The 72,089-nt window shown below is 36.8% G+C and overlaps 1 protein-coding gene across 1 annotated transcript; it reads right to left on the reverse strand.

The window, feature by feature from the left end:
• Window positions 1-26,486: 26,486 nt before the first annotated feature.
• LOC145671803 (serine protease inhibitor dipetalogastin-like) lies at window positions 26,487-58,389 on the reverse strand. The gene is made up of 6 exons (XM_081741036.1): window positions 58,255-58,389; window positions 56,841-57,002; window positions 44,353-44,529; window positions 39,652-39,810; window positions 31,448-31,606; window positions 26,487-26,608 (listed from the first exon to the last, which is right to left on the reverse strand). The coding sequence occupies exons 1-6, from the start codon at window positions 58,295-58,297 to the stop codon at window positions 26,571-26,573; spliced, it is 738 nt and encodes a 245-aa protein (XP_081597162.1). The 5' UTR covers window positions 58,298-58,389; the 3' UTR covers window positions 26,487-26,570.
• Between the last annotated feature and the right edge of the window lie 13,700 nt (window positions 58,390-72,089).

Genomic DNA, 72,089 nt, shown 5'->3' on the forward strand with positions numbered 1-72,089 from the left:
ATGCATAATATTTACTATACATTAAATATTCTAAATATCTTGATTTATTTATTCATATTTTATGCAACCGGGTTCTTTCATATTTAATGAACTTTCTACCTAATACACTGTAAAGAGATATTTTGTTCGAGTCAGTTTTTTTATCACTTGTGTGCGCCTTAGAGGTGCATATATACAGAAAGGGAAAATAAAAGATGCCACCAAAAAGTACAGAAAGTGCTCAAGTTCAAGAGATACATACAGTATAACAATATAGTGTGGAGTTTTTGTGCACTTTTGTACATTTCGAATCTACACTTTTCTGATTCGGGGGAGGGGGGGGGCGTACTAACTATAAAACGCTACTTCAACTTTTTCTCTCAGAACTCCGCAGTTACACGTTAGAAGAAAACTATTTTATTTCTTTTCCTTTTTTCTTTTCTCCACTTCAAAGGGTTACACCGAAAAATTTACAGAAATAAAAATAAGCTTTTCATTGTTCACAAATAAGAAAAGGATTTGAAGAATATGGGATGAAAATAAATGTTAGAAAGACAAAAGCCATGGTCATTGGAACGAAAAGGTCTGTATCAAATATAAAAGTAGGAGGGGAGAAAAGAGAACAAGTGAATAGTTTTCGATACCTGGGTAGTATTCTTAGTAATGACATGAAATGCGAACGTGAAATAAAAGCAACGATAGGAATGGCGAAAGAAGCCTTTAGGAGGAAGAAAAGTCCGTTTTGTGGGACCTTGAATAAAGAGTTGAGAAAAAGACTCATAAAATGCTTCGTGTGGAGTGTTGTACTGTATGGGCGGAAACGTGGACATTACGTAAAGGTGACAAAAATCGACTGGAAGCCTTCGAAATGTGGGTGTGGAGAAGAATGGAAAGAATTAGTTGGTTCGAGCGGATAACGAATGAGAGAGTGTTAGAAATGGTGGGTGAGAAAAGAACACTTTTAGATATTATTAGGAAGAGGAAGAGAAACTGGTTGGAACAATGCCTAAGAAGAAATTGTATCATGAGGGACGTCCTAGAGGGTATGGTGGAGGGAAAGAGAGGGAGGGGGCGAAGGAGACTACAATTAATGGATGATATTAAAAACAGAAAGATCATACGCGAAGACGAAAAGGTTAGAGGAGGACCGTGGAACATGGAAGCTTCTCAGCTGCAGCAAGTGACCTGCCAATAAAGGCAGAATACCTATGATGATGATGATTTCATTGTTCAATTGTTATGTTCTCAAAGATTTTGCATTGTAAATATTGTTTTTATTTTAAAAATATTAATATAGTGTCTTAATTATTAAAAATATTAATACAGCGTTAGACTCGTGAACTTTGCAAAATCCAAAAACCTAATCGTGAAGAGTACAAAATTCCCACATCGCGACGTTCATAAATACACTTGGACCTCACCAGACGGAAAAACACATAATCAAATTGATCACGTTTTAGTAGATAGAAGAAGACAATCTAGCATAAGTGACATCCGGTCGTTTAGAGGGGCTGATTGTGACACTGATCACTACCTGGTAGCAGCGATAATACGAGAGAGATTATCTTTGAATAAAGGTAGGCTAATATTCATTGTCCGAAAACGGAGAGATTGAATTTAAAGAAATTAGAAGAGAGTCAGGTAAGAAAGGAATACCAGATTGAAGTTTCGAATAGATTCTCGGCTTTAGAAGATTCGGAGTGCACTAGCGCTGAGGATACCTGGATTGAAATTAGAGATAGCATTAAAATTTCAGCAAAAGAAAAATTGGGACATGCGGAAATACATAGGAACAAACCATGGTTCGAGCAGGAATGCATTAAACTAACGGAGAAGAGAAAACATGCAAAATTACGCTGAATACAAAATCCGAATGAAATAACCACAAAATTTTGCAGATATCAGGGGGGAAACTTCCAAAAATTTTAGAACAAAGAAACGCGATTTTTTGAAAGCTAAAATTAAGGAACTTGAAGATAATAGTAAAAATAAAAACATCCGGGACATATATAAGGGGATCAGCGAATTTAAGAAAGGCTATCAACCTCGTGCTTATATATTAAAGAAATCTGACGGTACAGTTCTCACTGATACGGATAACATCTTAAATAGATGGAAAGATTTCTTTGACGATTTGCTTAACATGCAACCAAACACTAGTGTGCGTGGACAAAAGGAGATACACACCGCAGAACCGTATATTCCAGAACCCAACCGAATAGAATTAGAAAGCGCTATAAAGAAATTAAAGAAACACATATCTCCGGGTGTAGATGAAATTCCGGCTGAGTTAATTTTAGCTGGAGGCGAAAAATTGTGTAACAAGATACGCAAACTCATTCTCCTTATCTGGAACAAGGAAGAATTGCCACAAGAGTGGAAAAAATCAATCATTGTTCCAATTCACAAGAAAGGCGATAAAACTGACTATTAATTATCGAGGCATTTCTCTTCTGTCAACATCCTATAAAATCCTTTCAAATATTCTATTAGCAAGACTGACCCCATATGCAGATGAAATTATTGGAGATTATCAGTGCGGATTTAGACGAAATCGATCAACTATCGACCAAATATTTACCAGTCGCCAAATACTCGAAAAGAAGTGGGAATACAATACCCCGGTACATCAACTATTTATTGATTTTAGAAAGGCGTACGACTCGGTTAGGAGAGAAACATTATACAACGATCTTACAGAACTTGGAATACCGAGAAAGCTAATTAGATTAATTAAGATATGTTTAATGAATCCCAAAGTAAAGTCTGGGTAGGAAATTTTTTGTCCACTAGCTTTCACGTCGAAAATGGCCTGAAACAAGGAGATGCGTTGTCGCCATTATTATTTAACTTCGTTCTCAAATACGCTATAAGGAAAATGAAAGATAGCAACCAGGGCCTAGAGTTGAACGGTATTCACCAGGTTATGGCATATGCTGATGATGTAAATTTAATAGGGGATGATAGGAGAACAATAGAAAGAAATGCAGAGATCTTACTAAAGGCTTGCAGGGGCATGGGTTTAGAAGTAAATGCAGAGAAAACTAAATACATGGAAGTGCGCCGGGACCGGAATACAGCAAATTATGGATGCGTTAAAATATTAAATAATACTTTTGATAAAGTGGATAGCTTCAAATATCTAGGATCAATATTAACAGAGGAAAACTATATTCACGGAGAAATTAAATATCGACTAAAAGCAGGGAATTCGTGTTACTATTCGGTTCAAAATCTCTTGTCGTCGCGAATTCTGTCGGGGAATTTGAAGATTAAAATATACAAACGATAATAATGCCTGTTGTTCTGTATGGTTGCGAAACATGGTCACTTACTCTGAGGGAAGAACATAGACTGAAAGTATTTGAGAACAAGATCCTGAGACGAATATTCGGACCCAAGAGGAACGGGAATGGGGAATGGCGGAAACTTCATAACGAGGAACTACATAATTTATATGGTCTACCCAACATTGTTAGGGTCGTCAAGTCTAGGAGGCTTAGGTGGGCAGGTCATGTAGCTAGAATGGAAGAAAGTAGAAACGCTTTGAAAGTCTTGACTGGAAGACCAATCGGAAAACGACCATTAGGAAGACCTAGGCGCAGATGGGAGGACAATATTAAGATGGATATCGCTTAGATTGGAATACAAAGTAGAAACTGGATGCAGTTAGCTAAGGATAGAAGTCAGTGTAGATCTTTTGTGAACGCGGCATTGGAGCTCCGGGTTCCATAGGCCATAGAGTTAGTTAGTTAATACAATGTCCTAAACGTGCAGTTAAATAGAATTTTTTAAGAATTGTGCTATATATATTTAAAATTATGCTTTATGCTTTATTTTCTAAAATTATGCTTTTAAACTTAGTTGCTTCTGCACCCTTAGACAACCACAACCTTGTTCTATGCTTTTTATGCTTTTGGGTTGCTCTACTGATTACTTTTAACTTGAGCAATTCAGATAAATAAATACTTTTAAGTGATATTTTTTTTTATTAAAAATGTGATCTCCGCCTAATGTTATCAGTTCTAAACGTATCTCTAGATTAAAGTTTAATTGTTTGTAAAGTGTTCAGTCTCTTGTTTTTACTAGATAAATTAAGATTTACAATTTATCTTTTACTTCTTGATTAGATGGCTAAAGTACTTGTCTTAATACTGTGATCACAAAAAGTCATTGCGAAATATTTTATCTCATGCGTGTTAGTTTGTGATAAAATTATATTTATTCATTTAAAGTACTCTCTAACTATTGTGCTGTTTGTTGTAGTTTTACTTAACCACAATCTTCATATACATTGATATAAATTGATGTAGGTGTGTGAGTGTATTCCAGCATAACTCTGGAAGCCTGGAACCATTTTAAATAAAGTTGGTACACATATTACTTACCGCCTGAAAAAACACTACTATACAGGAAAGTCAGAGGGGGAGACATATAAAAATGATCGAAAACGACCGATGTTACTCTCAAATCCATAGTTTCTCGACTCCATGAGATGATTGGTGACAGTTCCGATTACCTTTAAGTACAAGTTCACCCCCCGCTGAGGATAAGTCTCGAGAACATCTAGGTGGAGTAGGAGGCGTGGCATATAAAAATGATCGAAAACGGCCGGTGTCGAATCGGTAGTTTTCACAGTTGCTGAGATGAACAATGACATTTCCAGGGGGCGATGACATGTAAATTCAAAATGGCTGATAATAGTATAGAATCCATAGTTTGCGGGATACCTAAGTTGATTGGTGACCTCTAAGTCCAAAGTCAGCTCCCAGTTGTGGTAAGATCCTCCAATACTTCTATGGAGAGAGGAGGGGAAGACATATAAAAATGACCTAAAACGACGAATATTAGTCTTGAATTCATAGTTTTCAGGGTCGATTAGATTGGCACTCTCGATGCCAATTATGTCCGGTTTAAGCCCCCATTAGCACCCGGGGGTGAAATTGTAACATATAAAAGTAATTGAAAATAACCGATATTAGTGTGGAATCATAGTTTTCGGGGTCCCTAAGTTGCTTGGTGACATCGGATGACCTTTAAGTTTATGTTCAGTCTCCAGTAGGTTAAGACTCCCTAGCATACTTAGAATGGAAGAGGTAACATAAAATATTCGAAAATAACCTATAGTAGAGTCCACAGTTTTCGGGGTCGCTGAAATGAATATTAGCGTTTCCAATGCAGCTTAAGTCCAACTTCAGCCCCATACAAGATGAGGAAGGAAGTGACAAATAAAATGTCAAATATGGCTAACATTTATGTCGAATTCATAATTGTGGGGTTTGAGAAAACATTTGACTCTTTAAAATGACTTCTGGAAGATACTTATTATAAAATTTAAGCTGTGTTTTTAAAATCATATCAATTTGATTAAAGGCCTATTCTGTGGTGGTATGGTGTTTCAATATTTATGCCAAAAATAGGGTATTTTCTGTATTTTTATAATTCCTCTTTCATTGAAATAAATATTCTAAGGGGGAAGGGGATATAAATGCTTTTCATAAACATATTCTTCCCGTGCGAAGAACGGTCATTTCAGCTACTGAATTATAAACAGTTTGGCTCGACAAATGATCACTTCTCTATCACATTAGTCACAGCACAATCTAGATATTTTGTGATGTAAAGTGTATTGAATTCTGTGGTCCTATTACGATGTACACTGCTCTGCACAAAAATGTGCCCGTATAATGTAATTCATGATTTTACGAAATTATTACATTTTTTTCTTCAGTCCTTCATTGAAGTGTGGTGATTAATAAGTAAGGATACTAGAAAGCATTGCATGTATGAAAATATTCTCAATAGTGCTACAAAAATATTAAAAATAGGAACAAAAAAGCAAAATTAAATTCTATTGACTGTAAGCTGACAATCATGGTTTCGAATAACGTCTGTAGTCGGTTGGGTGGTAAATTGACATATGGAAACAGATGCTTAGTTCTCAGCAACGGAACTGGACCAAAGAATTTAGACGACTGGAAGCGAGTTATGATGTAGCTGGAAAATGCGTCCGGCAGGGCAACTTTTTAAAATATCATACTATATACTCTTTTTTTTTTTTTTTTAAGTAATCAGAACAAAATTTATTACAACTAATATTCCAAGTAAGTTTGCAGAAGTGTCGAACACACTCCGAAGCGTGTTCTCTTCACTGTTCAGTGGTTAGTGCATATCATTCAGGACTCGATACCAGTGGGAGATCGTTTTAAAATTTGAACACACTGCGGTTTTTCAAATTCCAGTTTAAATTGATAGTCCACGTTTGATATGGCCCCAGTGCTGAAAGCGGATGATAAATTAGCACATGAACACCTGAATCAGCGACGTGTTTAAGTGACTAGTGGTCTTTGACTAGTGTGTTCTGAGGTTAATACTGCTGATGACGTCATACAACTTCTCTTGCTTTATTTTCATTTCCATGTTGTTTGTATTGAGTTAAGTGTTGCCATGTTAAGGAATAAATCCGACAAGACGTATGAAGTTTCTTGTAAAGAGATATTGAGCACCATATGATAAACAATTATCCTCAAAGACCATTGACTTTTTCTAACTTCAAGCAGCAGTAGCAATTGAATTCTTTTTACTATCCTTATTCACCATTGTTAGAACGATTCAGAATTAGAAATATGAAATGAAATGTTTGAGTTTTACGTCCCACAGTTATGCCGGTTAGGCTAAAGGAGATAGTGATGATGAGAGATGAATGAAATGGTGGAATGAAGAAAGTGGGAGGAAACGGGAGAACCCCGAGGAAACCCACGCACACGGTGTTTATCCACCACAAAGTTCACTTGGCGGGAGCAGGGTTTGGACCCAGGACCCCAAGCACCAGAGGTGAACGCTCTACCACTGAGCCACCGCGGCCCCCAATTCAGAATTAGAGAAACTGAATAAATAGAAGACACTAAGCCAAATAAATAAATACATCGATTGTTTAATTTCTTTTTCTTTCTTTCTTTTCTTTTTCTTTTTTTTGATACATTTAAAGCTATCAAAGGACAGTGACGTATTTTGTGGACTATCGAGCCTACCGGCGGTAGCCCTAGAATGTTACAAAATAAAAATAAAACTAAAAATAAAACAAAATAATAATAATAATGTGTTATAAAGGTTAGTGGTAGCCGAAGCCATCAAACCAGTATACGCCACTGTTAAAAGATTAGATACTTGTGGAATTTTGCCCTGTTCAGGGCATGGCTTAATTTCACGATTCAGTTTGTCATATTTAATTTTTTTTTTATAACATCTTTACTACACAGCAAAACCGGATTTTAAAAAAAAACGTTGATTACCTAATTTCTTTCTTTTTTCCTTTATTGGTGCTTATGACTACTTGTACAAAAATCATTCAATAACGATTATAACACTCGTCCATTTTTCAAATACTAATTGTAGGTATAGTTGCCATTATTATTTATTTATTTATTTATCTATTTATTTTTGTCTGAAACAATCTGCACCATTGATCGAATTTATGGTGGAAGAACATCTTTACAATAGATTATATTAATACTTTCGTTGAAAATTTTCTTTCAAAACCCAACGCTTGAAGTAAAGTGGGCTCTTTTTATTTGATGAAATTTGATATCCCTCCTCACAGGATTGACCGAATGACGAACTGAATGGTAATGTTCAATTTACACTAATAATAATAATAATAATAATGAAAAAATTGGATCGTGTAGCGTTTGCTTACAATATCAGTTGAGAAATAAAGAAGTATGTGGAATTAAGTTATTGTGTTTACACAAATGAGGCTTGATTTCCTAGTAATACCTTGCAATACCAGCTGCCATTTCTTGATTACATTACGGATTCACAACTTAATAAAAAAAATCCATATCTATCAAAATTCCCAAACCAGCTATCAACTTACGAGGAAGGTCCATAAACCGTGAGAGTTGGATTTTGATGAATATTAATGACAAAATTCAGTTCGAGACGGTAAGTAACGTAGTAATAGTCACTCGATGCGCAAAAGCTTCGTTGAGCTGATACACCGACGTCATCTTGAAATCCAGTAGGCAATGTCCAAGAATACCCTTTTGGCACAAAAATGAAAACGGTTTTGGTAGATCTGGCTTCAACATTGTACACAGGGATAGGACATATATATATATATATGTGGAAATACTTCCAGTGCATTATCGCCATCTTGAATGGCGGCATATTGAATCGCGGTTAAATATGATAAATGGCAAGGGGGTAATGTCGGTATCAAATAGCACTGGAATTTACTCCTGAATCCATTTCCGTAACCAAAGTTTATATATCTCTTTCCACTTCCGAGTTAAGAGCTCTCTCACCCACAAGAACATATAAAAATTGTGCAAGTTAGATTTGTGTTATGAAACGCGGTCGTGCGAGCAGTTGCAGGGTTTTAGCTAATGCAGTAGTAGTCACTCGATGTACAATAACCACTATACCAATCAGATTTTGAGCCTAATGAGAGAAATCGTTAATTAAATTGAAATGCCTGTAATGAAAAATGGAATAGAAGCATGCTACAAATTATACTTATTTCGAAGTGCGATGGAATAAACTGGTGGTCGATGAAATACATGTTTAATAGTACTGATGAGCAGAAAATACCAAAGGAATTATTCGGATATACAGGGTGGGCCATTTTAATCAATCCACGGAAATATCTGAAAAATGATAAAACATAGAAGAAATGTTTGAAGTACACGTTATATATTGCTAAGGGGGAAACCCAATTCCGCCAAAAGTACCCCTCCCCGCCCCCCGTAAATGGAGGTAACGGGGGGTAACTTTGAAATGTCAAATGGGAACATGGGTCGAGTAATACCTCGTTCGAAAGGTCTTGGAAAACTAAGTAACGCTATATCAAAAGGTGTTCCATATTGTAATGAAACCATAAACTGAGAATTTTAAAAAAATCATTTTTTTATAAAATTCTCAGTTTATGGTTTCATTACATTTTTTTCTCCTATCTTTCTCTGAAACAAACAGGCACCAACGCCATCTTCACCTACCAAATTGCCATAGGTACTGTTCAGAAATTTTTCTTCCAGTTGGTGGGGTAATGTAATGAAACCATAAACTGACAATTTTAAAAAAATCATTTTTTCATAAAAATTATAATGGCAATTTGGTAGGTGAAGATGGAACTAAGTTTTCAGTAATATTTTACTTTTGAATACATGCATCACATTATTTTTAAAACTCACAAGGACAGTACTTGTAATCAAGAAATCGTTGGAAGCAGAAGCAAAATAGTCAAGAATCACCTGTAGTCAAATAACATTCCTTGTCAGTAGTAATTAACAATTCGGATAAAATCACGAAAAAGATGAAAGCAAACCTCAGGGTAAATTAAAATTCAAAAATACTTATTTTTACATCATTTGATAACAACAATATTTTGTCAAAAAATGTAATTAGGACTTTCCTAAGATTTTGTAAATTTTTATATTAGCTTTTGGCGAAGTAAAAAGGAAAAATAATTAAGGCAAACAAGGACAATAGTCCATATAAAATGACCAAGTTTGCAACTAAAAAATCATTCTGCATTCTGCATTCTGGGTCCTGTATCCAGAATCGCAATGGAATGGTCTATACGAAATTACAAATGCCGCAAGAAAGACCATTGTCCGGTCAAGACCAAGCAAAATATGCAATGAGGTAAAGTATGACTACAAAGAACTTTAACTGTCTATTTTGCATGTGACATAAAATTAGGAGGTCTCTGAAAGTGACAGGCAAATTTAAATGTTTAAATATTTAGCTTATTTCCGTTTGGTTAAGCATTGAGTAAAATTATAATGATCTGTTATACAATTAATCTAACATACTATGTCTGGTTTTGAATTCAGTACTCATGGATGTTCACTGTTAAATAATTTATATTGTTACAAAAATATCCACTATACTACCATTGTAAGTAAGTTGTTTCATCAATAAAATATTGTCATTTTATGACAATAAGAGATTGCAACCATTCGTTTAATTGCACTCTTAATTTGATTTAAAAATTTAGTGTTCCTTTAGTTATTGATTTCATACAATTTATTTTGATTTTAATTTCTTTAATATTTTAATTTTTGGACCTACGGTACAGGAGCACCGGTTTCAAAATGGCCGCCATGATATGGTTCGGAAACTCCAGTACCTGTAGTACGAAAACCATGGAAGGTAAATGAATGGATCAAAATTGAAATACGTAAATCATAGGGCATATCGAATGGTGTGGTCCCTGTGATCCCAGTGGTCTCCCTGAAGGGTTCTTGGGGGCTAACTTCAAAATTTCAAATAGTAACATGAGTCGAGTGGTACCTCGTTCGATAAATCTTGCAAAATCAAACATCTTGCAGGAGAAAACGATTGAGGTGAAATGGCACTGTTCTCAAAAGGCCGCCGAAACATAGTATCCGTGTCAGAGAAAAGGTGTAGTACCCGTAGTATGAAAGCGATTGGAGATAAATCAACAGAAGAAAAACTGGAGTAGGTAACTGATGTAAGGCACATCGAGAGATGTTGTCGGGGTGACTCCAAGAGCCAACTGAAAGGTATCCGGGGCAAATTTGAAAATTTCAAATAGCAACTTGAAGCGAGTAACATCACGTTACATAGACAAATTAATATCAAACAGCTTCTGTAAGAATATTTTCGACGTGAGACACCGTTTTCAAAATGATCGTCAAGACATGGTGACCGTGTCTAAGAAAACGTCTAGTGCCCATAGTATGAATACGATTAGACAAATGAAAATAACGAAAATTAAATAGGAAAAGCACGGAGGCGTTCCAAGGCGAGAATAATACAACAGAGATAAAAATATTAGAGTAAAATTGCCATAATGTATATAAAGAAATCCAAGTACTGCAAAATAATCTCTCCCTGCGCTCTGTATGTGAGTGGGGTGGAAAGTAACAGTGAAAGTTCAAATGAGAATTCTACTTTAATTCGCATATTAAGGCTACCTTACAAATAGGTATGGTGTGGTTGAAACATTTGTTTGTAACGATGACGCTGTAGTGACTAAAAAAGGTAAAATTTTATTTGAATGGTAACGCATATCTGTGTGGCTGAGTATGATTTGATGCGAAAACAGAAGGAACGTTATACGAAAGAAGTTGTCGAATAATGCAGTTGCTGGAACTTACAAAAGTGTGAATTTGCTAATCTCCGTCGCCACAGAAACTTTTATGCAATGCGTGCTGGTTATTCAGAAAGCATTTCGGGGATATATGTACACACACCGTTTCGTCCCTCAAGCTCACAATATGACATGAGTGCTAATAGTTAATCAAAATATAACCGTGGCCATCCGCATTAACTCAGTGCACCAATTCTCTATCCATGAAGTCTGCCTTCCAAACAGCATTGGGTAGGTCAAGCGTACGCCCGAACCGTTGTCCGGTCGGACATTGAAATTTTGAAGTTAGCCCACAAGATCCCTTCAGGCAGGCCGCTGGGATCACAGGGATCACATCATTCGATATCTCCTATGATATTTACGTATTTCAATTTTGTTCCATTCATTTACCTTCCATGGTTTTCATACTACGGGTACTGGAGTTTCCGAACTATATCATGGCGGCCATTTTGAAACTGGTGGTCCATATGAAACATCTTTTGGTACAGCGTTACTTAGTTTTCCAAGACCTTTCGAACGAGGTATTACTCGACCCATGTTCCCATTTGACATTTCAAAGTTACCCCCCGTTAACCCCATTTACGGGGGCGGAGAGGGATACTTTTGGCGGAATTGGTTTTCCCCCTTAGCAATATATAACGTGTACTTCAAACATTTCTTCTATGTTTTATCATTTTTCAGATATTTCCGTGGATTGATTAAAATGGCCTACCCTGTATATTAGAAAAATGATATAAACTAGCGCATATCAATTGAACGAGCAAAACTGTTCGGATTCCACTATAATCAGTAGGTCCACGTCTCGTTAGCATAATAGGCATAAGTGTGGGACGTTAAACTGAATTAAACCAAAAATCTATTTTGAGTGATTTTACCTGGTCCATTATAGTCTGTTAAGTTTTCTTCTCCAATCTCGAAACCTTACGCAAAGACCCTCTGCATTGTTTTGTTGTAGAATATTGCGTTCTTTTCCAATACTCATTCTTGACAACCTATAAATTACCGTGCATATTACGAAGTTAAAATACTTTCATGTATTAATTATCAGTTTGTCTTAATAAAATCGATTTATCGCTGACGCATTGAACAATGAAATGGATTTAAGTTATCAGTTCACGGCCTATTCTTAGAAGAAGATACACCTGGAAACTTAGAATTCACTTTTCTTATGTCTGTTCTGCTATTAGTGATAAGAGAATGCATGAACACCTGCTAAAAATAGATGGCAACAGAGATTATTACAGGATTCAATACCAAGTTGCAATCCATTAAACAAACTTCTTTCTTACTTTTTCCTTCAATATTAAATAATTAAATAAAACGATAAAACACTCGCTTATAATAAGGGCAAGACTAGTTTTCATATCAAAACTGTCATAAATAACTAATTGTAGCGGTGTTCCTTAAAGTCCGAGGATTTATTTATTGTGTATATCACGTACTTGACAACTCAAGAAATTTATTTTGGGACATGTTTATTCATTTTCTTTAACACTCACAATTATATATATATATATATATATATATATATATATATATATATATATATATATATGGTGAATTTCCCCAATATTGTACTCCGTATTATTAAAAACTGACAAAGTACACTTATTAGATCTCTTGACTTTAGACTATTGTTTATGGTTTTAAGAAATAACATGAAGAATTTAGTGCTTTCCTATAGGCAATTGTAACATAGGTGTACAGTGAGATAATGTTGTCTGACTTCGAATGTCAAACGGTAGTAGTACAGCAATTTTGATGCGGGCAGGCGTGTGATGTTCGGTACGAACGCATTTGTTGGACCAGTAAAACATTCGTTCGTGCATAAAATGCGAACAATTAATCCGATAAACGTAGTCAACATTTTAAACCAAGCAGTGGTGGAAAAATATAGTATTGTGAGTAAAAATGGGATAGAAGATAAGGCATTTGCAAGTACATTGCTATAATGATAGATGGTGACACATTAGATTAGACATTGACACACAGAGTGAGCATTAAGATTTGACAAACGAAATGGAGCCTAAAAGCGTGTTCAGACCTAAAGTGAAACAACAGTTAGCTAGACAGATACCTTTCAACATTGTTATTGATGCGAGCAAATCAGGTAAACTCACTCACGAACACGTCAAACGGTGGCTAAAAGACGTGTTTATTCCTGATGTGAAAGAGGACTCCCTGCTGTTGCTTGACTCATGGAGTGGACAGACGGGCGAAGTGCGAGAATTGTTACATGGGAAAAACATTCGTGCTGCAGTTATACCTCCAAAGACCACCAAATTTATTCAGCCACTTGAATGTAGTATACTTTTTCGGCAGTATAAGCTGGTAATTTGGAGACTTCAGGATCATTTTCGTCCTAAATTCATTGTTTCTGGTACACCGATGAAGTTAAATGACAGAATTTTCATAATGAAAATGCATTCTGTTGTGTTTCATCAATTTTCTGCGTCAGTTCTAAAGGACATGCCTGCATATGCATGGCAGAAATGTAGGTACGTCACAAAAGAAATAGTTGGTTCATTTACAAATGTTCTGGAGACAATGTTGCAAGTAGAAAATAGTGTCTGTGATCGTGATGAATATGACGAAAGTGCATTTGATAAGTGTTTGTACTGCTCCATGATGTGTGCTAATCACTTCGTTATGGATCTCCGTCATCACAAATGAAGAGCAAAAAGTTAGTAGATTAATATTTGCTTATGTACACCAGTTTATATTATTTTTCTAATATTTTTCTATTATTTTCTATTAATTTTCTAATAACTTGAATACATATTCTTGAAAAGTCATATGTGTCGTTGCACCTAACTTATATTACAGCATTTAAATGCTATGCATAATCGCATAGCATGCTCCGAAATGGGTATAATTTGTTACAATGCTGCTATTCCATTTTTCATTACAGGCATTTCAATTTAATTAACGATTTCTCTCATTAGGCTAAAGACCTGATTGGTATAGTGGTTATTGTACATCAAGTGACCACTACTGCATTAGTTAAAACCCTGCAACTGCTCGCACGACCGCGTTTCATAACACAAATCTAACTTGCACAATTTTTATATGTTCTTGTGGGTGAGAGAGCTCTTAACTCGGAAGTGGAAAGAGATATGTAAACTTTGGTTACGGAAATGGATTCAGGAGTAAATTCCAGTGCTATTTGATACCGACATTACCCCCTTGCCATTTATCATATTTAACCGCGATTCAATATGCCGCCTTTCAAGATGGCGATCATGCACTGGAAGTATTTCCACATATAGATGTCTTATCCCGGTATACAATGTTGAAGTCAGATCTACCAAAACCGTTTTCATTTTTGTACCAAAAGCGTATTCTTGGACATTGCCTACTGGATTTCGAGATGACGTCGGTGTATCAGCTCAACGAAGCTTTTGCGCATCGAGTGACTATTACTACGTTACTTACCGTCTCGAATTAAATTTTGTCATTAATATTCATCAAAATCCAACTCTCACGGTTTATGGACCTTCCTCGTTGGACAATCTGTAGATAAGTTAGTACGCGGAGTGATCAGAAAGTAAGGTTAACAGTTAACAGGTAGTACATACATTAGATTATATCTCGACATAGTCTCCACATCATTTGAAGCACTTGTCGCATTGTGGGATGAATTTGAAGATTCCGTCCTGATAAAAATTTTATCCTTGCCTGTTCAGCCAAGTATTTCACCTCCTCGTCCGAAGCAAAGTGATGGCCTCCTCGGTGCTCCTTCAAGTGCGGAAACATTTGAAAGTTGCTTGGAGTGAAGACCGGGATGAAGGGAGGGAAGTCTTTGACGTCCCAGCGAAACTATATCAAATTTGTTGATGCCGTGCTGGGTTGGCTACTGCGCTCTTACTCGGCGACGTTTCCTCTACCAGCCGCAAACTTTCGACACCGCTCTGCGACATGTTGACGAGACATTACAATCTTTCTGCCCATTGTCGACATTTGTCAACGCAATTTTCTGGAAATTTCAAGCAGAAATAATTATTGCAGTCTACACTGTTGTCACTTGTGACCACTGTCGACAAATATTGACATCTAAATATCATCAAGTTATGCATTGAAGTTTAATAGAAATAATTTCAGACACTTAGTTTTGTTTTAAGTAAATTTGATTAGTAAATGCAAGTACTCAGAAGAAAATAATTTGGGCAGAAACGGGTTAAACCTCTTCCAGATGCTGGTGTATTTCAGCCACGGTTACATGTTTCGCCTACAGAACTCGAATAATTGATCGGGCTTCTTCGCGAGACCAGTTTTCAAATTGAGTCGCCTTTTGTGTTTACCTACAAATAGCGCCGTTGCCGTAAGTGGCTGAAACACTGCACAATTGCCAACTACATGTAGTAAAATTATCGCACACTCTTCATTCCTGTATAACATACAACACTCCAGAAATACCGGCCTTGTAACCTTAGTTTATGATCATCCCTCGTATTTTTAATGTAGTTTCAGTAATTTTCTCTCTTTTATTTGGTTTTCATCCTAGGTCTATTTATTTGTAATATACAAAAAAGTTTATCCGTTTTTAATATGTTATGTCTATATGGCAAATATTTTCTTTGGTGCAAAACATGCAATAGAGAACTTATAAATTAATATGAAGATTTAAATATGTTTAGCAGTTTGCTACACAAAATTCAAAGTCTAGTAACATAAATGCTGCAAATAGGACAATAAACGTAAGCTGAATCTATCAAAGATCTGAAGTATGAATTGGTCAGTTCAATCAAGTCATCTTTTGTTCATTTTGAAACATTTTTCTATTTGAATCTGCTTTCAAAACTTAAAACATTTATGTCTACATATTGTAAATAACTCTTATCATGTAAAAAAAAAAAAAAAAAAAAAAAAAAAAAAAAAAGTTAACCTTTCCTTATAGCTACTTAAGAATACCAATTTTATATCGCTTTCTCTCACAACTTATGGTAATGGGACACGATCCCCTTGTTTTTTAAACGCCCCAATTGCCAATTCAGTATTTCTATGGAAAGACACTAAATATAACTTACATTTTGAGTGTAAAATTTGCGAAGCTAGTGAAACATTTCATTTAACTCCCAAAATTCACTCGAGGATTTACAGGAAACTATCTCACCCAACCGCGTAGAATTATAATCTAAATAGTCTATTATTATTATTATTTGAGCTTTATCAGTTGAAGAATTGATAAGAAATCCATCAATAAGGCAATATTTTTATTACGATAACTTATCAACAATGTTAAGGTATCTATCAACTCACTAACTCATGATTAATATTATGTGATTTTTTTTCTACAAACACATTAGGCCATTTAATAAATAATTATAAAGAATAATCTATATCAGAGAATTCTAACTTCCAGTATTCGTATATTTAAGAGTATTTGGAAAGTAATTAGGCCTGTTGCTGAAAAGACACCTTATCTTTGTTTACAGCGTAAACAATTTATAATTATAACAATAGATTTCGGGACTGAATACAGAATGAATAAGCCAAATATAATCAGAATTAAAACTAGTGGTGGGCACAAAAACCGGTTTTTCGGTTTTTAGAAAATCTGAAACCGGTTTCGGTTTTCTTCAAAACCGGTTCGGTTTTCTCCGAAACCGGTTCGGTTTTCCACCTCATCCGGTTTCGGTTTTCTTCAAAACCGATTCCGGTATTTTCCAAAATTTGTTCTATTTCTGACCAGAATGGTGTTTCGTTGTTCTCCGGAAACCGAATCCATTCCCACAGAAATAGTTTTGTGTTTTCGAAAAATTTTCACGGAAACCAGTTTCGGTGAAAACCGAACTGGTTTTGGAGAAAACCGAAATTTCGGTTTTTCGGGTTTCGGTTTTTATAGAAACCGGATTTCGGTTTTTATAAAAACCGGTTTTGCCCATCCCTAATTAAAATAGCTCATTACTGGCTTGTGTACTTTTTCACACTCGACCTTAGTCATAGGAACTAAATACAACTTTTCTGATTGGTTGCAGTTTGTGATTGTCTAAACCTTCTGGTGTATGTATTGTGTATTATAGTAATAGAAGAAAATTGTCACTTTGTGTGTTGATAAAAACAAAAATATAATTATGTTTGGGTTACATTTCGTAAGAACATGAGGCATATATTTTTTCAAGCACTAATCTAGAAATAAATATATGCATTTTGGTCATAAGGAAGCAGGTGAGATTGGAAGTTGGACCAACCGTGTGTGACGTAATGTCACGTGGTATTATCATGGGGGGTAAAGGTGGATCAAAACGAGCCCTGCGGAACTTCTAAGCCCCTTCGCTCGCTGCCCCTCGCTCAGCTATGTTTAGTGACTTAATTAAATCACTTTTTATGCATTATGTATTACGTAGAAGAGCAAATGAGTACTATTTTTATCTTATTTTAGTGATAACAGCGTAATGAAAATTTTAAAAAAATAAAAATAACTTTCATTGGGCTGGGTATATGCCCATGCTTACAGTGATTACCATTATTAACCCGTTGCATTAGCAACCTCGGCCACGAAAATCGACAGCAGCAGGCGTTTGATTTCTGCTATATGTACGCTACGTGGGAGAAACGGATAACTTCAACCAATCGGGACCGCGTATTTAGCTCCTAGGACTAGAGTCGAGCGTGATTTAAAAATATACTACTGGCTTTCATCTAATCTCAAACACAATTCCGTTTCCCATTCTTAGAGGACTAGCTCAGGAGAGTAATGCTCGCGGAAGTAGAAACGAGAAACACAGTTCTGATTGGTTGGCGTTATCCACTTCATGCCACGTTGCATTAAAATAGCAGAAATCAAACGCATGCTGCTGTCAGTCTTCGTGGCCGAGTGGGCTAGCGCTATGTGCTAATAACAACAGTGTTCTTTTGGCGTGAGTTCAAACCCGGCCCGAAGAAAGTTTTTTTTTACATTTTTCTTACATTTTTAAGAAAATAATACTCAAAAAAGTGATTTATTTACTTTTGTGCAGATAAGTAGTAGTAGTAGTATTCCCCTTGTACTCCATGATATAGGGCTCGATTTGTTCCTCTTGCACTCCATGATATAAATTTTGTGACCAACTTAAAACAACTGGCTAGGATAGCGCGTAAAACAGCTGGCTAGAGTAGCGCGTGGAAAAACGTACTTCGAGGAGTATTACTCTCCCGAGCGGGTCGTATTCTTAGACATTCATTCACTACAGAGTTGCCAACCTTAGAGAACAAAATTATTGCTTTTCGTCTTTAAAATTATCATATATTTACAAAAAAATATCGTATATTCGTTATGCTCTAATAATGGTAGAAACATGTGTAATACTACTAATAATAGCAATAATATATAATAAACTTATGTAGTAACCTTCAATTTCAAACTCTAAATCGGCGTCACTGTTCCCACCATTTTTAATCCTTATTAACACTCTTCTGAACAACAACAGTATTTCCATCCCCTCGTAAACGTAATCGAGTTTAAAGAACAGATGCAATGTTGTCATATACAATTCTCAAATCGTTATTAATTTGTTTTAGCGAGAATGACTGTTAGAAACCTCAGTGTGTATATTTTATAATTATTTACTGCATATCTACACAATAAAAAATGGTTGTGTTAATTTAACTCAATTTTAACACAGGGCAGTGGTTCCAGCGTGACTACCACTATGCGGTGTTAATTCAACACAGACCTCGCGGTGTTGGCGTTTAACACAAGGGTGTGTTACGTTTTTAACATACAAGCGGTGTTGAGCGGTGTTAAATTTGGATCTGTGTTAGTATTTTCGGTGTTGATTCGGCACCATGTCAGAGTCGGTAGTGTGGGGAAGTATTGAGTGTTACTCGTAGCGGTGTTGCACCAACACGAAAAAGTAACACAGTGTGTACTGTGTTAATTACATTGTGTTGATATCACACTATATCAAGTACCAATATAACAGTCTCTGTGTTATTTCAACATCATTTTCTTATTTCAACACACAATCTGTATCATAATTCAAGGTCAAAGCCGTATAAAGCCGTAACACCGTTTTGTTGTTAATTCAACACTCCCTGTGTTAAAATTCAAGGTCAGACCACCAGATTAACACCGTCTTTGGTGTTAGTTCGATTCCACATCTGTCTTAGTACGACACCTATTTCGGTGTTGAAATTACTCCGTATGCAGTGTTCATGTGCTGGAAAAGCTTGTGATGTGCACGCTTACGCTTACCGAGGATTCTAATTTTAAAATAAGAATAGTAAACTACAGAACACTAACATGAATTATTTAGAAATTTTTTTGCCGTCCTCCACAACATTTATTGTGAAGTATTTCTTGATTATGCAAAACACAACCTTCATCAACATCTTGTTCAAGAATGATAGGAAACTCTTACCTGTATCCTTATAATATGTTTGCCTCATAATCGTGTTTCTACTTCTTTTCCGCCATGTTTGAAACACAGTCCCCGATGTTGACTTGAGAGCTTTAGTGCAGTGTAGAAGTGACACAGTAATATATGGTGTTGTTTCTTGCTGTTGACATATTTCTTCAGAAACATTATGTAAAGCAATTCAAAACACATCGCACGGTTTGCATGTTGGAATTTTGCGAATACCTGGGTTTGTTTAAGTATTTCTTTCTACTATGTTTGTCTGTAGCTTCAGTACTAAGCGTTTGTAATTAGATGCCCAACATATTTGGCAATCACGCAGAAAACAACACCGAAGATTCTACATTTGTGTTAATTTAGCACACAGGCTGTGTGTCATTTCAACTACTGGTATTTGACACACAACTCCAAATGGAGAATAAGTTGTTCTAACCACCTGTTTGTGTTATATTTTAACACAATCGTGTTAACACATAGGCATTTTGTTGAAATAACTCAACGATTTTTTACAGTGTATAATTTATTTACACATTCAAAAACTGCATACAATTGTGCATTCTAAAATTATCGTATATTCACCTATTATCGCAAGAGCGTTATCGTATATAGTATTAAGATTAAATTATCGTATATGACGATAAATTATCGTATGATTAGCAAGCCTGATTCAATATAAATTGTGGTAGAAGAAAAAAGAATCACACCCTGAGTGATGCCAACCCTTAACACTACAAAATCCCATCTCAAGAGACAAAAGATCCCATCTTGCATCTGAATTTCTCACATAATAATAATAATAATAATAATAATAATAATAATAATAATAATAATAATAATAATAATAATAATAATAATAATAATAATAATAATATAGAAATGAAACTTAAGTATGACATGTGTTACTTTTTCAGTTTCAGGGTGATTATCAATAAATTTTGGTCTTCTTCGTATATAGAATAGTTCGTGAATAAATATTTTCGTTAGTTGAAGGCAAGATATATTGTTGTCAGAAATGCCGTAACTCCATGACAATCTTCTATTATCACCTTATACTGACACGAGAGGGTCCCACAAGTTGTCACTAAAATCTTATTGCCACGTAACACATCTGATAAACCATCATGAGAAATGAACATGAGCAAAATTTAAGATTCTATGAACCAGAAAGATAGGAGCTACGGGGATTCAAAATTTGAATATCCAAAGAATATATATCATGAAGTAATGTACGTTTAAAGTAAATATCTTAAAAACCATTAAAGCAATCAAAACAAAAGTTGCACAATTTAATGAGAACAAAATGCCCTATCGAAAACTATAAATTGCTAGTGTTGCCATAGCTGAAGCAGTGTTGCCAACTCAGCATAAAATATGTTATTTTAAATAGCATCATATACAAGTGTGCACAGATTTAAAATGCACTATTATCACTAAACATAACAGTGAAGTGTAGTGATACAGTGTCGCACGCTATTGGAGCTACATGTGCTGAAAATGTAAAATGGAGAAGTGGGAACAAAGGGTAATAAAAGAATGCATTAGAAGCAAGTGAGGATTTTGCATTTTACTTCTGTTGCCCCGATAAATAAGCAGACAACTCGCGAAAACAAAGTGATACACGCGAGGAAAGAAACACGTATTTTCTAATTCTGTAAACTGATTCTCGAGGTTATCTTATCAATATTTGGAAGAGTGCTATCTTGGTTTGTGTATTTCGTATTAAGTAACATGTTCTTTTACTTCCTCTCCTACATACCATACGATTATGTTTGTGCACCGTAATATTACCATGTTCACATTGGAAATATAATTAGTTTATTACTAACTCATTTCGTTTTTAGTCGGACCGGATAGCGGTGTTGTTTAGAAGGCTAGACGTATTAGGCATCGCGGGTTCCAATCCCGCCTCGGACACGTTTTTGTAGTACTTTTCATCTTACATTTCATTGTTATCTTTCTTTTTCATAGTGATTCGGATTCCATTTTGCACTGCTATAGGTCTATAGCTTCGAAGCTGACGCAGGACGTAAAAATTGAATCATCGATTTCGTTTTTTCAAATGCATCAATATTTTGTGTAACGTGGGTTCCTATCACCACGGCATGGCGCGTCCTCAGGTTGCGGATCGAGGAGAAGGCCTCTAGATATAGAGGTTAGCTGCGAATATACTGAATAAGCAGTCGCAGACAGACGACTAGGAGTGGTCCTCCAGCTTGGAGGTTTGGGTAAGGCTAACACCCTCATCCTGTAAAAAAAAGGTACTTGTTCAGAAACATTCACAAAAGCCTCGGACAAGGACTGATAACTTGGCACGACCTCAGCAAAAGAAAATGGACATGAGATTTGGAACATGGAGTATTAGAAGTCTTTATAGGGCAGGCGCGTTAAAATCTGTTACGAGTGAGTTAGAGAAATACAGGATGGACCTAGTAGGAGTTCAGGAAGTTAGGTGGGGAGGAAATGGATCTGAGAATTCCGGAAATTTTACGTTCTTTTACGAGGAAGGAAATAAAAATCACCAGTTAGGAACAGGGTTTTTCGTTCACAAACGAATATTACCAGCAATTAAACGGGTTGAATTTGTTACTGACAGACTTTCTTTTATTACTCTCAAGGGACGGTGGTGTGATGTTATTGTTTTAAATGTACATGCTCCAACTGAAGATAAGGGTGACGATATAAAAGATAGTTTTTACGAAGAAGTGGAACGGATATTTGACCAACTCTCGTGATACCATATGAAGATTCTATTAGGGGATTTCAATGCGAAGGTAGAACGAGAGGATATTTTCAAACCGATTATAGGGAACGAAAGTTTGCATAAGGAAAGTAATGACAACATGTTAGACTCGTGAACTTTGCAACATCCAAAAACCTAATCGTGAAGAGTACAAAATTCCCACATCGCGACGTTCATAAATACACTTGGACATCACCAGACGGAAAAACACATAATCAAATTGATCACGTTTTAGTAGATAGAAGAAGGCAATCTAGCATAATTGACGTCCGGTCGTTTAGAGGGGCTGATTGTGACACTGATCACTACCTGGTAGTAGCGATAATACGGGAGAGATTATCGTTCAATAAAGGTAATACCCAATGTCCGAAAACGGGGAGATTTAATTTAAAGAAATTAGAAGAGAGCCAGGTAAGAGAGGAATACCAGATTGAAGTTTCAAATAGATTCTCGGTTTTAGAAGACTTGGAGTGCACTAGTGTTGAGGATACTTCGATTGAAATTAGAGATAGCATTAAAAGTTCAGCAATAGAAAAATTGGGACATGCGGAAATACGTAGGAACAAACCATGGTTCGACCAAGAATGTATTTAACTAACAGAGAAGAGAAAACAGGCAAAATTACGGTGGCTACAAAATCCGAATGAAATAACTACACAAAATTTCGCAGATATCAGGCGGGAAACTTCCAAAACTTTTAGAACAAAGAAACGGGATTTTTTGAAAGCTAAAATTAAGGAACTTGAAGATAATAGTAAAAATAAAAATATTCGGGACATGTATAAGGGGATCAGCGAATTTAAGAAAGGCTATCAGCCTCGTGCTTATATATTAAAGAAAGCTGACGGAACAGTTCTCACTGATACGGATAGCCTCTTAAATAGATGGAAAGATTTCTTTGACGATTTGCTGAACACGCAGCCAAAAACTAATGTGCGTGGAGAAAAGGAGATACACACCGCAGAACCGTATATTCCAGAACCCAATCGAATAGAAGTAAAAGCCGCTATAAAGAAATTAAAGAAACACAAATCTCCGGGTGTGGATGAAATTCCGGCTGAGTTAATTTTAGCTGGAGGCGAAAAATTGTGGAACAAGATACACAAACTCATTCTCCTTATCTGGAACAAGGAAGAATTGCCACAAGAGTGGAAAGAATCAACCATTGTTCCAATTCACAAGAAAGGCGACAAAAGTGACTGTAATAATTATCGAGGCATTTCTCTTCTGTCAACATCCTATAAAATCCTTTCAAATATTCTATTAGCAAGATTGACCCCATACGCAGATGAAATTATTGGAGATTATCAGTGCGGATTTAGACGAAATCGATCAACTATCGACCAAATATTTACCAGTCGCCAAATACTCGAAAAGAAGTGGGAATACAATACCCCGGTACATCAACTATTTATTGATTTTAGAAAGGCTTACGACTCGGTTAGGAGAGAAACATTATACAACGTTCTTACAGAACTTGGGATACCGAGAAAGCTAATTAGATTAATTAAGATATATTTAAGTAAATCCCAAAGTAAAGTCCGGGTAGGAAATTTTTTTTCCACGAGCTTTCACGTCAAAAATGGCCTGAAACAAGGAGATGCGTTGTCGCCATTATTATTTAACTTTGTTCTGGAATACGCCATAAGGAAAATCAAAGATAGCAACCAGGGCCTAGAGTTGAACGGTATTCACCAGGTTATGGCATATGCTGATGATGTAAATTTAATAGGGGATGATAGGAGAACAGTAGAAATAAATGCAGAGATCTTATTAAATGCTTGCAGGGACATGGATTTAGAAGTAAATGCAGAGAAAACTAAATACATGGAAGTGCGTCGAGACCGTAATACGGCAAATTGTGGAGGCGTTAAAATATTAAATAATACTTTTGATAAAGTGGATACTTTCAAATATTTAGGATCAATATTAACAGACGAAAATCATATTCACGAAAAAATTAAATGTCGACTGAAAGCAGGGAATTCGTGTTACTATTCGGTTCAAAATCTTTTGTCGTCGCGAATTCTGTCGAAGAATTTGAAGCTTAAAATATATAAAACGATAATCATGCCTGTTGTTTTGTATTTCTGCGAAACATGGTCACTTACTCTGAGGGAAGAACATAGATTGAAAGTATTTGAGAACAAGATCCTGAGACGAATATTCGGACCCAAGAGGAACGGGAATGGGGAATGGCGGAAACTTCATAACGAGGAACTACATAATTTATACGGTTTACCCAACATTGTTAGGGTCGTCAAGTCTAGGAGGCTTAGGTGGGCAGGTCATGTAGCTAGAATGGAAGGAAGTAGAAACGCTTTCAAAGTCTTGACTGGAAGACCCATAGGAAAACGACCATTAGGAAGACCTAGGCGCAGATGGGAGGATAATATTAAGATGGATCTCGCAGAGATAGGAATACAAAGTAGAAACTGGATGCAATTAGCTAAGGATAGAAGTCAGTGGAGAGCTTTTGTGAACGCGGCGTTGAACCTCCGGGTTCCATAGGCCATAGAGTTAGTTAGTTAGTTAGTTCAATATTTTGTGACATTGCTGACATTTTGCTATGTTATACTATCTGTGTTTTGCATTTGAACTAAATTCATAGTATGAGACCAGATTCCCTTTATTACCATCTGTTGCCACATATCAGACTTTTCCATTCTACATTTTCAGCATACGTAGCTCCAATAGTGTGCAACACTGTACCACTATACTTCACTGTTATGTTCAGTGATAATAGTGCATTTTAAGTCTGTGCACACTTGTATATAGTGCTATTTATAATAAAATATTGTCATGCTGAGTTGGCAACACTGCTTCGCCTATGGCAACAATGTTTATAGTTTTCGATAGGGCATTTTGTTCTTATTATATTGTGCAACTTTTGTTTTATTGCTTTAACGGTTTTCAAGATATTTACTTTAAACGTATATAATTCCATGATAGGATATAATTCTTTTGATATTCAAATTTTGAAGTCATGTAGCTTCTATCCTTCTGGTCCATAGCACCTTAAATTTTGCTCATTTTCATTTCTCATGATGCTCTATCAGATGTGCTTTGTGGCAATCAGATCTTAGCGACAACTTGTGGGACCCTCCCCTGTGAGCAGAATGATGTGTTTGAAAATAATATTTTCTCTTTTTATATTTTGCTTTCTTTCTTTCATTCGTTCATTGTTTTGTTTTCTTCTTTCTTCAAATAGACTTGCCTGAAATGAATCCACTTAAAACACTTTTAGTCAGAGTGTAGTGAGTTGTGAATCATAAACTGTAATAGGTGACATTGGTCTTAGGTTAGTGAGAAGCAGGTCAAAGCATCATCATAAGACATACATCCAGTGAATCATGGCGGGTGACCAGTGATAATAACGGTAGCAGAACATATAAATGTAAATATTTTCTACTTGTTTCGTTTCCCCAACCAAAACAGACTTTTCAGAAGAAAGGGAATAACACTCTGAAGGCGAAGTCGAAAGAGGTCGCCTATTAAAAACAATTTTAAACTCGGTACGGAAAGCAATTTTGCGAGAAAATCGAAAAACGGTAATTTGGTGTTTTTCGAGAAAAGAATCGAAATAGATTTCCTCAGAAAATGGGTTATGGTCCCGGAACTGGAATTGATATTGAAGTGCAAGCGGGGAAGTACAGAGAGAAAAAGAGATATTCCCTAAAGTTATCATTTCTGATAGTTGCTTAACATCATTTAGAAGTTCTAGTAATCTAGAGCTACTTATGTTCGGAAATGATGATGTCAAAATGTATTTCGGTTTTCTTCCATGATTAAAACGTTTATTTAAGTTCGGGAACCTGAACACAAAACATTATAGGTTACGTTACCATTAACAATCCTAGTTGTGGGTCATTAAGTTATCGTTCATCTACGCCATGTTTGATACATATAGGGAAGAAATCTTTTAGAAGTCATAACATAAGAAATAAAACCTTATGCTACTAAGAGAGTGCTACTATTTAGAATAGAACATAAGAAACAGAACCTTATGCTAAGAGAGTGCTACTATTTAGAGTAGAACATAAGAAACAGAACCTCATGCTACTAAGAGAGTGCTACTATTTAGAATACAACATAAGAAACAGAACCTTATGCTACTAAGAGAGTGCTACTATTTAGAATACAACATAAGAAACAGAACCTTATGCTACTAAGAGAGTGCTACTATTTAGAATAGAACATAAGAAACAGAACCTTATGCTACTAAGAGAGTGCTACTATTTAGAATACTACATGTCGCCAAAATATCTAAGAGATAAATAAAAGGAAGTAAGAAAATAACACATAATTACGTACAAATTTTTATTGAGATTACTATGAAAAACATTACTAAAATAGATTATTATTAGTATTATTATTTTTGTAGAAGTAACTGCTAGTTAAGGCATTCTCCAGAATAGGCCATCTTTACATCTGAAATGAAAAAAAAAAAAATCAAGATGTTTAAGACGTTATATATAAGTACATATTCTGTTATTTGAATTTAAACAACTTAATAGTTTCACATTGTACTGTTATGCACCGAAGTTAAGGCAGACTGTAACTATGATAATGAATAAGATGATGGAATCAATGAAGTAGGAGGAAACGGGAGAATCCCGAGAAAATCCACGCATATGGTGTTATTCTCCACGAAACACACTTGGCGCGAGCTGGGATCCAATTAGAGATTGCAGGATATGAAAGACAACTAGGAACAGCGAAGTGAGGAAATCCATCATCCATCGTAATACGCTCTTGCTGATTGTTCGGATCTGACGCCACAAAGTTTGGTTACAGAAGTTTAGCGTCCATTTTCATCAGAGGCAGTGGCATATTTAGGGGAGCTATCGGACTCACAGCCCCTTCCCCCTGAAATAAATTTGTTAATTTTTCGCATTCCACGTACAACAATAGTACTTCTTACCATTTCTAAGAATTTCATTAACTTTCCATTTTCTTAAGTTCTTCGTTCAGAAATACTACCGTATTTGTCAAATTTCATTTCACGTAAGAACTGGGTTCCTTTTTTCTATGTTTCGTCCATTGCACTCTTCTGTTTCTTTTTCTTAATTGCTATTTTCTTTCGTTTCTCCTATCATACTTTCCACCGTTGTTAGTTATGATTCAAGTCGGCCGTCGTCAATAACATCAAAACTAAGAGGAGCTGATAAGTGAAACTAGTGTTCCACACCAATTTGCAAGGATATCAACATAATAATACTTTATTTATTATAGCAAAGGAATATCTACATTATAGCAAAGGAATTAAAGAAAATCAAGAGGGGGGATAAGTAGGCCGGGAAATCAGAAGAGCTATAGCAATGGGAACCAAGGGATTTACAAAGTCCCCTAATTGGGCAGAAAGAAACCTAAGCTGAAAGAAAAACTGACATTGCTTCTTGGTATTTTTATGATATTTTTCAAAGAAAAATGTGATGGTTTTCTACAACATCACGAATCTTCGTTAGAGTCGGAAAGTAATATTAGAGCACAGCTTGTAGCACACTGTCATATACAACTTCAACCACTAATTATGACTACGAAAAATTGAGTTTTCTCTTTTTACTTGTACGTCAATCATGTTGCTGTATATTCTTCGCGTCTGTTTCAATTCCTACTGCTTGTAGATCAAAAGATCGCCTACTTTCCATTTAAAGGAAGGCAGTTAATCACAGCAGGTACGAGATAAAACAGAAACAATTAATAACAAGTATAATCGTGTTTGTTACAAAGAGAGATCACCGCAGATGGAGATCTTGTGCTACTCCTCCTGTCTTTTCCATCCTATCCTCCCTGTTACCTACCTCCACGGGCACAGTTGGACTTCGATAACTTGTGCAAGTCTAAAAGCATAACGTTTTCCTTCGAAAGATATTTAGTAACGGAATATTAGGTTCCTAATGCACAATTCCGTTTCATTCTTCGTTCACAGCAGCGATCCTTAGATCTTAGATAGATAATTACTTTGTTTGTAGGTCTCTTTGCAAGTACAGGGTAACAGTAACTAGCTTATATGACGTCAGAGATGCTCCTTTGTGGTTACGAGGCAAATGTAAACACTATCTATGCGTTTGGTATTGAGTATAATCAAAAAATCCCGAATAGTGGTTCGAATTACATCTTAAGTTTCTCAATTTCTATATGTATATTCAGGGACGCTTGCAGGACATTTTGCAAAGGAGGGAAGGGGAAGACCGACATACATAGACAGTCGCAAATACACATACTTTGGTGCACGCGCACACATAACATATCACATAAAGAACAGTTCTTTGCGCGTATATCCTTATTAACTACAATAAGTAAAGCATAGAACTAATAGTATTTAATAGTGTATCGTGACGATGTTAGTCCCTCAGCTTTTCGTAGGCCACTAGACAGATTTTGATGAGTTTTGATACCTAGCTTAGAATTTTATCGCGTTAGTTTTGTTAAAATGCTTATCATAACACAGAAGGGAACCAACTTAGAAAAATGATACTTGGTACATATATTTTTCATTCAAAATATAGGACCCGTGTTGTAGCGTTTTTTAACGTTTTGAAGGCTGGCAACAGAACCATTTTCTGTGTGTATAAAATTAATGTAACGGTATTTGTCTCCCATGTCCTCCAAGCTACGCTGATTTTGATTACTTTTGGCACATGAGTGTATCTTCCACTACTTTATGTTCTAACACTTATTCGGGAAGAGGATGAAGGATGAGGAGTGTAACACTTAAAAATATGTGCTAACACCTCCTGGACCACGGCACCGATTTTGATCATTTTTGGAGCATGAGTGGACCCTGGTCTAACTTGGGTTTAATACATTTTCGGCAAGGGGAGGAGAAGACGTGAGGGAGTGACATAAAAATAACCCAAACCGACCAATATTAGTGCCCAATCCATTATTTTTGTAGTTACTCAGATTAGTAACGTCCTTCAAGTCCAAATTGAATCCCAGGATTGGGCTTGGGCAGAGCCATAGCTAGAGATTTTGGCACCCGAGGCGAAGTAAAATTCGGCGCCCCTTACACTCACCTTACCAAGTTTTTTTTTTTTTTTTTTTTTTTTTTTTTTTTTTTTTTTTTGCATATATAAGAGAAGCAGTTTTTGTTGTTATGGTATGCTGAATTTTTATCTAGATGCTTGGGCAGACCATTACAATAGCCAAAAGCGATAATTATGTATTCTTTTACAAATAAGAGCTGCTTTCAAGAGGTTTATTTTGGACGTTTTGTTAAATTTGATAAAACTACCTTTAGTTGTATACAAATCCACTTGGAGAACAGTCATGGAAATTTACAACTACTTACAACGTTTTATCCTATCTAAAGAAATGAAATTTTAATATATTAGAAACTATGTGCTTTTAAAATGTTCAAAATGGGTGACAGCATTAATTTCCAATTATAAATTTCTGTAATTTTATTATGTATGTGACCACACAAATAGTATTTTAATTTCGATGCTTTTATAGTAAAAATATTTTGTGAAATGTAACGGAAATTCAGAAGGAGCCTTCTTCGCGAATTTCTCAAAGCTTTCATTCTCACCGTCATAATTAATTCGTTTGGGTAGAAAAGCGTGATTATCTAAGAAAACTCATCACCATCAAAGCGCCGAACGTATATTTCAGAATTTGATCGTTTTGGATTTTGAAAACGCCCTAGTAGACTAAAAGCCATTACTCGGCACCTTGTATTTCATATCGTCATTAACAAATCATAAGGTAATAAGTAAAAACTCGTGACTCCTATGGAAAAGTTGTGTTGCGAGCGGAGAAGAGCAAGAAAACTTTTAACAAATCTATTTCTTTCCAAACCGATAACAATATTGATTTAATAGGGTGCCAATATGTTTTCGGGCCGACGTGTCTTTTACTCATTTCCAACACTTTTTCTTTCTTCTTGCTCTCGCGGCACCCTCTTGCTATCAGCGCCCGCGGCAATGGTCCCCCTCGACCCCGTTCTAGCTACGGCTCACGGCTTGGGTAGGAAGAGGATGACATGTAAAAGTAGTAGAAAACGTTCGATATTAGTGTCCAATCCATTAGATGAATAGTGATACTGCCGATGGATGCTGATTAAGTCAAAATTAATCCCCCCATGTGTATCGTAAGGATAGGATATGGTTCAGACACTTTATATAAATATATTCTTCACTTGCCAAGAACCGGCATTTCAGCTACTATAAATATATAGTACTAATGAAGGTGAGTAAGTAGGTAATTTGCTTATAAGATTACTAAAGTCTTGATATGCCTATGTACTTCCAAGTACTGAACACCTTTGGAAAATCCTCGAGAGGCAGCTGCCCCCTCCGCTTTTATTCCTCTGCGAACGGCTATATGTATATCATTTTTCTTTACCTATCTTATTTTATTAAGTTCAACTTATACAAGGTGTTTCAAAACAACAACGACAACGTTTGGGAGGCGATTCCTGACACGAAGATAAGACAAAAAGTATAGACCAACCTGGGTGCACAATGCTTCCTTTCGGAGTTATAGGCTGCCGACAACATGAATAGAAAAATGAACTGTAAAGGTTCATAGCTCCAACGTAGTCGGGTCAAGGCTTGACTTAGGAACTAGTATGTGCCCTATCCAAATATCCTTTTTCAGAACCCTGCGGTACACATGCAACAATTTTTATACAGGGAATTTGGCTATAGCTATATAACTTGAAGTACTCCCCAACTACCTCTATAAAAATTGTTGCGGAAGTACTCAAAATTCTGAAACTTAGATATTTGGATAGGGCACATACTAGTTCCTAAGAGAAGTCTTGCCCAGGCTACCGTAGGTTGCATAGTATTGGAGCTATGGATCTTTAAGGTTAATTTCTTTTATGTTTACGGCAGCCTAGAACTCCGAAAGGAATTTGTGCACGCAGGTTGGTTTATACTTTTTGTCTTATCTTGATATCAGGAATCACTTCCCAAACGTTGTCGGTGTTATTTTGAAACACCCTGTATTTTTGCTGATTTAAAATAAATTGACCGCTTATAGATACCAAGTGGTGTAGCTCCAGAATTGAAATTTTTTAGGAGAGAACTTTGAACTTTGAACTCTCGTATAAATTGCATGAAGAGAATTCAGTTTCAGCATTTAGAAAATAAACTTCATAATCATGGTTTTCGTTGCAGCCATAAAACAAATATCAATTTTTCATGCGATATTGAACTTTAGCATTTCCTTCCGGAAAATTTCCATTTTGGAGATACATAACTTTACTTGGCATTCAAGTGGTCCATACTAGGGTAGAGAGATGTAAGCGATATTTACCTTGATCATGTCTCGCTGCACACCAAAATGCTTGAGGATTGATGTATGTCTTCCCTTCGATGGAACACACGGGCAACAGTCGCTGGTTTGAGGGCACACTGAAGCTGCGGCAAGGGTCGTCCATCTCAGTACAAGGTCCATCATGTGTCATGTGTAGGGCTAAATCATAAAAGAAATATTTCTATTATTTTCACTTTACAGACTAATATATATTTCTTTATATATATTATATACAGGATAATTAGAAATTAGTAGATCAGCCCACAGTATGTTTTATTTATTTGATAATTATTCTTTGTTTTTTTTTTAAATCGTATATTTTTCTTTATTTTAAGTTTGTTTTTAACATAAATAATGAAACGCAAGTTGTATTTTAAATGGTTTTCTTTCTGTCTATCAATATTTTGTACGTACCTAGCAGTTCCTTTCATATCAATAAAGAGGAATCAAATGCCCTTTATGAACAGAATATAAAGCAAATTTGTAAGCGGGTATAATATTACATAAGTACGCATTGCACTAATAGCAAAACAATGCTTAGGAATGACATTATGTTCTGTTAGTCACTTCGTCTGTACCATCACAAGAAGTTGTTTATCTGCAGTATCGTGCAGTGCAATGGGGCGAGTGGGGCTACGGTTACCGGAAACCGAAGTAATGGGCCGCAAAATTCGGGAAGAAAAATAAAAGAGGAGAAGGAAAGAAAAAAGAGGGGAAAATTACTTGCAATATTACTAGTATGTAGTTAAATCCTTTTCCTGCTTTAGAAAGTGGTCCTATAATGTTCTCATGTTAAGAAATTGCATGTGCACATATATAAAATGGAAGGAAAAAGTAATACAAAGTGCTCAAAATTAAGGAAAAGCAGGGTTTATTTTTGAAAATTTTCTTATGCTTCGCGCCAATCATAGTGGCTCTTCGCGGCTGGTCTGTTGACTCATTCCTATATACGGTAGAGACCTGCACGGGCCGAATGTTTCGGCCCGAGCCCAATCCAGCCCGAATGTACTTAGGCTCGGCCCGAAAAGTTTTGGAGATTTTCGGCCCGAACCCGGCCCGGCCCACAAAGTTTTTAAAAATTCTTGCCCCAAACCCGGCCCGGACCCGATAAATTTTCGAAGTTTCATTTTGTAACATTTTTTACGGGCACACTTCTTCAACGTTTGCCTTTATTCTAATTATCGTTTAACGAATGTCAATAATTATTAAAGAATTGCAATTAATCGGCCCCAGCCCGGCCCGACCTGAAGAGAAATCAGTGTCGGCCCGCCCAAGCCCGGCCCGGCCCAAAGAAATAAGAGTCGGCCCGCCCAAGCCCGGTTTGCGGGCCGGGCCGTGTTTCGGGCCTCGGGCCAGGTCCGGCCCGTGCAGGTCTCTAATATACGGGGACGCCGTCGTATACTCTCTTCCCGGGCGTTGATTTTCCGTGGCAGCACACTGTTAATTAGGGAGCTCTCGCAGCAGACGTTACTTATCTACTACTAAGCCATCGTACCTATACTACAATGAAATTTGTGTTATATCAGAAACGGGGGATTGAAGATTCTTTGTGCGTGATATTATGTAAACTCAGTAACATTTCTTCCTGTTAACACAACTACTTTTCGTGTTGTATAATTTGGAGTATTTATCAAACACTACGTAGCAGGGACATCTCGCTGCTGACACCTCTATTAAATCATACCCATCAAGCACTAACATCTTATGAAGGCTCGATATTTATGATTCATGTAGGTTTGGACATGAAGGTGATATCTCAGATAAAATAAATAATTTTTCAGCGAAATATAAAGGAAACAGATACATTGATTACTTATGATTATGAGAACTTCAAGGCCGAAGCTATTTGTCGTCGTCAAAATAAAGCCATTGGCCAGTATGTTCTATATTTACGAAAATAAAAATTATGAGAAAGCTGTTCAGCATAAATTCCATAAAACAACATCTAAAAATAAATAAAAATTAAAGCACAGGTCGCGAAAACCTAAAAGAATAAATAAATAAAAGATATATAATAAGAAAAACTAGCAAGGGAATAACAAGAGTGGCATATAACGAAGAAAAAACTTAAGAAAATCCCCAGAGAACTGTAACCGTTACACTCCCATGAATAAAAGTGAGGATACGGTCGCTAAAATGGCCGCACTTATCTAGAGTTTACCAAAACCAAAGATTTTCAGGGAGTCTGAAATGTTCTGTGAAGCCTCTGTGCATTGTATATACAAGAATGTCCCAAATACTTAGTGCGGCGATACAGTCTTGAGCAGTGGCGGCGGTTGGACGTCAGAAGTGGGGGGGCAAGACATGATCTGAACAATTGTATATCAATGTTAGATTTCCTAATTGTTTCTAACACTGTTTGATGAAAGGTTGTATAACTAATAGGATACTATGTTTTTTCACTTAAAATGCCATATATCGTATTTCTATTTTATTAAGTAAATTCATAAGAGCAATACAGGTAGGTACTAGTCCTTTATACTCTAAAACAACGAAAGTGTAAGAAGAGATTTGAGTTCTTGCTCATGAACATCTTAAAATTCTGTCTGGAAAATTGTGTGATCAGATTATCTAATAAATTTGCAAAGTAAATAAATAGAAGGGATAATATTAATCATAATAGTAATGAATAATGACGCTTGTTTTGCACAAGTTATATTGAAACTGGGAATTAATGAACAATTTATACTTTTAATTCTACACATGCCATTAAATGAATGTTTTTACTCTTAGAAAATGAAATACAGTAAGTACTGCAAGCATATGCTATGACATTTAAAGAAATATGCAATTGCAATATTAATTGCTTTGAATTACAATTAAAGCACAATTCCTGTAGCTTTCCTAACTCTATGAGAAGACAAATAACCAATACGTACTCACGCAACGGCAAATATCATATGGCACCATTTTTTCTATGATACATACAAAACCTTTACCAGGGTGTCCACATTCTGGAAAATAAGTGAAAGTCAGGGAAAGGTCAGGGAAGTAAAAATGTATCAGGTGAAGTCAGGAAAATGGCAGATTGGTCAGGGAAAGTGAGGAGAAAATCGATTTAGGTCCATTGTTCAATTATTGAATTTATGAAATATTGTTGATTTCTTTACTGTTACTGGATGCAAAATGTGGTGTTCTCAATGATGATATTGAGGGAGTCAGTGTTCTCTGATATAGTCGTTGAAACTAATTTTCTGCGAAAAGCACATCTAAATATATCCTGGCATATTTGCTCAAAAGGGTAGACGCTGTTCTAGAAGAATTGCATGGTGCCAGATGATAGCTGGACAAGTGGCTGAGAACGCGAAGAAACAGTATCTCCAACTCACAGTGAAAGCTCAGACTGAAGAATTTAAGGAACACTCGAATGAATTCATAGCCAATGATAGAGATGGTATTGGACTTGATGAGTTTTTTACTTAGTCTTAGAAAATGGGAAGAACTTCGTTGGCTTATGGTCAGTTATGAAATGTGTTTTATCTTCTTTCACAGAAACACATTTTTTGAAAGTGGTTTCACAATAAATAAACTTTTCATTGTTGACAAATTACAATAAGAATCTCTGGTGGCTCAACGGGTCATATATGATTCTGTGATGAGAATAGGTGGATCATCAGGATTAATAATTACAAGAGGTATGATAAATTCAGTGAGAAGTTCAATGAGACAATATCAGGTGTATTTGGAAAAGAAAAGAGAAATAAATGCTGGAGACGAGAAGAGGAGAGAGAAACGGACGATTTAGCAACAACTATAGAACTGGAGGAAGAAAAGAAAATTAACCTGCGAAGACAAGGATATTCAGATCAATGAGAAGGACACTATGCGAGAAAATATGAAAACAAATTTCTAAATTTGTTGCATTTAACAACTGCACCAGCAAAAGTGTGTGTTACATAATGTGTGTGTGTGTGTTTTTTTTTTTAATAATCAGTAAAATCATGTATGAACTGTTTATTACTATAGGCAATATTGTAATGCTATGTAATTGGTATTATAATGTGTAAGCATATAATCTGTAATTTTTTTCATATCTTAAGTACTTTGTATACTGCACACTTTTGTTTGTAACTTTACATTTTGTGTAATATGTTGGCCTAATCAATAACGGCCTATTTGTAATATGCTGGCCTCATCAATAACGGCCTAATGCACATATTGGTAAATTTACATTCCTTTGGAAAGAAAATTGAAAGAGAAAGAAACAGAAGTGGAATAAAACAAGGCCAACTATGGGGAGTGTGGAGGCTGGGGTTTCTTTCTTTATTCGATATTTTTAAGTTATTCAGAGGTCAGGGAAATCTGCAACTTTCGTCAGGGAAAAGTCAGAGATCTTTTCTCCAAATTGTATGGATACCCTGTTTACATTTCCAAATGAAATTATATAAATTAGGAAGTCACTTCAAAAAAGTGGGGGGGCAACTGCCCCCTCTTGCCCCCCCTAATCGCCGCCCATGGTCTTGAGTGACAATAAGGGCGGTTAACGCCACGCACTAAATAGGAATATCCAATAAGCATTATCACGCACTAATATTTACCAAGAGGTCGATAGTGTTCATGTTGATGGGATCGGGACTCATCATCACCAACTTCCTTAGCTTCGGTGCATAATCCTTTCCAGTCGAATTTAAAAAAAAATGGAAGGCCATATCGCAGGATGAAATAACACAGGGCTGCAAATGAAAATTATCTAAAACCTGTTTTCGTTTTGACAGGTGAATTTAATAGTTCTTGACTCGCTGATTCCGAAAATAAAATCCATTTTTTCTCATCACCCTAGGTTTTACCGCAAATTGACTTTAAAAATCCAACCCAATACCACAAATTTTATATGTATATATTATATGATACTAGCAGCGTTCACCCCGCTTCGCTGCGGTCACCCCGGAACGCAATAAACTTTGTTACTTAGATAATTTTTACTTTTTCGCTTTCAAGTGATATGATAAAAACCATAGAAGATTGCACTAATGTTAACATTATATCGCCTGTCATTTATGTTAACCCGCCCCGCTTCGCTGCGGTCACCCCAACCCGCCCCGCTTCGCTGCGGTCATCCCGGAACGCAATAAACTTTGTTACTTAGATAATTTTTACTTTTTCGCTTTCAAGTGATTTATAGCGCCTGTCAGTTATGTTAACCCGCCGAGTCACAGGGTCATGCGGGTTGCATATAAATACGTTTATTTTTATACCTATGATGAACTAATAACAAAGGATTTGTACGTATGGACACCTGAATGGTCAATTATCTCAAGACACTGGTAATTGAAAATTAAAGTGATATGATAAAAACCATCTAGGGTCCACATCCTAACAACCCCCCAAAAATGAAAGAAATCGGTTCAGCCGTATTAGCGTGATGAGCGGACAAAGGATTTTTTGTACGTATTGACACCTGATTGGTCAATTATCTCAAGACACTGGTAATTGAAAATTAAAGTGATATGATAAAAACCATCTAGGGTCCAAATCCTAACAACCCCCCAAAAATGAAAGAAATCGGTTCAGCCGTATTAGCGTGATGAGCGGACAAAGGATTTTGTGCGTTCTCTTTTATATATATAGATATGGGAACAGAAGTACGAATGAACTATTCAGATGTCTGCACTGAAATATTTATAAATTTATACGCAAATCTGAGCGAATATGAATACATTCACTTACAAATCTATTTTCATTCGTAGATAGATCTATATATGCACACACACACACACACACACAACCCTACATCTGATGAATATGTAAAAGAAACAAATGATCACACGCTTTTTTCTGAAGCTTTTCTGAGTTTTTTATGCTTTTCTTCTGCTGCTTGCCTGTTTATGCTCCAGCAATAGTCCGCCATCATGCTGACACTCCACCTACCCTGCTATCTATGCTCCATTTCTCTCATATCCTGGTATCCTGGTGAAATCTCTCACATTGCTCCTCACTTACTTGACCAAGAGTTTCTGGAATGTAATCCAGATATGAATGCAAGACATGTATCTTAACTCATGTCTCACCCAAGTTGAAATTTCAACATAGTTTCTACAATGTTCTTATAGTCTGGACTTCTGTAGTTACCGGGAAAATTCTGTTACACTTTTGAATGCCGCCCAGGCATCTCTCTAAGCTGGATTCATTGTTGCTTCAAACTCTGTTTTCTCATAAGTTTCATATGTTGGGACCAATAAACATGCCTTCTTTCACTTTTCTGTAGGTCAAGGATGGAAATTTATTAATATAGACTTGAAACATTGTTCCTGTTTGTCAAGTGCTTTCACAAATTGTTTAATGAGTTCCAACTTAATGTCAAGATGTGGAAATAATATTTTGTTCTAAATAACTAAACGTTCATGTGTGATATTTTTAGATCATGGATACCAGAGTACCCTTAATGGCCGTTCACTTCTTACTCAATGCTTACTTCTTGCCCTACTTCTCACACGCAAATGAAACATCGCACCTTCGTATATCCAGATTACTGTCATAGTAAAATGCTCATGCCCAAAATCTTGAAATGAACACACACTTCCCACTCATATTCTTGATATTTAATTTTCTTTAGAATTAATTTCATCGTTTCGTAAGTTTCTTTCATTGAAATCGAATGGACAATAGGTACAGATGGTACTTATTTCCATTGCGTAAAAGGACACATTTTAAACTTGTTTTGTTAAAATCAAGAAACAGTCTCCAGATAGTGGAAAGTACAGGAAAATTTAATTTACTATGCAAATCCAACACATCGCAATAGCACACAAGAGATTCTTGTTGTACGAAGTAGGGTGATGATTATCCTTCTTTCTCTGTACCAGGCAAATTTTCTTCCAAGCGCTGGAAGGTTCCTTTTGTGAAGCCTAGAACCAAGAACTTCTGCTACAGCTTTAAGTCCCGAACCAAATCATTAAGATCATTTTGTGAAAAAAAAAATGATTGACTAATTAGATGAATCACTATGCGGTTCAAAGTTGTCATCTTCTATGTCACTTTCCTGGCTTGGGGAACTAGAATCACTAATGCACTCTAGCAGGAATGAAGGTTTTGGGATAGGAATGACTGGATCATGACGCACAGGCCTTATAGCTGATTGAATATTTGGGTAAACTACCTTCTTCTTATTTCTTGTATTGAGGCCAACGATTTCACAACAGCAGAAGTAACAATTATCAGTATGATTCCTCAGTTCCCTACAAACTAGGAATTTCAAAGGACATAGACACCTGTTTTTCCTTATTCCAATTTCTCAAAGACTCAACACAAGAATGTCATACTTTATGTGAAGCCCATGGTTTCGATTGATCATAAATTTTTATATGAAAATAATCGTAATACGCTTTTTCAAGAATTTCCGTAAAGCATTGCCGTTGTCCCTTAGGAACAAATTCCCCGCAAATATACATAGGTAACAGCATAAATCCGGACTATTTTCACAACCACGACTTGCCATTTCTTCTTTGTCTACAGCACAGGATCACAGGAGAAGCAAATCCAACTAAAATCCTAATGGTACAGTCTGCAGCAAAACAACTTCAACATGAGCATGTAAGTTTATTGTTAAACGACGAAGTGTTTTGCTCCAAAATAAATGTGCACGGGAGGACGCCAAGGTTTTTCCTGGCGTGATTCGTGCCACTTAGACGTTATGTTGCTTCTCTGCGCTGTTAGGCGTAGTTTCACAATAAACTTACATGCTCATGTAGGTTTTTTGCTGCGGACTGTACAAAAATTAATTTGTTCATATATGAACTGAAAAATATCAATCTCTGACCTACTAAAGAATTTATACCAGAGACTGTCTCGGACATTGCTTTGTATATTACACAATTTAATATGTAAATAAAACTAAATGTTAATTGTATGGACTAAATTTATAACTAATTTTCTTTCCTCGTGCCTACATCAGTTGTATAATTGCTAACAGATGGACTGCTGCCATGTAGCGAGCTCTTGATGAACTACAGAGTAAGCAGGTAATAATAGGTTCGAGCGTAATTAGTGAATTACTAGTAATTCTAGGATGATAGCGAAAAAAACTAGTGCCAGATTCTGAATGAGCGACCTCAAGAACATGTAATCCACTCGAAATTTTCAAAACAAGAATACCCATGCGGACCAATGTAATCAATCCCTTTTTTAACAACGGAGTATAAAGCAAAATATTTGTACCCCGTTTTTCAGTCTGATATCAGAGCAAGATGTGATTAAAGGTAACTTACTTGGATCCTTAGAAGCAGCGCACAGCAAAGCCTCTAGACTCTGGTAGGTATTCCCGTCACTGCCACAGACAGGTCTTCTACGTCCTGGAGACGTGCTTTTGCATGGATCAACGTCCATAGATTTACTTGCGCAGGGACCCACTCTTAGCATTGACAAACCTAAAACCATAGAATAAAAACGAAATGAGTATAAGCTTACAAACAACGGCCACAAGTTTTTTTTTCTATTTCTATGTCCATTCCAATGGACATACAGTTTGTCGTGTTATTACTTATTCTGATAATGGAATCCTTTAATTGAGAACATTTAGTACCCTGTATACATACTAGATTGTACTATTTATAGCATGCGCGCCGAGTATGTGGGTGCTCCGGGGCTCCGGTACCCACACAAATAATCTTGTGGGTGCGGCGTACCCACAAGCTTTTAGTTTGGACCCGGGTTTGAACCTGTTTCTCTTGTGTTTACGTCAACCGTGTTACCGACTGAGCTAGGACATCCCCAACTTATCTATATAATACATGTACATTTTACTTTATCAGAGCACAGCCCTTTATGACAGTGTTCATAAAAGATTTATACTAAAAATAAATCAATCAAATATCGAGACTTCCCTGAAAACATACAGGCTAACACGTCCCGCTATTGATATGCACCCACATAAAATTTGGAAAGTTGGCACCGTTGATTTGTAGGATAATTTGCCAATTGATGATATTCTTTTGATTACTGATAATCAGAAATATTTTCATAGTTAAAATAAAATCAGGTTTCAAAAGTCTGAGACGTAAAAGCTTAGGATTTTTAAAAGAACTTCTAGTAAGTGCGAGGGTTGGTTGAGAGGTGAACGATTTCTAGCGATGTGAGAAGAGCGCAAAGAGCGACATCTACTGCCCTATCCCACCTCCACTTGTCACTATAAATAAGGTGGTTTGGGCTTGCAGAATTTTATTCACTCATTCTGTATGAGTAGCTTGAGGAATGGGAGTCTTAAGTGAACATGTTTTGTCAACGGGGCCAAATCAACGAACAGTGATTGAATTCTTAAGGGAAAAGAAACAGAATCCTTCTTAACTCCATCGTTATTTACAAGCTGTTTATGATTATTAAAGTTTGGACCAAAGTACGTTAAATAGATGGACAGTATGTCACGCCTGGAAAAAGGGAAGCGATCATTGATTTTAGATTTCACTTTCAGTTTAGCATCCAGTTGAGCATCAAGGCTAGATGACACGTAACATGGGATTGGAAGTATATGAGTTCCCGTCGGGGATTGAACCTGGATCTCCCACGCTGTATGTGACCATTGAGGTAACCCTGGGAGTTACAATGGTAACAGAAATATGTCGGGGTAGAACTGAAAATGAGCATTAGCTGGGGAGGAAATGGGAAACAAAAATATTAAAATCACTTCTATGTAAATATACATTGTTAAGAAGTATTAGAAATCGACAACTATTAATGATTTTGAAGTCCAATAAAAATAATTCAAGGAAAAAGAATCTTGGAAGTACTTAGCTAATTATTAGAAAAGAAGAGACAAATGTTATCATTACATTTGGTACCGAAACCCGGAAATTTGTGATAACTTCGAAATTAATAGTAGAAATTTCCAAAATATCACTGAGTAGACTTGCGAGATTTATTTATTTAATTATTTATTTATTTAACGATCACCAGATACTGCTCTAAGGCCATTTTATACTGAATATCTAACAACAACAATAACAATGAAAAGGATTTGGAAAGGTATCGGACAGGGCCTGTTTAGTGGGTACCATCCCGGCATTTGCCTGGGAGGACTGAGGAAAACCCTCGAAAACCCCAGTCAGGATGGTCGGCACCGGGGATCGAACCCACGACCTCCCGAATGCGAAGACTACACTCTACCACTTGAGCTACTTCGCTCGGTTTGTTAAAACCGGATCTATCATGACAGACTAGATAGATAGAATCGATAGTCTTGCATGTCAAACCTGATGTAAAACCTGCTCCTTTCGTTCATGGAAGAGATGATAAGAGAGTTCAAACGAATGTATAACAAAATGGAAAAATTACGTACTGAAATTACTGCAATATTAGGCAGACGGCTCACGAAAATATACAACCTATAACAGATATGTTCGAAGGATTTAGTACCAATAATGTGAACTAAGATTCTGGTTCCATCCCGGGTTTCGACGTCAAATAATAATAACAATTTTTAACTTATATAGTATTGCCTGATTCGTAAAATAAGTACTTACAAGGGTCTTCCCTTGAATTTTTTATTAGTGGTCTGCAAGACCATTTATAGTTCTAGATTTTCACATACTTTTTAAACAATGTATATTTCAAGGATCTTATAAAATAGAGGATCTGCCCTTACAACAAAATCTTGAAGCCATACGTCACAGTTTCGTCACCCCTACTCTGCCCACTGTGCCGAATAGGATCGCAACGTTTTGAGCCAACAATCATGGCGGAAACGAAAGTAACCAATCAGACGATGGTGGAAACGAGAGAAGCCAATCAGACGTGCCGATGCTCGGTTGTTTTTTGGCTTCATCGATTTAATATGATGACGATACATATGGGCAGATCCTCTATTTATAACATCCTTGGTATATTTATACAGATATGACTTCAGAATTAACTATTTTTTCTTTTCATCTAGTGCTGATCTTTAAGCATTTCTAGCCCGATCGTTGTAAAGTGATCGACCATTCTCTGTGAGTGAGGAGGATAAGTTGTGTGAGCTGGGTATATAAATCTGATCTTTTGTGGATAATAGGTAAGGTGATTTAGGAGTTTATGGAAATCAAGGGCACTCATAAGTGGAATGCAGTACTTGAAATATATCCATAAAGGTTCTTTCTTGGTGTAGAATACATCCTACCATACTCCTTTCTAGTATCTTCAAGTATTCCGTTAATACCAAGTTATTGATAGTCAAACACTCAACAAATACATAGCCTAATTTCTTCACTCAATACGGTATTTGAAGGTTAACAGTTACGTAAGATTGTGCTTCTTCCACCTCGGCCGCCCACCATACAAACGAATAAATCCAGGATGTCCAATATACAATGCAACCCGGAGTTTGGGATAGTAGAAGTTTTGAACCTGAAGTGATACGCGAATAATGGTTATACCAAAATCAAGCCTTGTTCATCCATATATTTTTAAACTAAGAACCAACGATTGAAGTGCACTAGGAACTGCACAGTGTTGCCAGATGTAACCAAAGGTGTATTTTTTATTTTTTTATTTTTTTATTTATTTTTTTTTTTGCGAAACATATAAATTGACTCATAACTCATGCGTATGGATGTTCTGTCATTAATTCTCAGTTTGTTTAGTTGGAGTAAGCTTGGAAACTATGGAGCAGAAAAAAATATTTTTTCATTTCCATCGATAACTAATCGGATGAGGCCTCTGTAAGGGGAACTAGGGAAATCGTAGTTTTCATAAATTAACATTCTCAATTGGCAACACTGCTGATGTTTCAGTGTATCAAAAGGTGTGTTAAGAATTTGTCTACGCTATGTAATTCCTGAAAAGAATGAAAAAGAAACTGAAATTATGAAAAAACTTTTACTTACATGCACCCGGCAACGCTGCTATTCATTTCTATGGGACTACTTAAAGCAAGAGGTATACAAGAACAATTCTCAGTGGAACATTCGCAGTGCCACTGAGAACATTAACACTTCTAATCTTCGTAAAGTTGCCGCCAACCTGGTGAAACGTGTGAACCAGTGTTTGAATCAAAACAGGGGCACTCCCAGCATCCGCTGTAGAGCTGGTAACTCATTTCTGATAGTAGCAGTGTTGCCGGGTGCATGTAAGTAAAACTTTTATCATGATAATATATTTGAAAGTTTGTTTTTCATTGTTTTCAAGAATTGCATAATGTAGACAGATCCCTAACATATCTTTTGATGCACTGAAACATCAGCACGGTTGCCAATTCAGAGTGTTAATATATGAAAACTACGATTTCCCTAGTTCCCCCTTACAAAGGCCTCATCCGATTAGTTATTGTGGAAAGGAAAAAATCTTTCTTCTGTTCCATAGTTTCCAAGGTACTCCAACTAAACAAACTGAAAATTAACAACAGGACATCCATACGTATGAGTCAATTTACATGTTTTGCAAAAAAAAAAAAAAAAAAAAAAAAAACAAATACACCTTTGGTTACATCTGGTAACACTGTGTGATTCCTAGTGTACTTCAATCGTTGCTTCCTAGTTTAAAAATATATGTATGAACAAGGCCTGATTTTGGTATAACCATTATTCGTGTATCACTTCAGGTTCAAAAGTTTTACTACCCCAAACTCCGGGTTGCATTGTACATGGAACACCCTGTACAATAGTTGAAAGTGACCTGAAAGACGCAATGCAGCTCAATTACTTTAATATGAAATAATACCATTTCAGATTACTGTGAAAATGTAATATTTTTTTACTACTGGAACTAGATTATTTTTGTTTATGAATTTAATCGGAAATAGTAGGCAGTAGAAACCCTTTTTGAGGATATTCTATTATTTTAATAACAAAATCCAGAAAATTAAACTGATTAGATAGTCAACAAAGTGTGAGATTAGGAAATCTAGAAGTAAAGAATCTCGTTAAATTACCAAAGAATTCAAATGAAACTACGCTTTAAAAAAATAAAAAGGATTAAGACAGTTAGATATGATTTAAGATTACCTTGTTTCGCCTTGGCAGCGCAGGCAAACACGTAAGGGTTGCTGTAAGTATTCCTGTCTGATCCACACACCGGTGCCCACATTGGGATAAGTACTGCGATGGTACACGCTTGTTGTGGATTTCCAGAAGACGTTACGTCATCAACAGTACAAGGGCCGCCATGCAAGATGTACAAATCTTCAATAAAAACGCAACAAAGAAAATATAATTCATTTTCTGACATTTACAAGTACGCACTCAAAACTCATAACATGAAGTGCAAGAAATAAATATTATAATGATAGATCTGTACTACGTCATATAATGTGTAATGATTTTTTGTGGAGAAAATGGCGTAGGTGTCATAAAAACATCTTATTGTGGAGAAAATTTAAAATTATATAATAATATAGTACTCGCGCCGAGTCATGAAGCTTGGGCTCTAAACCAATCAAAGAAATATTTTGCTTGAGCTCCAACACATCGGAAAACTTCGGTACAATTCATGGAGCCGCTTCCCGAGCGCACACATGGAGAAACGTCAGACAGCTGAAATTCACCAACTATGTTGCCAAACTTTGAAGACATAGTAAACGAGTATATATATATATATATATATATATATATATTTAAGAAAATTAAAAATTACCAATAATAACATTGCATAACAATAACTACTGTAACAACTAGTCTAAAATGGTAACAATAGCACAAATAGTAACAACGAAAACATAACGCAACAAAAAAGAATTAGCAAAACGAAATTTGACGCCAATCCGACAACACTGTACTCTCGGGAGATGTTTTCCGTGTAGCGCGAAAGAAGACACTGACAAAATTTGATGAGTGGGGGTTGACGACCGGAACACACCCTTGCGTTCTATTGGGTGGTGAAATCGGTAGATCTAGGTCAAGCTTCACGACTCGGTGCGAGTACTATAGTTGTTCCTGCGAAGACTTTGGCTCGCTGAATGCTATAGTTTGAAATCATGATCAATTAGAAGTTCCATTGTTTACATTTAAGATTTCTGTTAGTTTGTTCTATTAACTTGTGATTATACAAATTAACGTACAAATCTAAATATGGTTGTGACCTGTTAATAGTGATATGCTTCACATGGATTGGGCATAAAGCTTGTTAAATATTGCACTGTCCTAAAGCTAAACAGTAACAACTGTCTGAGGTTTATATACTGTGGTCATGTTGCTGAGTTACTAAATTATATTGTGGTTGATATGGAATAAATATTTGCGGAATTTATATAAATAATTACAATGTTATTTACATGTAATACGTTCCATATCTTAATATTAAATATCAAAACATGTTCATGTTCAACATAATTGCTATCCAATTTCATGTTCAAGTCCGACCTCATCACTGTCCAATTTTAAATAAAGTAATCCGATAAGTAGGCAGTGGATCAGGCACGTAGCCAGGATTTCGTGAAGGGGGGTGTCCGTGATATAAAATACTGTGATCATCATACCAGGGACTCGATCATTCTAAACTATTTTACTGGAATATATATTGGTTCGTTTAGCCAGGACTTCGTAACGGGTTGGGGGATGACATGAAATTCTGAAGGCCCAGGAGCTCGATTAATCTAAACTACTTTACTATCAACATATATTGGTTTGTTAGGATATGTTGGTAAGTATTTCAATAACAAACTATGAAGAAATCTCGAGTAAAATAAAAAAAATATTGAAAAAGATTATACAATATTTACGTCCTTCCTCTGTTTATTCAAATATAACAATTTTCCTTTCATTATGACCTCAACTACTATAAAAAGTACGTATTCACTATTATAAAAAGTACATACTCAATAATGTCTTGTAAAATATTTTACAATACCTGCGTTCCTTTCTCTGTTGAATCAAATGTTAACAGAACTTTCTTTCCACATTTTTTTTTTATTCCGTCAACTACTGTCTGTTCCAAATGACAGGTTAAAGGAACAGTAAAAAATTGTTTCTGAAATAACATGTTTGATGCTGCAAGGATGCGATGACGAAAAATTATGATAAAAAATGTCCACGCTGTTACAGAACGGCACTATACTTTCCGAAGCTTGAAATCTCCCTGACTAGAAATTCTAAAAAATCGATAACTTCTCTAGAGATTTCAAATTCCCTAACTCTTCCAGGATATCTCGCTCAATTCGCCACCATGTATTGCAAGTAATACAAATCTCCTTATAAAAAGAGTAACCAAAAGCTTCCTGTAGTTTATTTTTAACTCTGATTCTTCTTTTTCGCATTTCATTTTGTTTCATCCTTCCCTATTTTTTTCATTTCTGGTCTCGAAGGGGGGGGGGTCCGGACCCCCCTTGGATACGTGCCTGAGTGGATGCAACGGAGCGACGATTATTAACTATTAGGAATTGGCGTTACTCAAAGAATAAAATAATTTTGTATTATAAGTTGATATTTAATATGCCAATTAATCTAGTCTGAACTTTAGGGTACTTTCTTACCTCCCATCCTCTTCGATGTTGCCTTGAAATGATTTATTACTTCTTCGTTGTAACGTTCCTCTTTGAGCGTTACATTTTCTCAAAGAGAATATTTGCGGAAATGTTTAATCAGCTCTTAGTTAGTGTTATTTCTCTTATATTTCTCAATTCTCGACCCTCATGAAGGATTCAAGATGGTCGACAATTGGATCAGTGTATGTAATCAGAATATGCTACTTTTCTTTGTATGTCTATGCTTCGCGTTGAGCGGCTTCTGAGAATAGCGCTGACTGTTTAAAATAATTTGAAATTTCGTGTTTCGTTTAAACTGAGGGATTAATTATAGACATACATATATAAACGTTTACTTATATAATTTTTATTTTCATCTAGTCATATATGTTTTATTATTATAGTTGTTGTTTCGATACTACGCTCTGATGCGTAGTAGGGAGCGACCAATCAGGAGCGAGCGGGCCGCGGAAGCGTGCTCCCCTTTGTTTCAGCTCCTTGTACTGAAAAATGGCGGTAGTTAGGAGGGAGGCGTAGTTTTCACTCATGTCTTCGGACATGAAATTATCGCGAATCGTGCAGTGAGTGATCTTTCTTTTATCACAAATGTCTTTAAGAGTTGCCATAGTCGAACAGTATGCTGGGCTAGTATATATACAGTGAATTACAAGAAAATTCATCCCATAACACTCGACTTGTGCGTGTCTGGAGTATTGCTGGGATTGGTGTGACACTCGCTAATCACTGCCGTGATGAAAGCTGAAGTTCAATAGTCTTCTCTAAATTTGTCTCTGGGACCAAATTCGATTGGTGTATGGCCTTTTTCCTCTTGACGTTGCAGATCTCCGTCCTCTGTCCTTTGCTTTCCTTAATAAGGGACTCTGTCCTCTGTTACTTGTCGTCAGTTCCGCCTGCTTCTGTGGGACTTAAATGTGCTTGACTGCGGTCGCTGTTGCGAACGCGAGCGTTGTAGCAGCTTTGCAGTGAGAATCTTGTCTACCTGGTGAAGATAGTAGTGAAAAGTATGTTCTCGCTATTAACCAAGGAGAGGTCACCGTTTGATCAACCTGCACCGAGGTTATGATTACGGCTACTACTTGGTGAAACGTCTAGGAAGCCGCTGGAACCTGTTGCCAACCTAGGATGTTGCCCGGAATGGAGCTTTGAACTGGCCTATGGTGCCAGTATTGTCTACTTGTGAAGCAGGAAACAGGTTGGGTGAGCTTTGGTCACCGTCCCAGGTAACTATGTTTATTATTCTTTATTCCATCCTGTGAAGGAAGTAATGTCGTCCAAGAAGGGGTGAAGGACTTTGTTCACCGTTCATAAATTCATCTAAGTTGTGTCTGTTTACAATATCTAAAGGTTATATTATTACTACCGCGTGTTTATTCTACTGTCTCAAGTCGTTTTATAAACAAAATAATATACGTACATTTATTAATCATTGGTTCCTCAGTGTATTTACATATTATGTGCATCAATTCTACAATGTCTATAATATTGTCTAAAGTAAATCTTGTCCGTAACATGTCCGAGTAAACGAAAGTGAGTCTCTATCCAGTAAGTCGAATCATACGCCGACGGGGTAGTCTAATATCAACACCGTTTCTCTCTTGCTTGAACGAAATCATTCCTCCCAGTTGTGTAAATGTATAATGTATCACTCGCTACCATCTAGCTCATGTCTGTCCAGTAGCGGGCATTCCGTATTGTCTATTTTCTCAAGTGCTACGTTTGATAAAGTAAAGATTGATTAGCGATGGCTAGTTCATGTCTGTCCAGTAGCGGGCATTCCCTATTGTCTAAGATATATATTTCACAATCCAAGTATTAAGTCGCCACACAACAAATTTTATGTAAATCCTCGAGTTGTCTTTATGTTATGTCTTAGCTATAATGCTGCTTACTAGTTCCGTAAGGCACGTCGAAGACGGTGGGCATACAATAATACATATTGAAAGAAAACGTAAAAAAAAAAATTAGTAAACGAAGATAAGAATGCAATGTAGAGGAGTCGCTAAAATTAATTCTCTTTAACGAGGACGATTTACGAAACATCATCTACTAATTGAAGTCATGATTATTTTCCAATACAGTAAATTTCAATAAACTTTCTTGTTATCGTTAATTACTCCATATCGGACTCCCGAAGAAAACTCATCGAAACAACTTATTGACGGTGCAAATAGCGACTACTCTGTCATGACTCCGTTTTCTTTCATTCAGAAATAGGAAAGAAAGAGAAGAAAGTAGAAGGGTAAAAGAAGGAGGTAGGAAAAGAAGAAAAAAGAAATAGGGTATTTTAATGAGAAACAGATTACTGGATAATTCCGGAAATATAGTAAGAAGTCGAGAAAGTCGTTGAAAGATGAATCATTCTAAATGTTATTAACGACTAATCAATTTTGGAATGCTTCGGAATAGACACATGTTCCCTCATACCACCCAGACCTAGCTCCAGGCACCACGTTCGGGGGGTTGCCCAGACCTAGACTTGGAAATGAGAAAAGTGAAATTTAATTCTTTGTAATATTATTTCAACCGGTGATTGATAACCATCCAGCATCTGAACTTTGTCCTCTAGGATCGACCACACATATGAATTAGCCAAGAAAAAAAAATCAAACTTATAAACTCAATATAAATTTATGTGTCGTATCAATCGAAGTCTCAACTTCCTGAAAGGAAGATGTCGTATTTAGGCTCATCCTGCTATTTTTGCTTCACTCCTCGAGCCGATTTAAACCGTTAGTGACGGTCCTTCATGACCTAGGTTATTTACCTTAACACATATGTCAAAACATGACACATATATTACAGATGTTAATATGACAAATGATATCATACAAATTACTTAAATTAAATCTATCAGGCATTCACACGCTCACTCACTCAGGACAGTGTATATATGTTTAAAGGAAACCAACTAACTACAAAGATACAAATAGTTTATTACATTCATAGTGGAAAGAAGAAAAAATTAATTACAACGAAAATCTTAAAAGCACAAGTTCTTGGTTATATATTAATAGAGTACATAGTGTTATATTTTAGTAAATTTTTTATATATCCAATCATCTTGACAAATAGAAAGAGAAAAAAAATTATTTACATGTATCATATCTTAGGCATGCTAAAACAAATTATGATTTGCGACATACGCAAAAAAGACACTTATTTCACTTGAAGAAAAAAATTGACAAAGAGGAAAGAAAAAGAGGAAAAAAATCTTTTTGGTGTATCAGAGTCTCTACCTCACATCGGGTAATAAAATATTAATGATTTTGAGCGTTCAAATCACAGATCACGCACTACTCATAGTGTCCAAAACATTTCGCTCCATTTGACTTAGTTTGTGGTCATTTATATATCTATATATATATATATATATCTAACTATCGGTTTACAAAAACCATTTATCGTCTATATTTGGTTTGTAACTCGTAACAGTTTATGTCTGCAATCGCACATTACGACGCTTTACCCATCTAGGGAATTTTGAGAAAATAACTTTCACTAGAGGATGTTTCTCCTCTTAGACGATCCATTTCCAAACTTATTATTTGAATAGTCGTAAGTTATTTATTCAACACTGGGACACGTCATGAGGCCTTTCCTTAAGATCACTTTCGTATATATTTATACATGGTTCGGATTTAAAATGATCTTCCACAGGTGTACGGAGTATGAAGGTTTAAATTGAGGATAAAAAAAACTGGTCAAGTCACAGGATACATATGAAGGTGAGAAGGATTCAAGGTGCACTTTCCAGAATAGTTTTAGGTTGGTAGTTCAGGGATAATATTCGTTATGATGTGAGTTACGTTTAGACCTGCCGTTACTTTCCAATACATGCCATTACATAATTACATAAGGTACCATTTACATTTATTCAAAAGAAAAGGAAAATTACTTAAGTGCACGGCGGTATTCTTAACAAAATCTACATTCTTACATTCGTCGGAGAACTTACTGGTAAACTATAGCAACCAACACACGTTTAGGGGGACAGACACGAGCGCTCTTACATATATTCATATAATACTTTTAATATCATACTTTTACTATAAAATCATATTCGTATACTAAGTACATATACATCTCGACGTATTCATTTCTCTCTCTATATATATATATTTATTATAAATGCGCACACATTTAAATTAATCACCCCCAACAATAAAATTTTTACAAGGTTGCAAACATTGTCCAAAAACAAATGACTTCCGACATTACATATGAAAAAGAAAATTGATTTTTACTTGATACCGCGCATCTATAAATTTTTCACTTTTATATAATCAATTCGTGTTTAAATCATGAAGGAGAAAAAAAAAACTTTGGAAGGCAGGCACGTAACACAGAGCATTTATAAAGATATAACTAGATAACCTAAAATACAATTTCTGGGCCCAGGTTAACTACAAAGTAATCGAAAACCAACACAGAAAAGAAAGTGACCAATGGATTAAAAAAAAACTTAAGGAGAACGATGGTGAAAGAACGTAATCGAAGTGTCGTCAAATACGAAGTCTTTATTCATTTCGGCGATAGGTCAAAACGAGATGGAGGACTCAATCACTATCTACTCTATCCATGAATCGTGTCTTGCAACGTCTCAGCTGGTAATTTCAGATCAGAGTTGTATGTTAAATAAATCGTAAGCAACAAGTTCAAAATCGGGGGGGGGGAAGGTTGAAAAATTAAAAAAAAAACTTGAAGAAATGAAGACAGAGAGAGAGATAGAGAAGAAGGAAGACGAAGAATAGGGGCGCCAAAGACTTAAGTGAGAAATAACTAACGCTACAAAGATAGAAGTCGAATTTCACTCTCAACAAATCCATAGCCAAAATATCCTTAATATGCCAAAAGGGTGGTCTACTCAAATACGTAGACTCAAGGGGCGCCCTGCTGCCAAGGATGCAAGTTCTGTGTCCATCAGATCCCAATCCCACAAGAGTTTGGTTGTAAGATTGAAATCCGAGCCCCGTATCCGGCCCAGACCAGCAGGATAAAAGGAGAGGGGGAAGGGACCAGGGAACTGCGTCCCTAATTTTGAAATCTCTAATTAAGCAAAAAAAAAAACATTCGACCTCTCAGAAAAACTAAGAGGGTTCAAGGACAGTAAAGAAACTAGAGTAAAATAATAGTTAAGATATCCCTAACTAATGATTTGCCAAAATAGTAAAAAATATTAAATAAACTGAATTTTGGATCGGTGATTTCTATTGCCAAATTTCACCGATAGCTCCCCTTCGCAGAATGCGCTAAATTCTGAGGCATCGATTAATTTCCATCACTATCTAGTTTGGAAACTAAGAAAAGAAGACGAAAATATTCAAGGGGGGAGAGGTCGATGCCCGGGTACGGTATAATAAATTTCAATAATTAATTGTTTTGCTTCTGTACCCCTGTCCGAACCGTCGCCTCCATGACATTGTAAGCTAGCCTGAGTAGGTAACGTGAAGAAAAAAAATCTCACGGAGTGGTACATTCTATTTTTAAAACCGACCAGAAGATATGATTCACTACAGCCCTGTTGTATAACTACTATTGTCTTTTCATAATTTATTATTCAATATGTCTAGTCAGCGATTATATGATGCTACCCATTCTATCAGACGGTATTCCTATGGTTGATTACTACTATAACACATAAAACTACAAAGTATTACCATAGTCCGACTATATATCGCCCTCCTGTCCGCGTGATATCATGGTGCAGGGGTCAGAACCTGAGATGTTTGTAGTTACACGTATCCATTCAATATCTATATATCAACACACGGCGAAGTATTCACTGGGCTACTATATATTTAACTATATGGGTGTACTATATTCTATATTCATTTACTACAATATTCATATACTTTATATTCATATTCACATTAATATTCATATCATATTTATATCATCATTCTTTTCATTTGCTACGACGCTATATTCTACAAACACCCTGTTTCCTCTATCTACGCCCAGCCTATATACACATTTCATCATAACACTTTAAAATCTATAATCACCACAAACATTTCCCATTCCGATCACCGCACAACAACCTCACTCGAACTCAAGACTCTTTCACCACACACACAATACTATGTAATACTCGGTAGCTTTATTAAGAAGAAAGAAAAAAATCCTACGTATGTTCACTGAAAATAGAATTATCTGCGATAATGTTTAATGTTTATGAAATTCTGCAGCAACAATGAACTTCTGCAGCCACGAAGAAAAATGAACATCTAATATAATTTCAAAGCGAAGAACTAGCATCATATCGCCCGACTTCTGTTAAAAATTTACGTATTGTTTATTTATTTAAATATTTCGATTTCTAGACTAGGCAGAATGTTGAAATTTCCAGAATATATTAATTTTGGGTCACTTGACCTAACTGTACATTCATATGGGCTGTGAATTATACCTTCTAGGTTTTATTTCGGAAAGAAAGGTCAATTTCATGAAAACTAAATCACTAAGCACCTCGACAGAAGAATGGCGGTTAGTACTGACTTTTGACACTAGGGCTAGCGACGATATAATCAACCCTTGAACAACTGAATGTGACCTTGTACACGGAATTATTATACTATATTACGTTCACTTTTAAATATTGTGTATGAGTTCACTTAATGACGGAATAATAAAAATTTATCGCATAGTAAATACTACACTGTCCATATTTAATTATCTCACACACTCTTTCATCACTTAACTACCACTACCACTGATACTACATTACAAATATACACATACTACTTAAACTACAAGACACATCATGCCAATACACACCAATCATCACTATCATTAATACATGTTATACTAATAAATATACACAGAAAACATTCATATTTTACCATTTTAAATCGGCTCGAAAGGAAAAGGAAAGAAAGGGACAGGGCCAACTGGCCCTTGTATTTACTAAATCACATTCTTTACTCAACCTGTTTAATCAATGCCCTGAGGGGACATATCGTAGTATTAGCTAACAATAGGACCCCTGCCCTGAAGGGGCAGGAACCCGGAAACAAACTAAATGTTCAACTCATCCCGCTGGAAGCCGTACTCCCAATTTGGGAGTCAGATAGGAGCCCTTACTGTAAATTTACACGTGCATTATTCTACCTACCTTAACTACAAAGAAATTAAATACCGCCATGTTACGAATGAATAAATACAAAAAGAAATCACATCCACTATATACACGAACACAAACGGTAGTGGGGCAGGTCTTACGTAACTAGAAAAGGAATAATTTTAAGGATAAAGTATTTTAAGGGGAAAACACCACTTTCCGAAACTATTTGTGGATCCCTAAGAATAACTCGCGAACTGATGCACTTCACAAACCTGTCCACTATTGACTATATCTGCTCAACATGGCGTTACTAGATTATGCTTCCTATTTTTGCTTTTTAGTCCAGTTTTTACTCTGAAATTTAATAGTTTATGGCTCCCAAGACTTCCAGTGATTTTTTGACGTTAATAAAGTTCCAATATTACCTTTATTTGTAGCTTTTCTCACTCCTTTTCGACCTTTTACGCTAGACGATCAAAATCCAGTGTCTTCAGTAACACTTCCCGGCATGGAATGGAATAATTGCGCCCTAATATCATAGCGTGGGTTTATCAGCCAATCAAAACTAAGCATTTTGGCGGTGGGGCTTTGAAACGAATAAAATTTGGTAAAATCTGGATTAAACTAGATTTTAGAAGGACCTAGGTATCTAAAAGAGAGGTGAAGGGTGGTCCTGAAAATTCTGTCGAATTTTAGATTGGTTATTTGATCTGGAAGTTCTGTCCAATAGTGGACCTATGTTTTCAGATAGCACTGACACCGTAAGAATTGTAATAATCCGTTTACACATCCATATACAAGACTTATAACTAATTTAAAATATAAATAAAGGTATTGATTCCCAAAACTATAATTCCTAATGAATTTTTTACAGTTTCCCATGTTAATTTGAAATAGAATAACAAATAAAATTACGAATTATATGAACAACCAGAAATTTTTTTGTTAAACATCAAGTACAGTCGGTGCAAAAAATGTCGGGCACCCTCCTATTAAGAACATAATCTCATTAGACTGTAATGGCATATTACAATTTTGATGTGATAATGTCAGGGGTAGAGTCTAATTACTGGTTGGTCTTGTACTTCCTATAATGTTTCTGCAGTATGTGTTATTATTACCGCCGCTGCTAATGACAAATTATGTCGAGGGAAATGCCCTCTTGCCAGCTGGTTGCGGAAGTAGTGGAAACGTTATGTGTTTAGGGAGGAAGGTTAGTCGACACAGCCACATGCTTACTCCCTCTGCTGTGAGATGTTTTGTAAATAGTAATGTAATTGGTAATTTCTCTCTGTGAAGTAGCCTACTGAGAATTATGTCCTAACATTTAGTTAAAAAAATGTAAACAACTCTTCTATTGGTATTAAGGATACTGTTCAAACATTGTTGTTACTCATATTCTAGTTGTGTTGGCGCTAGAAGTTTCTGGAATCCTTTAAGACTGAATACATATAGTTTTTTTTTCAACTGAGTCTAGCTGTCCATGATCATTGAAGTTAACGATAATTATATTATACATTATTACAAGAAAGTTAAATAAATAGAGTTGCAAGATATGTGGAGTTGTCTTGAATGATTTTTTTCTTTTTCTTTCATCTCTTCTTCCTCAGCGTCGACGATGCCATTAGTGTGCAAGAGTCTGGAGTTAAATAGCGTTGTGCTTACTGGTCTATAATTATAGCATAAGAAAGGAATAATCTTGGCGACCCATTTTTTTTCCTTTCCTTTCCCTTAACGTCAGCTACGGATATAATCTAGAGTAATGACGTTTCAAGCTGACAACCCAGTTCAGGATTTAAGGTAGCCTAAGTCGTTTCGCCTCAAATTGGTTTCCCATAGCCAGAATCTAAAGTAAGTGCGTTTCCAGTTGGCTCTAACAGCCAGGATTTTAAGGGAAAATTTATATCATCTCAAGTTGCTATCCAGCCATAGAATCGAACTAGCGTAAATAGCGCTTTTCATCGTACAACATCGAAGTAGTTGAAACACGAAAGCAATGATAAGTAACAAAATCGTAACTGAAATTTTGAAAAGACATCGCAATTGCAGCCTTACTTTGCACGTACCGTTCAAATTTCGAATGTTGTGGTTGAAGCTAATGTTAGCGGTATTTCACATTAAGTGCACAAATATATTTGGTACTTGTAGGAACTACATAGAAGACATGTACGCACTTGCATACTCCTCACAGAAGATAGCGTATACTTTTGGAGCTTCCTCTAAGCCAAATGGTTAGCTTAGCTGTATGCCCAAGTTCAATTCCGAATGACAGGTAATGTGCTTCGGATCCCTCGTCCCATCTGTCTTCGGTGCTGAAAGACATGCCTAACTACACAAACCACGCATACACTATTACTATAGGTAGTGCCTCGATTCAAAAAGAGAAGAAAGTTGTAATCTTTATGACAGTGGCGTATTTAGGATTTTGTTTCGGGGGGTATACACATTCTCCTGAGTGGGTGTATATATACTGGGTCTATGTAGGTATACAATTATATATAGGTCTACTATATATAAATTTATCTATTTCGGGGGGGCTTGAGACCGATAGCCACCCCCTAAATACGCCATTGCTTTATGATATTGTGGAAATCACTTGAAGAAGATAATACTGGTGTTTAAACTTGGAATCTCAACTCAAGCTAGTGTTAGGAATTTAAAATACTTAAGTCACATGTTCACGTGTAGATATTCCACGTAAGGCGCCTACTTTCAATTTATTAATACACTAAATATCAGAGGACTATTGTGACGACAATTTTTAGTGAGGACAAATTGCCTCGGATCAGTTCTGGAAATTGCAGAAAATTTTCAGCGAACGTTGATATTGAGGAAGCCGCATTTTCTAATGGCATGGTCTCTCAAAAATGTTAAATTTTACCATTATTTCAAAGTATATGCAGGCCCGCAGATTAAGATTCACAAGTATAAAGAACCTAAAATTATGTTACCTGGATCTATTTTTCTAAGGCACTTGACAGCCAGGAAGTCTCTATAGGTGATTCCGTTCGAGGCACAAACAGACTGGAATGGCGTCCAAGGAGACTGCGACGATTTGCATGCGTCGTAATCAACATCTTCTTTGCAGTGGCCCTCATGACGGGCGGTAAGCCCTGTAAGCATAGCATAGTCAATAAAAGTATGTAGCTACATACCGTGTGGACGGAAACTACATTAATTCTTACAATTCTGTATTCCGCTTTTGCTGTAAGGAGAATTTGTTTATAAACAAGAATTTTAGGAATGATCCAAATAATGGATCAAAAGATTAGTTTTTGGATCAGGGGCCAGAAAAGTTGTAAAGGGTCCCTAAATCGAGTTTTTGTATTTTTTATTTATTTTTTATTTTATTTTATTTTATTATTTTTTTTTACTGAATAAGAACGTCATACTGAGTTAAGTGATAGTTTGGGTTTGGCTACACTATAGGGCTATGTAGTTTTGCAAATATAAGGTTTACAAGATTTTTTTTTTATTATTAAAATATATTGGATTTCTTGATGCAAAAAAATTCATGAAATAAAGATTTTAATAACTGAAATCCACTTATTCATGAGAAAAAAGTTCATTCCAAATAATTACTTAAGTGAAAGCTTAAAAGAAAAAAGTTGATCTATTAATGATGCCGGGTACATAAGCCATCTTCCTTTTTCAATCTCATTGACTTCTTTGGAGACTATTTTGTCGTTTTCTTTGAAATGATCTAGATTTTAAAAATGATTGGAATCTACTGATTTTTTTTAAATCTTTTTAGATGTGCCTTTTTTATTTTATCTTATTTTTTATTCTATTAGCGAGCATCCGCGCATGATGTAGTGATAAAATTACAAAATACGAAGTTCAAGGAACAATTTAAGATGACTAACTCCGTATGAGCATGTGTTCACCTCTGGCGCTTGGGGTTCCGGGTTCGATCCCAGCTCCCGCCAAGTGAACTTTGTGGTGGACAAACACCGTGCTCGTGGGTTTTCTCGGGGTTCTCCCGTTTCCTCCCACTTTCATCATTCCACCATTTTCACTCATCTCTCATCATCACCGTCTCCTTTAGCCTAACCGGCATAACCGTGGGACGTAAAACTCAAAGAAAGATTTTCCGTATGAGCATGGAAAAAATCCGTTGATTTTTTTCACAGAAGATCGTTCATTCCGTGTATATACTGTACGTGATTAGCAGTTTAGCACCTCTTTCTATGTGTTCAATGTTCTCCCATCGCTAATCGAATCCGGGACGACATGTGCGCAACATGCGCGCGCTAGCCCCTAGATCAGCGGGATGTTTTGATTACTTACGTTAGAAAAATACAAGCAGGTTTCAATGGAAGATTATTTCTTTTCTCACAATTAAATGTAAAGAATCATAAATACCTTTTTCTGGTCCGTATTTCTTCATGCATTCCAGAGCTTCCATGTTGCCATATGTAAGTCCATCGGACCCACAAACTGGTTTCAGTTCCAGTGAATAGGAGCATGTACCCTCACAAGGCCCATCGTGCTCTACCGTCACTCCTGAAACAAAAGTTGGGAAATAGTGGAGCACGCCTCTATTTCTTCTTTTTCGCCACTTAAACCTAATCTAATACAACATTAAGGTAATGCAATATGTATGAGATGCAATTTTATTTTTTAAAAAATGTGATAAAATGTTATCAAATTGTTCATTAGCAACAGGAGACCAATATATATGATTCGAGATACGCACGAGACAAGATTAGTGGCTGTCTCGTCTCGAAAATGTGCTGTAAAAGTGATGTCTCGACTCGAAAAATGTATAGTTTTCTATTGGAAGACCAGTGTCTCGACTCGAATTTTGTTAGGAAAATCCTGTCTCGACTTGTCTCGTGCGTATCCCTATGGTCGACATCTTGAACCAGGGTCAAAATTCTAAACATAAGTACGTCCCATGCTTCCACTACTAATAGAGTTTCCTTAAATTAGATTTGATTTAAATTTAGCGTCCCTTTCAGCAGCAAAGCTATATGAGACGTGGACCTACAGGTTAACGTGGGCTCTGAACCACATGAGCTCACGCCGAGAATTGAGCCCGGGTCTCCTACGTCAAAGACGCTTATGCTAACCGCTTTGCCACGAAGGAGTTCGAGTTTCCTTAGAAATTAAGTTATATACGTTCAATATTTTTAAAAATGATTCTTATTTTGCATCAATTTTACTCATGCATACTCTAGTAGTCTTTGAATAGAGAGTTAAGAAAAACTCATAAAATTATTCATGTGCAGTATTCAACAGAAACATAGAAAACACGCAAAAGTAATGAAAAAGAACTCTAAGCCTTCGAAATGAGGGTATGAAGAAGAATAGAGAAAATCAGCTGAGACAAACGGAAAACGAATGAGGAAGAGTTAAGAATAGGAGGGGACAAAAGAGCAGTTTTAAACGTGATTGAAAAGAGGAGGAGAATATGGTTGGAGCATTGGCTGAATAGGAACGGTATCATGAGGGATGTGTTAGAGGATATGGTAGCATAAAAAAGAGGAAGAAGTGAAAGAAACTACCGTTGATGAATGGTATTAAAAGAGAAAAATCGTACATGAAGTGGAATAGTGTGACTTCAGGATATAGATTTCTGGGCATTCAGCTTCTATGCCCAGAACGGCATCTATCCCATCGTCCCTCCGCGAGCATACTGTCCGGGGTAAGGGAAGGAAGCGGCCTAGGACCTATATGTTAGATACCATCCCGGCATTTGCCTGGTGTGAATGAGAAAAACCCAGGAAAACCTCATTCAGGATGGCTGGCCTCAAAAAGCTTTTTACACTTTTCTGACCGAGTGCCTTCACCGGGAATGGAGCCCGGGACCACTCGCACCGAAGGCAAGAGCGTTAGCGACTACGCTACATGGGACCACTGGAATAGTGTGACGTCACACCTTGTTTATTGCCATGAAGATCATAGATTTTAGTTTTCATATAACACCTGGTAAGAAGATAAAAAAGAAAATGAAGTGTTATCTTTCTGAATGTAAACATTACAGTGAAAGGAAAACTTGTAATTTTTGCGATATCTTTTTATTGAAAAAACAAAATAAATTAGTTTCTTTAATAATAATAAAATAATGCGGTTCGAGTTTGACATTATGCTATAGTCACAGATGGAAGCCCACTAGACTCGATTTGATGCGGATAGTGCAGTCAAAATAAGGTTTGAGGTATATGTTTAGAATAAAAAGGTGGGACCTTCTGGAATTTGTTCGTGATCTCTTCCTCATTAACCTCCAGAAAATCCCAAAAAATTCAGTTGCGGGTTTTCCGCCATTTTGAATAATTAGTCCGCCATCTTGGATTTTTCACATGCACTTAGTTTATGCCACACAACTTCTAAACTAATTAATGTAGAAGAATCATTCTTTCTTTATTATACTTCTAATATTATAGGCAATGTAACAAGTTATTATCACTTTTCTTCGATTAACCATTTTAGCATAACTTTAGGATAAAGTGAAAAATTAGGATCTGCATTAGGGGACATATTGTTTTCATTGCCTCATACAACTTAACAGAGTAGAAATATGAAGAAAGTGCTCGAATAAAATTTCTTGGAAATTTTATACACTTTAAAACAATGTGTATATATTGTTACTATATACGATGTCAGAAATGCGCAATGAAGCTTTAAACGTCATCGGACTGCGCACAATTTCTGCAAAAACATATGATGAATCATTTAACATGAAGGAAAAGATAGTTAGTGATTTGAGACGGCTTTTCATTGCAATTTCCAGTAAGTGTCAACAAGTTTGGAGGTCCCGCCACGGCCACGGCATGGACTCCACGATGCGCTGAAGTGTTGTTGTGGAAAATCAATTCATATCTGCTGCAAGATCTCCCACAGAGCTTGCAGGTTACTTGGAAGAGGGTCCATAGCCGAAGGCGTCGTTCCATGGCGTCCCAGATGTGTTAGATTGGATTGAGGTCGAAGATCGTGTTGCCAGAAAAGTATTGCCAGATCAGAGCAATGCTCATCAAACCAGTTTGCTGCCATTCTAGAGAGGTGGACCGGCGCATTGTTCTGCTGTAAGATGAGGTCACCACCTAGATGTAGCAGCCGAAAAAATGGCATGACATGGTCGTCCAGAATATCACTGTAGCATTTACCTGTGAGAACTGTGTTACACGTGTTAGGGGACCCATTTCAGTCCACGTAAACATGCTCCAGATGAGAATACCACCACCACCAGCCTGCACAGTTTCCTACTGTCACGATGGATCCATTTCCTCTTGCGTTTGGCGACGCACCCTTACCGGTTCATCAGCATGTAGCAATGTGAAACTGTACAGGCAACCTTTTTCCACATTTTTACGGTCCAGAGGCAGTGTTCCTATTCTCATGCTAGACGGTATTTCCTGTGTTGTGCTGATAGAAGGGATACTCGTGTAGGTTGGTGGCTTCTGTACCCCATGACGAGCAGGTGGTTGCTAATTGTGTGGCTGCTGACACGGCGTTGTTGTCTTGCATTGAACCTCTCCGCGATTTGACGCACTGTGGTCCATCTATCGGCTGTTGTCATCGACACGCCCCTGACCGCGGTACTTTGCCGGTGTGGGTGCGATTCTACCGGAAGTTACGTAGTCACAATACACCCTAGACACCTTTGCCTTTGAATATCCGAGTACCGCAGCCACTTCCGAAATCGAGCCACCCAGTCGCCTGGTCCCTACGATTTGACCACGGTCAAATGCACTCAGGTCCTTCCTTTGTCTTGCCCACCACACACTGCACTGACATGGATACGGAGAGAGACAGTACCCTCACGATGCATTTCATTCACATTCATTGGGGGATCCTTTGCGGGGCGGTTTCTGGAGCTGTCTTGCTGTCTCTAACTCAACTACTGATCAGTGTATATGGCATCGTAAAAAGAATTGCGATGATAAATAAACAAAAGTTCTAATTATATCAGTGTACTTGAGACTTACGTTTCTCGGTGACGTTTTGTAGTTGAATGTCCACAGTTTTGGTTAATTTCCTTCTCAAAGAAGTTACTTTTGGTAACAGCTTCATCATCAATATCTCCATCTGCATTTTCAATTAAAGTAGTGATATTACCACATCCGTGTCCACTACCCTGCCCACAAAATGATGTACAATCTAGCTATCTTCTTTTGCACCCACAATTGTTTCCGCAGTCCGCCTGGCAGTTGCATGCTACAAACTTTAACAAATCTTCTGGAGCAGGTTGTTCAAATGTTGTTACAGGAAGAAGGCAATCACCACAAATTCTCCAGCCCCATTCAGTTGGAGTAATCTCGACTTTTCCACTGCTGAACTTGATAGAACACATGGAAACTATGCTGATTTGCAGCAGCTGTTGTTGGAGATAGTACTGCTAAGTTGAAAGTGTCACTAATGCGTTGTTGGATACAATCATTTTGTATATGCAGAATCTTGTACAATCCAGATTTTCTTTCTTTGCACATCTATATAACTCTAAGAACATTTTTTTGTCCAGCAGCTGCCACATCAGCAGGAGATGATGATTGTCTGTTGAAAACAACCATTTCTCGACGCAGTTCTTCATTTTTTCCAGTATTTCGTACGCAACTTTCTTCCCTTTACTGTGTGAAGCGGAAGTTGTATCACAACCAGTGAAAGCACGCAGAAATAAAATGCAGTTTACCATATCTCCAAATTCTCTCTGAAGTTTGGTACTGCTGTATATCTTATGTGGTGGCTTCGAGCCTGGAATAAACATGTAAGTCTCAGCTGTTGCGAGTGCTACCATCAGAACAAAAATATCTGAATCTTTTCCCACTATTACTGACGTCCCAGATTTTGCAAGATTTGTTGCGATTAATACAACTAATGTATCTGCATCTCATATATGGTACAATCAGATTTCTCGAGATATTTCGTTAGAAGTGATATCAATTCGGATTTGTTCTTTGTGTTGGCAAGAAATTTCTGCTGAGATAAACGAACAACGTGGATGTTATCCTCAACGATTACGCGTATTCATGGCTTCTTTGTTCGGGTCCAGTGTTTTATATCCCTTACGCTAGGTCCACCATCATAATCATCAAACACAATACATTATTTAATATAGTGTTTTGTGATAAACTTCACATATTGATCATATAATTAATTGGCCACAAAAATTATGGAGAACCAACGACTAGAGTTTTGGGACTGTTTTACTATAATATCAATACATATTACATGTTGTAACACGTTTAATTTTTTTTTTAATCTTTAAGTTTGATCGATTTTTGTCGTAATTGCACTGAGCTAGGGCTATTTATTCAAAAAGGCGGAACAACATCAGTAAAACATATTTCAATAGATTTCATCTTCTTTTTAAAACGTTTATCTCAAACATTAATTTCAATGGACACATAGACCTAAGTACAGAAAGATAGTGGGAAAGTCTACTTTCAGGGTTCTTGCGCACTCCCTGGCGACGCCACTATTTACGAACTACTTATTAAACTAGCCGGACCTCCAAACTTGTTGACATTTTCTGGAAATTGCAACGAAAAGCCGTCTCAAATCACTAAATATCTTTTCCTTCATGTTAAATGATTCATTCATATGTTTCTACAGAAATTGTGCACAGTCCGATGACGTTTAAAGCTTCATTGCGCATCTCTGACATTGTATATAGTGACAATATATACATTGTTTTAAAGCGTATGAAATTTCCAACAAATTTTATTCGAGCACTTTTTTCATATTTCTACTCTGTTAAGTTGTATGAGGCAATCTAAAAAATGTCCCCTAATGCAGATCCCAATTTTCACTTTATCCTAAAGTTATGAAAAAATGGTTAATCGAAGAAAAGTGATAATAACTTGTTACATTGCCTATAATATTAGAAGTATAATAAAGAAAGAATGACCCTTCTACGTTAATTAGTTTAGAAGTTATGTGGCATAAACTAAGTGCATGTGAGAAATCCAAGATGGCAGACTATTTATTCAAAATGGCGGAAAACTCCCAACTGGATTTTTAGGATTTTCTGGAGGTTGATGAGGAATAAATCACGAACAAATTCCAGAAGGTTCCATCTTTTCATTCTAAATGTCTAGGTTTGGTCCGGTTTTGATGTAATTTGACTGACTAATACTCGATGTCACTTGGAGTCGATGAAACAGGTCATACACGTTGAGAGTAGATATGATAATGCTAATGCGATTCTAACACGGTTCTCTTCCTCTTCTTATAAAATTTATAATTTTCTTTGTTTAAAAGATAACTACATAGTATATCATATCAGAGTATAAACGCAAGAATCACAGAAAAGAAGGGTAATAAAAGTGTGTAAATGATTTTGGTAAGAACAGTATAATATGGTAAGAATGACGGAAAATTCAGGAAATGAATCTACAGGTAAAAACAAGCAAAAACTGTCATATGAACATTGGGTGAATGCGGCTTCGTTTGGACGCTAGAGGCGTCTGAAATGTCACCTTCCGAGGCGGCAATTTGCATTATCGCAAGAATGGAGAGAAATACCAATGTCGGGTCAAAAGATATCAAAGGAAACCCCGTCCGAAGAATTCAGTTATGCATAAGTGATGGCGAAACAGTGGCGGTGCCAGGGGGCACAAACGAAGTGAATGCAACGCGGAGAAAAATGAACAACTTACACTGACAAACTGTAGGAGGGGATGTTATATGGAACATGCAGCAACAAATGTTAATGAACAAAGGCAACAATGGCTACGCTGTAGGGACACTATGGGAGGCGGAATGTAGAAATAAAGTATCTTTGTGACGGAGAGAAATAGGAATGTCGGGTAAGAAGATTTCAAAGAAACACCCATCCGAAGAATCCAATTATGCATAAGTGAGGGCGAAGCAGTGGCGGCCAAAGGGGCACAAAGAAAGTGAATGAAACGCGGAGAAAAGTTCTAGCACTGATGTTGTTCTCGGATGAGGCATGCATACGGGATAGCATCACAAATGTCCACAATGACCATCGATGGACACCCAACAACCCGCATGCAATTGTAGAGACGAAGTATAATCAGTTTTCCAATTGCATGTGTTGGCTGGTATTATTGATGACGACGTTGTGAAACAACACTTCTTACCACAGCGATTGAACGCAAGCAATATCGTATCTCCAGTTTCTGACCTAGGGCCTGCCTATTCTACTTAAAGACGTGCTACTGAGGACACGACAGTGTATGTGGTTTATGCATGATGGCGTCCCTCCCCATTCATGTCACACTATTCGTGCATATCTGAACGAAACATTTCCACGCAGGTAGATAGATCGTGGAAGCAAAGGAGCATGGCCCCCACGTTCACCCGATCTGAATACACTAAACTTTTTCCTGTGGGGTTACGTGAAGAGTCTCGTGTATACATGGTCCGTGCATGGCATTGAAGATCTTCGCTAGCGCGTGTGAATTTGCCACACTACCGCAAACGCCAGCATTATTGCCAAAAGTTAGAGAAGTCTTACTCCATCGTGTAACTGCCTATCTTGAAGAACAAGGAGGACATACTGAACACCTTCTTTAAGACAGCATTATGTTAACCACGATAAGTACAATACCTCTTGTTTTTACAGTACACTGGGCCTCATGTTCCGTACGTGTTTTGTACGATCTGCACGTATCATCATTAAGAGTGTTTAACAGTTTCTTTGTAGCTCCCATGCGCCGCCACTGTCCCGCAATACGTGCTCATAATTGGATTATTTGGATGGGGTTTCCTTTGATATCTTTTGACTTGACATTCCTATTTATCTCCGTTACAAAGATACTTTATTCCTACATTCCGCCTCTCATAGTGTCCCTACAGCATAGACATTGTTGCCTTTGTTCATTAACATTTGTTGCTGATGTTCCATGTAACATCCCCTCCTGCAGTTTGTCAGTGTAAATTGTTCACTTTTCTCCGCGTTGCGTTCACTTCGTTTGTGTCCCCTGGCGCCGCCACTGAATTCTTTAGATGGAGTATCCTTCGATATCTTTTGGCCCGACATTCCTATTTCTTTCCGTTACAAAGATACTGTATTCCTACATTCCGCCTCCCATAGTGTCCCTACAGCGTAGCCATTGTTGCCTTTGTTCATTAATATTTGTTGCTGCATGTTCCAAGTTACATTCCCCCCTACAATTTTCCCGTGTAATTTGTTTACTTTTCTCCATGTTTCATTCACTTTCTTTGTGCCCCCCTCTATCGTCGCCACTGTTTCGCCATCACATGCATAATTGGATTCTTCGGATGGGTTTTCCTTTGATATCTTTTGACCCGACATTCGTATTTCTCTCCGTTCTTGCGATATTGCAAATTGCCGCCTCGGAAGATGACATTTCAGACGCCTCTAGCGTCCAAACGAAGCCGCATTCACGCAATGTTCATGTGGCATTTTTTGCTTGTTTTTACCTGTAGATTCATTTCCTGAATTTTCCGTCATTGATGCACGACCACCCTGATATATATATATATATATATATATATATATATATATATATATATATAAGGCCGAATCAAAAAGTAAGGTAACAAGTTCCATAAAATGAACCACTATATGCTAGTAACTCTGTTTTTGTGTGTTGTAGGCACTGATGGGTAGTATCCCTGGTGACCGCTAGAGAGCAGCATGGTGACGCAGTTGCAGATAATCGCAGTTCGAAGATGGCTTGTGGCAGGGCTACTGAAAACATGGTCGAATGTTGAAGTGCGAAGTGTGATAAGTTTTCTGCATGCGAAGGGAAAGAAACCAGCCGAGATCCATCGGGAACTTGTCAATAAGTATAGCAACAACGTGTTATCGAGGAAACAAGTGTGGTGTTGGTGTAGGGAGTTTGATAATGGGAGGACTGACATCACAGATGAGCATCGAAGTGGCAGACCATCAACGTCTGCTAGCGACCAGAACATTTGTCAGGTGAAGGTAATGATTAGGTGGGATAGGCGAATCACACTGTCACACATTGCAGAGGTACAACATTTCGTATGGTTCCGTTCACAGTATTGTTTACAACATGTTTGGCTACTGCAACGTCTGTGCACATTGGGTACCACGGAATCTCACAGAAACGGACAAAAACAGACGAATGGGTATTAGTCTGAATCACCTGACCCGTTATCAACAAGAAGGGTATTCATTCCTGTATTGCATCATTACGGGTGATGAAACACCAGTGCCATTGTGGATACCTGAATCGAAATGTTCCTCCATGATGTGGAAACATTATTTAATCTCCTCATCCAAAAAGTTTAAAACAGTAACATGTGCAAGAAAAACAATGACCACTGTCTTTTGGGGCCATCTTGGTGTGACTCATCTGGAATTCCTTCCCCGTGTAAAACGATCACTGCTCGGACCTCCAGTCTCTCAGACGTTGGAGAGACTGAGAGAGGCCATACGTCGGAAAAGACCTTAGAGCACTAAGAAAGGGTGTCTTGTTGTTACACGACAATGCTCGACCGCACTCAGCCCATCTCACCCGTGACCATGTCACACTTTCAACTGGGAGGTTTAGGAACACTCTGCATACAGTCCGGACCTTGCACCTAGCGATTTCCATCTTCAAGGACAACGCTGCAACACAGTGCAAGAGGCACAGGATGCAGTGAAAACCTGGTTGAACAGCCTTGACACAGATTTCTACTATAGTGGCATTGATGCATTGGTCACCTGCTGGAACAAGTGTTTAGACAAATATGGCGACAGTATCATGTATACCCTGTAACAGTATAGGCACCCGAGACATAAAGATTTCTAAAAAAAACATTGTTACCTTACTTTTTATCCTACCATATATATAATATTTTTGTACAGTCTGTATTTAATCCTTCTACATTATTTTCAATATGGGAATAGAAATGAACGTGAAATTATATCTTAAAGTCCATTTGAAACAACTTGTTCATTCTGACAGTTGCTTTCCTCTGTTTTTTTACTTCCTGCACGTAGTGGCTCATTTCTCTCGCTCTGCAATGTTAAACATTCCACGTTTTCAGCACGTTGCCAATTTGAATATTAACAAATGCACATTGTTTTAGTCGAATGTTAACTTGAGTAGTGGACCTGCTGGTTATTGAGAGCGTTCTTTTTAATTCTTTTTTGTGTTATATAATTTTATAAAACTGATTTATTTGTAGTGAATAATTTTATGTTTCAATACCCGACCAAAAAGCTGGCAACACAGCATTAAGCACCACGTGCGCGCAGCGAGCTGTCAGAAAGGACAAGTAGCATCAATTGGACGGTAAATAGTGAAAACATGGTACCTTCATTAAGAAATGTAACACTGGAAATGAAACAAGTGAATGTTCAACCTGGAATAATGAACAGTATTAACTCACTATGAAACTCTGCAGTAAAGCTGTAGAGCCTATAGTCATGACCCAAATGACCCGGTGACCTGTTTAATGACTGCGTTGCCAACTCACACGTCTCATATTGCCTCGGTGCTGAAAGCGACGTTACATTAAATTAAGCGACAAAGTTTTGAATCAATTGTGTTTGAGGTAACGTTAAAAGCTGAAAAATTGTAGTGACTCGATTAAAATGAGAATTTTTTCTTACGTCTTCCCTGGTTTCTTCTGTTCATACACTCCAACTCCTGTCGGTTGATATAAGTGCGGTTATCTGAGCCACACACTGGATCCGGTTTCTCAGGGACAGAGCAGCCAGTTGCCCACACAACATTAGTGAGAGAACCTGTACAAACAAGCAAAATACGAAAACTCAATAAAACTCATAAAGGATGGAAAATCATCTTACAGCACTCTTAAGCAGCTATGAATGAACAACTACAGTGACCGGGAGGACTCGTGAAGACTGGCCTCTACACCAACCAGAGAACTGCTTTGCCTTACGTATGGTGAATCGAATAAAAATTGGTACGGTTCGTGCAGCTATCTTCTGAATGCACATTTGAGGAAACGTGAAAGAACAGAAGTACACAAACATTGTTACCAAACTTCGAAGATATTGTGAACAAGCGACAAAGAACACAGGACTTAAAGAACTATAACACTAATAGTACCAATTATTAGAATTAAATACTAACAATAATAATAGCAAAAATATAAAACAACGACTCACTGTACCCTCAGATGTTTTCCGTATAGAACGAGAGACGACTGTCAAAATTTCATGAATGGGAGTTGACGATTCGGACACACCCTCGCTTTCCATTGGATATTGAAGCTGATAGATCTGGATCAAGCTTCACGACTCAGTGCGATTACTATAATACTCAGATCTTACAGCGTAGTTACTAAGATTACCAGATTCAATTGAAGGTAGGCGTAGTCAGAACTTCTTTATATAGATGTAGTAAGGTTATTAAAGCCCACTCGTCCTGTTATTACAACATTCTCACGTGCTCTTTTCTTTAGTTTTAATTGTATGAAAAACTAGCAGCGTTCACCCCGCTTCGCTGCGGTCACCCCGGAACGCAATAAACTTTGTTACTTAGATAATTTTTACTTTTTCGCTTTCAAGTGATATGATAAAAACCATAGAAGATTGCAGTAAATGTTAACATTATATCGCCTGTCATTTATGTTAACCCGCCCCGCTTCGCTGCGGTCACCCCGGAACGCAATAAACTTTGTTACTTAGATAATTTTTACTTTTTCGCTTTCAATTGATATGATAAAAACCATAGAAGATTGCATTAATGTTAACATTATAGCGCCTGTCATTTATGTTAACCCGCCGAGTGACACGGTCATGCGGGTTGCATATAAATACGTTTATTTTTACCTATGATGAACTAACAAAGGATTTGTACGTTATGGACACTTGAATGGTCAATTATCTCAAGACACTGGTAATTAAAAATTAAAGTGATATGATAAAAACCATCTAGGGTCCAAATCCTAATAACCCCCCAAAAATAAAAGAAATTGGTTCAGCCGTATTAGCGTGATGAGGGAACAAAGGATTTGTACGTTCTCTTTTATAATATAGATAAGAGACAAGTGAAATTTGCGAAGTCGTAAAAAACATTCCTTCATCTGATTTTTATTTTTTTCTGTCCAAGATTGACTTAATTAAATGGTACTTATTACATTTTATAGTGACCAATGAATTGATTTAAAAATTTGAATGTATACAAATTTGAATGTAACCTAAACCCTGTACAACTTATTATTTCACTCGCTTACATAGCAGATCAAGGTCTATCACCGTTGTGCCAAATTTTATCTCGATCGGATGATTTACAGTACATATTGCAGTATTTTGTTTGGTAAAGTCTTAAATAACGAACTCGTGAATTTCGAAAAGTTTCTACAAAGTTTCTGTAAGTCACTAAGGGCCTTATGCAGAGTCGTTTTGATGCGTGATTAGTGCCATACTAAAGAGTTCGACTAACATATGTTTCCTGCAGTAGTCTGGCCTTTAGTATGCGGCTAATCATACTTCAAAACGACTCTGCATAAGGCAGTAAATGTTTTCAGTGTTAAACGAGTCCCTCGGCACATGAAGTGGCCTCGGAATAAAGGTTAACCGTCAATTAGCCTTCAGCGCCCTTAAACAGATATCGAAGATACTCCGTTGCTCATGGCAGCCCCAGGAGGTGTTGATAGGTGAGTGATCAGCAATGAACTGATAGTTTGCTCATCTCGTCGTCTTCTTTTATAGGCGTCTTCTTGAGGGGAAGACCCATGAGGAGCCAGTCGGCGTTCTTCGTAGTTTTTCCGAATCCTTTTCGTTTCTTCTTGGAGTTGTGTCTCCTTACGACGTCTACTATAGTTGGTTTATTTACATAAAAACACATATTTATAGTAAAAACGTGCAGTTGCTGTGGGTGGCATGAGGGTCTGAAACCTTACAATATAAATGGACTTTCTTTTCAACAATATGGCGTAAAATTTGACCGCCCATACCTCGGGAATCCAGTGGCTACAAAGCATAATCTTTCATACAATTATAGGCAGGTCAAGGTATACCATCACACGGACTTTGACCCCGATCAAATGAGTGAGACTGAACACTTGCGGTATATAATGCCATTCATTTCTTTTAGGGAAAACTCAGATAAAGAATGATAAAACGTTATTAGAACAAATTGAAGAATTACAGATAAAATTTTAGGGCGCGCAACAACTGAAGAAAAAAGACAAAATCAACCCTATGGCTTACAAACCCAAGGACCAGCAGATTTGTGTAATTGAGAACGCAAATTTTAAATCTCTGCTATTATTACTACCGTTGCTTGTAACTAATTATAACCAGTGAATACTATCGAAAATATAGTAGTTTTGGCAACATTGTTTCTTCCTACGAAGTCCAGGGCGAATGGCTAAAATTAAGTTTACCACTTGTGGAACCATTCTATTACTGAGTTTCGGTTTTATGAGGTTCATTTGGCTAAATGTTCTTCGATTTCTTTATTTAACCAAGGAGCTTGAATTTAGGTACTGCAATCGATGTGAATTGAATGAAAGGAAATAGTACCGAAATGCGTCACCCCGTTTTTTGTACTCCTTAAAAATCCTTAAAATCCAATACTTATGGTCTACAAACCCGTTCATATAACACATTTCAAACCACTCAAAGATCCTAAACTATTGTTTTTGGCTGTTTGTCGGTATGAGTGGATATTAGCATGGACACCCGAAGGGGGAGCAGGAGGGTGGGCTCCCCTGGCTCACGAAAATGTATGCGTAATATAGCAAACCATGTATATTAAATACCAGAATATTAGATGTAATATGGCAACCGTGGAGATGCATGCCCTGCTAGAAAATTTTCTTCGGGCGCCCCTGGAAATTAGTAAAGAAGAAAACGACGGTTCTGAGCAATTGCTCGCTGCCGATCTATACTAGAGGTCTGCACGGGCTCGAGCCTACAAAGTATAGATCACTTCGGGATTGGGCCGGGCTCGGGGCGTGAACTTTTAAATATACAACCATATTTCTCGGGTTTAACTTTGTGAATATACTGTACAACGATATTTATCGGACTGTTCTTTCTGGAGAACTTTTAAAGCACATCTAAATTTGTAACTTGAGACGCCCATACTAAAAATTGGTTTATCATTATGCAATTGAGGGTAAAGCTAACTGTATAGTGGAAAGAAAAACTGAAAGTAACAAAAACAAACATGCTTCGCTTGTCTGTAAGTGAAAGTTTGAAGAACCAGAGAATGGATTCTATTCTTTTTCCTCACAGCAATCGGCAATAACTGCTTTGAGAATTATCTAAGTGAGTTCAGTACACATCCATTTGTATGAATGAATGAATGAAAATGTCTTTATTGAAG

This window comes from Thermobia domestica, chromosome 15, assembly GCF_964235325.1.
Source record: "Thermobia domestica chromosome 15, izTheDome1.hap1.1, whole genome shotgun sequence".
Classification (NCBI taxonomy): domain Eukaryota; kingdom Metazoa; phylum Arthropoda; class Insecta; order Zygentoma; family Lepismatidae; genus Thermobia; species Thermobia domestica.

What these genes read in the sequence shown, in the direction of transcription:
- LOC145671803 (XM_081741036.1), bottom strand. Translation starts at nt 58,297, where the DNA reads ATGGAAGCTCTGGAATGCATGAAGAAATACGGACCAGAAAAAG. An exon ending in CCTTAGAAAAATAGATCCAG is followed by an intron (nt 44,530 to 56,840) that starts GTAACATAATTT and finishes TTTTTATTGAAG; the next exon opens with ATTTGTACATCTTGCATGGC. An exon ending in CGCTGCTTCTAAGGATCCAA is followed by an intron (nt 31,607 to 39,651) that starts GTAAGTTACCTT and finishes TTTATGATTTAG; the next exon opens with CCCTACACATGACACATGAT.